This window comes from Elaeis guineensis, chromosome 7 (assembly GCF_000442705.2).
Source record: "Elaeis guineensis isolate ETL-2024a chromosome 7, EG11, whole genome shotgun sequence".
Taxonomy (NCBI): Eukaryota; Viridiplantae; Streptophyta; class Magnoliopsida; order Arecales; family Arecaceae; genus Elaeis; species Elaeis guineensis.
In genome coordinates this window covers 46,502,454-46,574,542 of record NC_025999.2, presented here as the reverse complement: position 1 = coordinate 46,574,542, position 72,089 = coordinate 46,502,454, and the positions used below count along the sequence as shown (strand labels likewise).

Here is a 72,089-nt window from a genome sequence, read left to right as displayed (position 1 = left end):
GAAGGAAGCTGTGTGGCTGAGGAAATTCATCAATGAGCTCGGAGTAGCATCCTCCTTCGATGGTCCAGTCCTGCTCTACTGCGACAGCACTGGTACCATAGCTCAGGTGAAGGAACCCAAAGCACATCAGCGGACGAAGCACATCTTGCACCGCTTCCACCTGGTCCGAGAGATCGTGGATCGAGGTGACGTCGACCTTCAGAAGATCGACGGAAAGGAGAACCTAGCCGACCCCTTCACTAAAGCCCTGGCAATAAAGGAGTTCGACAACCACAAGTCGAAGATGGGTATTAGATACTGTGCCGAGTGGCTTTAGGACAAGTGGGAGTTGTTGGGAAATGTGTCCCAAAAAGCCAATCGTCAAGCTGTTGATGGTTGAGCAACCAAGTATTGTAATTGATTTGTTAATAAATAAAATATATTGGCATTTTCATCATAAGCTTTCATCTTCTAATGAACTCCGTTGTTATGATGAAGTCCTTAGGACTATTTAGGTTCGATAAAGAGAGGATTTATCGATTAGTCCTTAAAACTGTTCACGACCAAATGATAGGCTGTTAATAAGGACGACAGCTTCTATCAAGCATAGGTCACTGTAGGCCATATGGGTTGGTTGTCCTCTTAACCAAGGAGTGTGGAGACACTGGTATGGCATACAGGTGAGATGTAAGGGTACATCGTCATTGAACGTGACCAACTCCAGAGCATTCTGCTGTCGAGAATGTCTCTGATGGGATATAGGTATAAGTGTCCCTTAGACTTGAGATCACCTCAGTGACTTGCAAGCAACTCACTGTGCTTTGGTACCGGACTAACTGAATTTCTAATTGTTGCTCCTAGATTGATTTTGATGATTACAAATCAGATTGAAGGGATTCAAATAATTTTAAAATGAAAAAGTCCTTATGATCTTCAAGGGCAAAATCATAATTTTACTTAAATCTTGATTTGATAGTATCATTTGGTAGAACAAATGATTTGAAATCTATTGGTGAAAATTTCATTGTGTTTGGACTTATATTTTTGAAGTTATGAAGGTTTGAAGTGCATGAGTCGACTCATGAGTCAACTCATGCACTGTGAGCTGATTGGCACGCAAAAATTCTCCTTGGCACGCTAGTTTTCTGGCTTGGCACGACCTGTGAGTCGACTCATGAGTCGACCCACAAGGCATGAGTCGACTCATGAGTCGACCCCTGCTAATTTGAGCCAAAAAATTCCAGAAAAGCATTCTCTGGTTTTTACAACAGAGGTCGACTCATGAGTCGACCCCTGAAGCATGAGTCGACTCATGAGTCGACCCCTGCGACGGGAAATGTCAGCAACGGCTATTTTTTGCCCATTTTAATTGCCATTTATGCTTCCTAAAAATCTTCTAACGGCTCTTTATCTGCCTAAATTATTTTCTCTTGCTTCTAATGCTACAAAATGCTTAATTTGATGAAAGAAATTGCAGATTAAATAGCGGATCAAACGTGAAATCAAAAAAAAAGAGAAGAAGAAGAAAAAGACGAGAAAGAGAGAAGAATAGAAGAGAGGATCCGTAATTTGCAAGAATAAGTCTGAGATCAACGAAATATCCATAGAGAAAAAGAGAGAGGATCCACAATATACCAGAGAGATTGTGAAAGAGAAAAGCTAGATCTTTCAAGGAGAGAATTCTTCACGCCTATCGTTTCAACCTTGATCTAGAGATCGTTCAAAGCTTTCAAGAGATCTTCAATCAACGATCAACCTCTTCTCAAGCATTCGTTCAACCGTTCATTCATCTTGAGAAAATCTGAAAAAGGGGTTCTTCATTTGAGTAAAGCTTTTATTGTTATATTTGCTCATTTAAGGAGCTGTTATTGTATTAATCTGTGCTCTAAATATTCTTACTCTTTGTGAGTTTTTGCTCTTGTTTTTCGAGGATTTCCAAAACAAGGAAAGGTTGATCCGAACCTGAAATCGGAGTGTTTTGGGTTTGCTTGTACCCGGAAACAAGTGATCTAGCTTGGGATAGCTAGTGTCGGAGTTTCCGACGTTTTGTATTCGGGTTGAATACAAAGGATAGTGGATTGAAATTCCCAAGTGGGATCTTGGGGAGTGGATGTAGATGCAAGGTTAGCACCGAACCACTATAAATCCTTGTGTTTGTGGTGTGCTTTATCGCTTTATCTTATTTCTTTATTATATCCTTGCAATACTGCTTTAGGTAATTAATATTGTTTTAAGCCATTGTTTTGTTCTTCATAAGTTATCTGTTGGGCTTAAAATTTTTAGAAACCCAATTCACCCTCCCTCTTGGGTTGCATAGCTGGGCAACAAGTGGTATCAGAGCCAGTGCTCTAGCCCTTCTTTGATCTAACAATCAAAGAGCCAAAGATCTATGGCAACCCATGTTGGAACTTCTCTAGCCGAGGGGCAATCAACAAACCGACCTCCACTTTTCAATGGGTCTAATTACACCTATTGGAAAGCTCGGATAAAGATTTTCATACAAGCACTCGACTATGATATGTGGAGTATCATAGTGAATGGTCCTTACACACCCACCAAGATTATAGATGGTGAGGAGTCAACCAAACCCGAGAAAGAATGGGATGAGGTTGACAAGAAATTGGCACAATTAAATGCCAAAGCTATGAATGTTCTTTATTGTGCACTAGATGCTAGTGAATTTAATCGCATTTCTACTTGTGCATCTGCTAAAGAAATATGGAATAGGTTAGAAGTCACCCATGAGGAAACAAATCAAGTAAAAGAGTCTAAAATAAACATGCTTGTACATAAATATGAATTGTTCAAAATAGAGCATGATGAGTCCATAACTGCTATGTTTACTCGTTTTACTGATATAATCAATGGTTTAAAGAGTCTTGGCAAATCTTATACTAACAGTGAACTTGTAAGGAAGATTCTCAGGTCACTGCCAAGAACTTGGGAAGCCAAGGTGACTGCCATCCAAGAAGCAAAGGACTTGAACACTCTACCTCTAGAAGAGCTTCTTGGATCCTTGATGACTCATGAACTTAGCATGAAGCAACATCAAGAGGATGAAATCAAAAAGAAAAAAACCATTGCCCTCAAATCCACAACTTCGCCTGATTATGAAACGGATGACACTGAAGATGAAGATCAGGATGAAGAGATGGCTCTCATCACCCGAAAATTTAAGAAGTTTCTAAGGAAAAAGAAACAGGGGATGAGAAAGAAATTCACAAAAGGGGATCAAAGCAAAGAAAAGGAAAAAGATCAAACCCCTATATGCTACGAGTGCAAGAAGCCAGGACATTTCAGATCCGAATGTCCACAACTGAAGAAAGGTCCAAAGAAGTTTAAAAAGAAGGCAATGATGGCGATCTGGAGTGCGAGTGATGACTCAAGCTCCGACGAGGAAACCTCAACAGAACAAGCCAACCTGTGCCTGATGGCACATGAAAATGAGGTAACTTCTGAATCCACTAGTGAATTTACTTTTGAAGAATTGCATGAGGCATTCTATGATTCAATTGATGAATAAAAGAAACTAGGAAGAAAAACAAAGAGCTGAAATTGAAAAATCAGTCCTTAGTGAAACAAGCTGAAAATCTTTCAATTGAAAAATTCACCTTGATTCAAGAAAATCAAAACTTAAAGGATGAAATGAACAAGCTGAAGTCTATAGTAGATAAGTTCACCTTAAGTTCAAACAAACTAAATGTTGGGTATAAAATACCCGCGGCCGAAATTCCCATCAGAAAGGCTTCGCCCGGACTCCTACGGGAGCCGGGCTCCTACGAGATCGCTCCACCTCCGACATCAGAACGGCTCCGCCCGGACTCCTACGGGAGCCGGGCTCCACCTCCGACATCAGAACGGCTCCGCTCGGACTCCTACGGGAGCCGGGCTCCACCGCCATCAGCAAGTGCAGCTCCGCCCAGACTCCTACGGAAGCCGGGCTCCACCGCCATCAGCAAGTGCAGCTCCGTCCGGACTCCTACGGGAGCCGGGCTCCACCGCCATCAGCAAGCGCTGCTCCGCCCGGACTCCTACGGGAGCCGGGCTCCGCTCTCAATATCAATCGCTGGTAAGCTCAATCCGGACTCCTATCAGAGCCGGACTTCACCCTTGACTTTGTTTGCAGCGCAGCTCCGCCCGGACTCCTACGGGAGCCGGGCTCCTACGAGATCGCTCCACCTCCGACATCAGAACGGCTCCGCCCGGACTCCTACGGGGGCCGGGCTCCACCTCCGATATCAGAACGGCTCCGCCCGGACTCCTACGGGAGCCGGGCTCCACCTCCGACATCAGAACGGCTCCGCCCGGACTCCTACGGGAGCCGGGCTCCACCTCCGACATCAGAACAGCTCCGCCCGGACTCCTACGGGAGCCGGGCTCCACCTCCGACATCAGAACGGCTCCGCCCGAACTCCTACGGGAGCCGGGCTCCACCTTCGACATCAGAGCGGTTCCGCCCGGGCTCCTACGGAGGTCGGACTCCAACCGCGGCCGAACCTCAATCGACAGATCCGCACCCCCTCGGCAGGTCGCGACAACAATCATGATCCTGTTCCAGGTCCTACAGCGGATTCTACGCGGCTCCAGCAGCGGACCCATTACTCCCTGACAGGCTGTAGCAAACGGCCACGATTCTGTCCCGCTCCCTGCGGCAGGTGCTGCACGATCCCACTACTCACTGACAGCTAGCGGCAACGGACGCCGCCCCACTATCCGCAACAGGCCATACGTGGCAGACTATGACAACAGCCACGAGTCTGCCCCACCACTCTCCGCAATTAATTTCTCTGACCGTGGGCGGCCCACTACCAGACGGTTGCAGGTGTCACCATCAATCCGTTGCCCCCTCTGCCTATAAAAGCGGATCCAGATACGTTATTCTCTAAGCTCATTTTTTTTATCTCAAAACTCTGCTAAATTCTCCGTTCGAGCACTCCATTCTTGTTGAGGCAGAGAACTGACTTGAGCATCGGAGGGTCTTGCCGGAGCAACCCCACCTCCGGTTTAGACTTCCCTTGCAGGTCCCGGCGGCGACCGCGGCTTCCTCAACTCCAGCTTCTCCGGCGCAGGCGAATTTTTGCACCAACAGGATTGGCGCTAGAGGAAGGGCGCGAATCTTCGCAGCACCCTTGTTCTTAAAGGAGCGCTCAACGGATCCGCTTCCGGCCATCTTTTCTGGCACCCAAGCCTCCTTTCCCTGTCCGATGCCTTCTCGCGGGGTTTCTGCACGACTACCTCTGGCTATGACTGCCGATAATGGGTGGTCGGGCGACCAGTCTCCGCGGGATTCCGTTAATGTCGTCTCGGGGGAATCCCAGCAGGAGGCGATCGGCAAATCAGCTGCACCCCCCAAGCGGCAAAAAGTCGTGGAACCCATAGCCTTCACTGAAGAAGACGCCCAGGGAGTCCAATTCCCTCACAACGATGCGGTCGTAGTTTCCTTGAACATAGCAAATTATGATGTCCGTCGCGTTCTCATCGACAACGGAAGTTCGGCTGACATCTTGTTCTACAACGCCTTTTCAAGAATGACCACTCTTGGCGATCATCTAAGGCCGATGTGCTCCCCCTTGATAGGGTTTACTGGTGACGCCGTTCCTACGGAAGGAACGATAGCTCTAACTGTGACCGCGGGTAAGCATCCAAAGCAGTCCCGGGCTCTGGTGAATTTCCTGGTGGTAAAGGCGCCATCTGCCTACAATGCAATTCTTGGCCGTCCCGGCCTCAATGCCCTCAGAGCCGTTGTTTCAACCTATCATTTGAAGTTGAAGTTCCCCACTGACAAAGGGATTGGAGAAGTTCGGGGAGACCAGGCGCTGGCCAGGCACTGCTACAATATTGCCCTGCAAAGAAGCGATCAAGCGGACCTTTGTCCAGTCGACGGGTTGGATACGCGCGACGACCTCACTGAAGAGAGGGGCGGCCCGATCGAGGACCTAATACCAATTCCTTTGAATGATGGGAATGCGGAGCACGTGGTGTTGATTGGCTCCAACCTGGAGGAGGAGGTGCGGACGCATCTCGTGGACTTTCTCCGAAGAAATGCGGACGTTTTCGCATGGGTCCCGACGGATATGCCGGGGATCGAGACAGAGGTCATGGAACATCATCTGACGGTCGACCCTAAACATCGGCCAACAAAAGAAAAAATCCGGAGTCATGCCCCAGAGAGGCAGAAGGCGATAGCCGAGGAAGTGGATAAACTTCTCAAGGTCGGATTCATCAAGGAGGTCAATTATCCAGAGTGGATCTCCAATGTTGTCTTGGTCAAGAAAGCAAACGGCAAGTGGAGGATGTGTATCGACTTCAAAAAGCTGAATAAAGCTTGCCCAAAGGACAGCTACCCCCTGCCCAGGATCGACCAACTGGTGGATGCTACCTCGGGCCACGAGCTTCTCACTTTCATGGACGCATTCTCTGGCTATAACCAGATTAGGATGGCATCGGAAGATGAAGAAAAGACTGCTTTTATCACTAGTCGCGGCCTTTACTGCTACAGGGTTATGCCGTTCGGCCTCAAGAATGCAGGCGCAACCTATCAGCGGTTGGTAAATAAAATCTTCAAAGAACAAATCGGCCGAAACATGGAGGTGTACGTGGACGATATGCTCGTGAAAAGTAGATCTTCCGGAAATCATGTTGCCGACCTCGAGGAAGCTTTTGGCGCTCTTCGAAAATATAGAATGAAGCTGAACCCGACCAAATGTGCTTTTGGGGTAACCTCAGGAAAGTTCCTGGGCTTCATGGTGTCGGGGCGTGGGATTGAGGCCAATCCGGAGAAAATTCGCGCCATCCAGGAGATGGCCGCCCCGCGGTCGATCAAGGAGGTTCAGTGCCTCACTGGGAGGATCGCAGCTCTTAATCGCTTTGTTGCGAGGTCGGCTGAGCGATGTTTGCCCTTCTTCCAAACCCTCAAACAGTCGAAGAACTTCTGTTAGACCCCTGAATGTCAACAAGCATTCGAGGAATTAAAGAGCTACCTAAGCTCACCTCCACTACTGGCAAAGCCCGAACCTGGGGAGGAGTTATTTTTGTACCTGGCAGTCTCTCCCACATCCCTCGCGGCAGTCCTTGTCAAGGAAGAAATAAAAATCCAGCGGCCGGTCTACTACATTAGCCGCGTGCTAAGGGACGCCGAGACCAGGTATACTAAATTAGAGAAACTGACCTACGCTTTGTTGATTGCAGCTCGGAGACTCCGACCTTACTTTCAAGGGCACACGGTGACGTTGCTCACCGACCAACCGATCAAAGCAGTTTTGCACCGAGCTGATATTTCTGGGAGAATGGCGAAATGGGCAATCGAGCTCACAGAATTCGACATCAACTACCAGCCTAGGCCGGCAATAAAGGCCCAGGTATTGGCGGATTTCATAGTAGAATGCACCGTCCCTGAGGAGGCCGAACCTGAGCAAAGCAAAATTGACGACCTGAAGACTCAACCGGACTCCTCCGACGAAGAAGCCAGTTCCTTCGATGGCTTTTGGACCCTCCACGTGGACGGATCTTCCAACATGGCGGGCGCTGGTGCAGGCCTGATCTTGACCAGCCCGGAGGGAGTCGTCGCGGAGTACGCTCTGCGTTTGGATTCCCCGCAACAAACAATGGAGCAGAATATGAAGCTCTAATCGCAGGATTGAGGGTCGCTAAGGAGCTTGGAATAAACCAACTCCAGGTGCACAGCGATTCCCAACTTATAGTGGGACAAGTCAGCGGGAGCTTTGAAGCGCGGGAGGACAGTATGGCCAAATATCTTGAGAAGGTGAAGGAATTCACCCCCGCCTTCAACAATTTCGACATCAAGCAAATTCCAAGATCGGAGAATGCCAGAGCCGATTTTCTCTCCAAGCTAGCAACATCGGCTCCGGCCGAATTGCCCAAAGGCATCCTCTTTGAAGTTTTAAAGCACCCAAGTACGGAAGAACCGCAGCTCGTAATGGATATTGACCACGAGCCCAGCTGGGTCGACCCGCTGATAACCTATCTTAGAGATGGGATTCTCCCCCAAGACGCGAAAGAGGCCCGGAAACTCCGAAATCAGGCATCCCGGTACATCCTCTATGAGGGCAAATTGTACAAGAGATCGTACTCCTTGCCTCTCTTGAGATGTCTCCGACCCTCAGAAGCCGACTACGCTTTATGGGAAGTGCACGAGGGAGTTTGCGGAAGCCATTTGGGTGCCAGATCTCTATCCCACAAACTACTCCGTCAAGGGTACTACTGGCCCACAATGCATCATGATTCAATCGAATATGTCAAAAAATGCGATCGATGCCAAAGGTACGCCAACGTCCAGAGACAACCTGCTACCGAGCTCACACCCCTGAGTGCCCCATGGCCTTTTGCGCAATGGGGGATGGATATTCTTGGCCCCTTTCCCATGGCGTCCGGTCAAAGGAAATTCCTCCTTGTAGCAATCGACTACTTCACCAAATGGGTCGAGGCCGAACCACTAGCCAAAATCACAGAAGCGAAAGTGCAGGATTTCGTCTGGAAATCAATAGTGTGCAGGTTCGGTTTACCTCGAACACTGATCACTGATAATGGACGGCAATTCGTGGGAGCCAGATTTGCTGAATTCTGTGAAGACCTAAACATCTCCCACAAGTTCACATCAGTGGCCCATCCCCAGGCAAACGGCGAAGCCGAGGTAACGAACAGAACCCTTTTGCAGGGAATCAAGACAAGGCTTGAAAAAGTGAAAGGAACTTGGGCGGACGAGCTTTACCATGTGCTATGGGCGTACCGAACTACCCGGAGGTTGCCTACGGGAGAGACTCCCTTTGCTCTAGCCTTTGGTACAGAAGCCGTCATCCTGATCGAACTTAAACTCCCGTCGGCACGAGTCGTGGCGTTCGACGAACCCCAGAATGCACAAAATCTCAGGGCCAACCTCGACCTACTGGAAGAAAGGCGGGAGATCGCTCAGGTCCGAATGGCGGCCTACAAACAGAAGGTTGCCCGATATTATAACGCCCGAGTCAAGAACAGGACATTTAGAGCGGGGGATCTTGTACTCCGACGAGCTGCTGTCTCACAGCCGCAGGCCCAGGGGAAGCTAGCCCCAAATTGGGAAGGACCTTATGAGATCAAAGAAGTAGTCCGACCTGGGACTTATTATCTTAAGGAGCTCGGAGGGGCCGACCTCCCGCGACCATGGAACTCAGAAAACTTACGGGTATACTACCAGTGATTTCATCCTAATCGAAAAATGTGTGCCCACTTGTCTAGGGACAATTCAAGCAGACGGTATCAAAAACGAGAACGCAATCTTACAAAAGTCGAAGGCCCGGTTCCTTTAGACCGGATGGGGGGAGAGGCCTCACAACGCCCATATGTGCCCCCACAGCCCTGTTAGGGACAGGAGGAGAACCTCGCCCTAACTTGAGCAAAGTCGAAGGCCCGGTTCCTTTAGACCGGATGGGGGGAGAGGCCTCACAGCGCCCATATGTGCCCCCACAGCCCTGTTAGGGACAGGAGGAGAACCTCGCCCTAACTTGAGCAAAGTTGAAGGCCCGGTTCCTTTAGACCGGATGGGGGGAGAGGCCTCACAACGCCCATATGTGCCCCCACAGCCCTGTTAGGGACAGGAGGAGAACCTCGCCCTAACTTGAGCAAAGTCGAAGGCCCGGTTCCTTTAGACCGGATGGGGGGAGAGGCCTCACAACGCCCATATGTGCCCCCACAGCCCTGTTAGGGACAGGAGGAGAACCTCGCCCTAACTTGAGCAAAGTCGAAGGCCCGGTTCCTTTAGACCGAACGGGGGGAGAGGCCTCGCAGCGCCCATACGTGCCCCCGCAGCCCTGTCAGGAACAGGAGGAGAACCTCGTCCTGACATGAGCGGGGAGTAAGGCCCGGACTCCTACGGGAGTCGGGTTCCGCCACCAAAAGGTTTCGCCCGGACTCCTACGGGAGCCGGGTTCCGCCACCAAAAGGTTTCGCCCGGACTCCTACGGGAGCCGGGTTCCGCCACCAAAAGGTTTCGCCCGGACTCCTACGGGAGCTGGGTTCCGCCACCAAAAGGTTTCGCCCGGACTCCTACGGGAGCCGGGTTCCGCCACCAAAAGGTTTCGCCCGGACTCCTACGGGAGCCGGGTTCCACCACGAAAAGGCTTCGCCCGGACTCCTACGGGAGCCGGACTCCACCTTCGACATCAGAGCGGCTCCGCCGGACTTCTACGGAAGCTGGACTTTACTTATGACTTTGATTACAGAAAGACCTTGCCCTACTTCTTATGAAAACTATGCTGCTTCAACTTCCAGGAGCTTCTTCGAACCTAGCCCCAACTCCAGCGGAGAAAGATCCCAGCAAACCTAACAAGTGGATATCTCCTAACGGCAGGAAAAATCGAAAAGAAGCCCGGCGAAGGACGACCCCACATGAACTGAAAAGGTCGCCGACGGTCTTGGAACGGCATGACACAGGCAAAAAGAAGGAAAGAAGTTCGGCAGACAATTATTTGACACGAGAGGTAAACAAGGTACTGAAATCACTATTTTATTTGATAGAAGCACACGTTACAGGACCCGGCGGGTCAGGAAAAAGAGAAAAAGAAAATACATGTCTCGCAAAGCACGGTTCGGGCAGGATGAACCGGAGGCCGATCCAAGCTGCAAATTCCTCTTCCCGTCTCTGTTCTTCTCAGTCGCATTCTCCAGTGCGTGTAACATCTCTCGCCCCATCTCTCTTCATTCTGTCCCCAAAGTTCCGACCTTAGCGAGGAAGGGGTGGGATTGATCTCCGAAGGCGGCGGGGGTAACAACGGCAGTAACGAAGACCTGTTTCAAGAAGAGCCGTAGCCATGACGGCCGCCACCTGAGACGCTCCGGCAAGGTCGGCATGCGCTACTTCCACCGTCTCCGCAACAAGTTCTACCGCCCCGCCGTCGACCGTCTCTGGTCCCTTGGCCCCGACGGCGTCAAGGATCCCGTCATGACTTGTGACGTCTATTCTGCCCTCTTGACCGGTATTGCCCTGCCTTACCGCTCCGAAATTCGAGGGCAGAATAGCTTCTACAACAGCCCCCGATATTAAACGCCTGTTGTTGAAGGAATTCTTCCTTGGGCCCCCTCTGAGATGACAGAGATTCTCACCGACTGTCGTCCTCCTCCTCACCTTCCTCCGAGCCCTAACAATCCCCTGAAGAACAGCCTCCAGAGTTGAGGACATGGTGTGGAAACCCTCAGAGAAGGATTGATGGGCAAAAGGTGGCGAGAATTGGCACGAGGGGAGCAAGACTCTCAGGGGAAAAGAAGAACGCCAGGATGAGACTGTGAATGGATCGAAGGGTTTAAATAGCCGGCGGATCCTGACGCAGTTATGACGGCGAGAATTTCTGGGCCAGATGGTGTGTGCCGCGTGTCGCGCTTATCTGCTTCGTTGCTATCGAGGGTTGACCGCTCACAGATTCCCACAGAGCGACGCCTGGGAACGCGTTTCAACGGGGGTTTCGAAAAGACTTTTCAAGTCGCCTTTGCCAAAAAAACGGATTCTGACACGCGCACATTAAGTGGGGGCAGCTGCGCACAGGGATCGAGGGGGCAATTTCGACTGCGCATCTCTCTCTCTGTGTACTTCCTTCGCTTGAAATTCAAACTTGGAAGTAAGGGGACTGGTGTTGGGTATAAAATACCCGCGGCCGAAATTCCCATCAGAAAGGCTTCGCCCGGACTCCTATGGGAGCCGGGCTCCTACGAGATCGCTCCACCTCCGACATCAGAACGGCTCCGCCCGGACTCCTACGGGAGCCGGGCTCCACCTCCGACATCAGAACGGCTCCGCCCGGACTCCTACGGGAGTCGGGCTCCACCGCCATCAGCAAGTGCAGCTCCGCCCGGACTCCTACGGGAGCCGGGCTCCACCGCCATCAGCAAGTGCAGCTCCGTCCGGACTCCTACGGGAGCCGGGCTCCACCGCCATCAGCAAGTGCAGCTCCGTCCGGACTCCTACGGGAGCCGGGCTCCACCGCCATCAGCAAGCGCTGCTCCGCCCGGACTCCTACGGGAGCCGGGCTCCACCGCCATCAGCAAGCGCTGCTCCGCCCGGACTCCTACGGGAGCCGGGCTCCGCCGCCAACATCAAAACAGCTCCGCCCGGACTCCTACGGGAGTCGGACTCCGCTCTCAATATCAATCGCTGGTAAGCTCAATCCGGACTCCTATCAGAGCCGGACTTCACCCTTGACTTTGTTTGCAGCGCAGCTCCGCCCGGACTCCTACGGGAGCCGGGCTCCTACGAGATCGCTCCACCTCCGACATCAGAACGGCTCCGCCCGGACTCCTACGGGGGCCGGGCTCCACCTTCGATATCAGAACGGCTCCGCCCGGACTCCTACGGGAGCCGGGCTCCACCTCCGACATCAGAACGGCTCCGCCCGGACTCCTACGGGAGCCGGGCTCCACCTCCGACATCAGAACGGCTCCGCCCGGACTCCTACGGGAGCCGGGCTCCACCTCCGACATCAGAATGGCTCTGCCCGGACTCCTACGGGAGCCGGGCTCCACCTCCGACATCAGAACGGCTCCGCCCGGACTCCTACGGGAGCCGGGCTCCACCTCCGACATCAGAGCGGTTCCACCCGGGCTCCTACGGAGGCCAGACTCCAACCGCGGCCGAACCTCAATCGACAGATCCGCACCCCCTCGGCAGGTCGCGACAACAATCATGATCCTGTTCCAGGTCCTACAGCGGATTCTACGCGGCTCCAGCAGCGGACCCATTACTCCCTGACAGGCTGTAGCAAACGGCCACGATTCTGTCCCGCTCCCTGCGGCAGGTGCTGCACGATCCCACTACTCACTGACAGCTAGCGGCAACGGACGCCGCCCCACTATCCGCAACAGGCCATACGTGGCAGACTATGACAACAGCCACGAGTCTGCCCCACCACTCTCCGCAATTAATTTCCCTGACCGTGGGCGGCCCACTACCAGACGGTTGCAGGTGTCACCATCAATCCGTTGCCCCCTCTGCCTATAAAAGGGGATCCAGATACGTTATTTTCTAAGCTCATTTTTTTTATCTCAAAACTTTGCTAAATTCTCCGTTCGAGCACTCCATTCTTGTTGAGGCAGAGAACTGACTTGAGCGTCGGAGGGTCTTGCCGGAGCAACCCCACCTCCGGTTTAGACTTCCCTTGCAGGTCCCGGCGGCGACCGCGGCTTCCTCAACTCCAGCTTCTCCGGCGCAGGCGGATTTTTGCACCAACACTAAATATGATCCTTGAAAATCAGAAAGCTATATATGATAAGGCTGACTTGGTTATAAACTCCTGAAGAAACAAAAATTTCTGAAGGATATTTATGTAAATTATTCAAGTAACAAGTCTACAAATATTACTTATTTTAAATGTGGAAGAATAGGACATAAATCATATACATGTCTTATTAACAAATATACAAACACAAAGAAAATATGGGTTCCAAAAGGAACCATTCTGACTAACCTGAAAGGACCCAAGAAAGATTGGGTACCTAAGACAGAAACTTGATCTTTGCTTGCAGGTGTGTCTAGCATCCCAAGAAGGAAATAGGAAATGGTATCTTGACAGCGGATGCTCGAGACACATGACTGGTGATGAATCATAATTCATCACGCTTGATGCTAAGGATGGAGGGATGGTCACCTTTGGAGATAATGGCAAAGGAAAGATCATCGGGATAGGTAACATTGGTATCACTCCCTCCAAATACATTGAGAATGTTTTATTAGTTAAAGGTTTAAAGCATAACTTACTTAGCATTAGTCAATTCTGTGATAAAGGGTATAAAGTAAGTTTTGAATCATCTGTTTGCATTGTGACGAGTCCTATTAACGATGGCATTAAATTTATAGGACATAGGCATGGCAATGTTTATATGGTAGACTTGAATGATTTAACTAAATTAGACATGCAATGCCTAGTTTCCTTAAATGCTAAAATAAATGAAACTAGTTGGCTGTGGCATCGTAGACTTGCACATATTAGCATGCATTCTCTTTCAAAATTAATCAAAGAGGATTTAATTCTCGGTTTGCCAAAATTGAATTTTGAAAAGGATAGAATTTGTGATGCATGCCAATTAGGTAAACAAACTAGAGTATCATTTAAATCCAAAAACACTGTTTCAACTTCTAGACCTTTAGAGCTCTTACATATGGATTTATTTGGACCAACAAGAAGCACTAGTCTAGGAGGAAAACGATATGGATTTGTAATAATAGATGATTACTCTCGTTTTACTTGGGTTTTCTTTTTAGCTCACAAAAATGAAACTTTTCAAATTTTCACTAAATTTCATCGAAAAGTCACTAATGAAAAAGGGTTTTCAATTCAAAATATTAGAAGTGATCATGGAACAGAATTTGAAAATCATGACTTTGAAAATTTTTGTGATGAAAATAGAATTGGCCATAACTTCTCTGCTCCTAGGACACCCCAACAGAATGGGGTAGTTGAAAGGAAAAATAGAACCTTAGAAGAAATGGCCCGTACCATGCTTTGTGAAAGCAACCTTCCAAGATATTTTTGGGCGGAAGCTATTAACACAGCATGTTACATTTTAAATCGTGCTTTAATAAGACAATTTTTAAAGAAAACCCCCTATGAACTTTGGAAAGGAAGAAAACCAAATATTGCCTATTTTCATGTTTTTGGTTGCCGATGTTTTGTATTAAATAATGGCAAAGAAAAACTTGATAAATTTGATGCAAAATCAGATGAAGCAATCCTTCTAGGTTACTCCTCCACTAGTAAAGCATTTAGAGTGTTCAACAAAAGAACCTTAGTAGTTGAGGAGTCCATACATGTTGTCTTTGATGAATCTAACGATCTTCCTTCAAGGAAGAATGAGGGTGTTGATGATGCAGATCCACTAATAGAAGGTATGAAGGAGATCACTCTGAAAGATTCAGCAACTCCAGAAGACAAGGATCAAGAAGATGAACAAAATGAGAAAGGTGAAGAAATTCAAGAACAACCTCAAGGTACAAATGACTTACCCAAGGAATGGAGGTATGTTCACAACCACCCTAAGGAGTTAATTATCGGTGATCCTATGCATGGGGTAAAAACACGTTCTTCACTTAGAGATGTACTTAATCATTGTGCTTTTGTATCTCAACTTGAACCTAAAACTTTTGAAGAGGCTGAAAATGATCATAACTGGATTAATGCTATGCAAGAGGAACTTAATCAATTTGAAAGAAATAATGTTTGGACCTTAGTATCAAGACCTAAAGATTATTCAATAATTGGAACAAAATGGGTCTTTAGAAACAAATTAGATGAGCATGGAAATGTAATTAGAAATAAAGCAAGACTGGTTGCTAAGGGATATAATCAAGAAGAAGGAATTGATTTTGATGAAACCTTTGCACCTGTTGCTAGATTAGAAGCTATTAGACTTCTACTTGCATATGCTTGCTTTATGAATTTCAAGTTATTTCAAATGGATGTTAAAAGTGTATTTTTAAATGGATATATTTCTGAAGAAGTATATGTAGAACAACCCCCTGGATTTGAAAATCATGCTTTTCCCAATCATGTCTTTAGATTAAATAAAGCTTTATATGGTCTAAAACAAGCACCTAGAGCATGGTATGAAAGGCTAAGCAAATTTCTACTAAATAATGGTTTCTCAAGAGGCAATGTAGATACAACCCTATTTATTAAAAGAAACCAAAATGATATGCTAATTATACAAATTTATGTTGATGACATAATTTTTGGGTCTACTAATGAATCCCTTTGTCAAGACTTTGCTAAGCTTATGCAGGGAGAGTTCGAGATGAGCATGATGGGAGAACTCACTTTCTTTCTCGGACTCCAAATCAAACAATCAAAAGAGGGAATCTCCATCACCCAAAGCAAGTACACCAAAGAACTACTCAAAAGATTTGGAATGGAGAACTGCAAACCAATTGGCACACCAATGAGTCCCTCAAGTAAGCTTGACAAGGATGATGAAGGTAAAAGCGTAGACTTAAAATACTACAGAGGTATGATTGGCTCATTATTATATCTAACTGCAAGTAGGCCTGATATCATGTTTAGTGTTTGCTTATGTGCAAGATATCAATCTAATCCTAAGGAATCTCATTTGAATGCTGTTAAAAGAATCCTTAGATACTTAAATGGTACACAAACTATAGGGTTATACTCTAAGGACTCACAAATTAATTTGTTAGGATATTCTGATGCTGATTTTGCTGGATGTAAATTAGATAGAAAAAGCACAAGTGGAACTTGCCAATTTCTTGGAGTTAACCTAATCTCATGGTTTAGCAAGAAACAAAATTCGGTGGCACTGTCTACGGCTGAGGCCGAATACATTGCAGCCGGAAGTTGTTGTGCTCAAATCTTGTGGATTAAGCAACAACTCGAAGATTTTGAAATCAAACTTAATGAAACTCCAATAAAATGTGATAATACAAGTGCCATAAATCTATCTAAAAATCCAATACAACACTCAAGATCCAAACATATTGAAATAAGACATCATTTTATAAGAGAACATGTTCAAAACAAAAATATAATTCTTGAATATGTTTGCACTGAAAATCAATTAGCCGATATCTTTACAAAGGCCCTTAGTGAGGATAGATTCTGTGAAATTAGGAGAAATCTAGGAATTCTAGATCCATTTGCCTAAACTTCTCTTAATTAATATCAAATATTCTTAGAGCTCAATTTCCAACAACTATCCTGGCTCCAAAAGCTCAGATTTATCACTCTAAAAACTTATCATTGAGCAAAATTCCTTCTTCCAAAATTTTGAATTTTTCTGGAATTTATTTGTATTTTTTCTGATTTTCTGAACTTCATGAGTCGACCCCCATGAGTCGACTCAATGGCAAACTTGTAAATCCCACCAACTTCCATCGGGTTCATTATTTTTAAAACGGGAAACCCTGTTTATGAGACGACTCATCTTCTCGTCGTCTTCCTTCCGAAAGCCGTCCTCTCCAACTCTTTTTGCTCCAAATCCAAGGATCAATTCTGAGGCAATTCTCCCTCCTTCTCTCCACCAAAAATCGCCTCCTTGAAAAAGACTTTTCTGTGCTTTCTCGCAGTGATTGGCGCGGGTGGAACTGCCCTAGAACTTCACCGTTCATTCAAAATCCACTTCTTTTCTCCACCAAAATTCTTCTTTACTCTTTTGTGATCCCTCCTCCACTGAATTCAAGTCTTCTTGTCTGCTATTTTTTTGATATGGCTCCAAAGATGAAACTTCCCCAAAGAAGGAAATCAATCCGAGAGCCTGAGGAAATTGTCCGAAAGAAAAGGCATGCTCAGTCTTCCAGTATTCCCGATCCAGGTTCAGTACCTGCTTAAGGTCTCTCTCAATCCTCCATAAGCCCCAGTGTAAATCCTCTTTCTGATAGAAAAGTAGAAACCGGGAAAAACATAGATTTTCGGTTCTTTGAGAAAGAAGGCTTTACTTTTGCTACCAAGATCAAAAATCAAGGATGGGAACTTTATTGCTCTCTTAAGGAAGTCACCTATGTTGATCTAGTCAGGGAGTTCTACCAGAACCTAAATTATGGAAATGGGTCTGTGACTTCAACTGTAAAGGGGATTGACATCTGTTTGGATTCTAGGATATTGGAAGAAATACTTCAGTTGCCTAGTGAAGGATACTCATATATGGAACTCCCAATTAAAGAAGAAGGGATCAGAATTATCTTAGGAGAAACTTTTTCAAGAAGTTTAAACAAATTGGAAGCAAAGCTATTATCCATTGAGATGAGGGTCCTGCATCAGATTGTAACGAAACTCTTCTTTCCTAGGAGTGGTAGACATGACTTACTATCTGGCAGAGATGTATGTGTCATGTTTCATATCATCACTCAGACCCCCCTAAACCTCCCTGCACTTATGATAGAGGCCATGAGAGAAACTTTGAACAGATCCAAGGCACACTTGCCTTATGGTATGGCCCTTACTAGAGTTTTTAGGAGGTTTGGAGTTAGCTGTGAGGGGGAGACACCTACCAAGCTCTCACATGTGGACACTTTCAACCAACACAGCCTGCACCGAATGGGAATTACAAAGACTGTTGGTGGTTGGATCAAGGGCTCTGAAGAAAGAGCTGAGGAGAGAGCTGAGGAAAGAGCTGAAGACAGAACTGAAGGCAGAGTAGAAGAAGAAGGTCCATCTTCTCCTGTACATGACTTCAGGGCAGCTTCACCAGATACCCAGTTCATTCCTGATACTGAGGCTGGCCCTTCTGAGTTTACTAGGATGTCCACACCAGTGTATCAGCCAGAGAGCAGAGCACCTCCATCAGAGTTCAGACTGGCTGACGATCAGATCGAGCATATTTCACAGCGTGTGGCTTCTTTGCTGTCTAGCCAGTGGAGTAGTACTTCTTTTGCACCTGGAGCTACTTCTTCTGATCAGACCATTACTCCCCACATCTCCACTGTATTTCAGATGATTTCAGATCAGTCCATCAGGATACAGCAGCTTGAGGATACAGTCTGGAGACTTACTGGCAGAGTTCTTGACTTGCAGGGGCAAGTCCTTGCATTGGCCCATCCCCAGCCACAGGAGTCTACTATTGAGGTCACAGACCTCACTGCAGAGGCTGGCAGGCTCAGAGGAGCATTAGAAGGTGGATATGAGCTACTGAGGAAAGAGATCAGAGGATCGAGTGAGCATGCTACCATCCAGTTCACTGCTCTACTTCAATCTGTTTCCAGAGCACTGAACGTACTTGATTCTATCAGACTCATGGTATCAGCCCTAGTATCTCAGCATTCTCAGCCTCCCAGTTCATCTCGTTCTCCTACTCGTGGCAGAGGCAGACGGGGTAGAGGACGCACTTCTGATCCATCATCTCCTCACCCTATATCTGATGACTCTGATCATTGACTTATCTAGATCCTAGGAGTTAGTATCTTGTTCTAGGATCTATACCTTGGGGCCATGTATTGACATTTAGCCGGTTGAATTTTATGTATTGAAACAATTATGATATTAATGGAATCATCTTTTACCTATATTTCTACCACTTTTAATGATTATATTTTGGTTATATTTCAATCTCTGATACATCTGTTGAAATATTATCTTCTCCTTGTTGTTGTTTGCTGTTGATAATTGCTATATTAAGGGGGAGCAAACATCTGTAAAAAAAAAAACTCTAAAGAAGAAGAAATTAAAGAATATTTTAGAAAAAGAAAAGAAAGAGTTAACTATGTTTGATGATGTCAAAAAGGGGGAGAAATTAAACTAAAACAAAAATTGAAATTAGACAAAAAGCAAAACCCTAAATTATGAGAAAAAGGGGGAGAAATTAAACAAAAACAAAGATTGGGAGAAATTAAAACAAATATTGGAGAAATTAAACAAAAACAAATATTGGAGAAATTAAAACAAATATTGAAGAAATTAAACAAATATTGGAAAAATTAGACAAAAACAAGGATTGAAAGATTAAACAAAACTTTGAGAAATTTTGGTATCAAAATTTGGTATCAGACAGAACTTTAACAAAAAGTCATCCATCAAAAGCAAAATCATGAGTACAATGCAAATAAGTATTTTTTTATATATAAGCTCTGATATTCAAACTTGCTTTTGAAATTTTACTCACCTTGATACATCAATAAGAAATTTGTTTTACTCTGATACATCCTACAATTTCTTTTAACTTAATCTGATACATGATAACATTTGATCCGATACAGTGTGAAGGTTTCTCTAATATATTATAACATTTGCTCTGATACAGTGTGAAATTTTCTCTGACATTTCTCTAATACAGTATGAAATTTTCTCTGATACATTATAAAATTTTCTTGCTCTGATACATTATAAAATCTTTTCTGATATCATTGTAAAAATTATTTTTGCTCTGATACATAGAAAAAGTTATTTATCTTCTCTTGCTCTGATATATCTTGAACTCAAAATGATCTAATACCCTTTTCAAATTTTTAAGAAAATGGACAAACTATTTTTGCATTTATATTACATGCCAAAAGAATCATACTCTTTTCAAGCATATACACCTATAATGGATTCTTTTGAAATTAATGCATTAACATAAATATTTTAGTTCAAATATTTTTCATCATCAAAAAGGGGAGATTGTTGCTCCTAGATTGATTTTGATGATTACAAATCAGATTGAAGGGATTCAAATAATTTTAAAATGAAAAAGTCCTTATGATCTTCAAGGGCAAAATCGTAATTTCACTCAAATCTTGATTTGATAGTATCATTTGGTAGAACAAATGATTTGAAATCTATTGGTGAAAATTTCATTGTGTTTGGACTTATATTTTTGAAGTTATGAAGGTTTGAAGTGCATGAGTCGACTCATGAGTCAACTCATGGCACTGTGAGCTGATTGGCACGCAAAAATTCTCCTTGGCATGCTAGTTTTCTGGCTTGGCACGACCTGTGAGTCGACTCATGAGTCGACCCACAAGGCATGAGTCGACTCATGAGTCGACCCCTGCTAATTTGAGCCAAGAAATTCCAGAAAAGCATTCTCTGGTTTTTACAACAGAGGTCGACTCATGAGTCGACCCCTGAAGCATGAGTCGACCCCTGCGATGGGAAATGTCAGCAACGGCTATTTTTTTGCCCGTTTTAATTGCCATTTATGCTTCCTAAAAATCCTCTAACGGCTCTTTATCTGCCTAAATTGTTTTCTCTTGCTTCTAATGCTACAAAATGCTTAATTTGATGAAAGAAATTGCAGATTAAATAGCGGATCAAACGTGAAATCAAAAAAAAGAGAAGAAGAAGAAAAAGACGAGAAAGAGAGAAGAATAGAAGAGAGGATCCGTAATTTGCAAGAATAAGCCTGAGATCAACGAAATATCCATAGAGAAAAAGAGAGAGGATCCACAATATACCAGAGAGATTGTGAAAGAGAAAAGCTAGATCTTTCAAGGAGAGAATTCTTCACGCCTATCGTTTCAACCTTGATCTAGAGATCGTTCAAAGCTTTCAAGAGATCTTCAATCAACGATCAACCTCTTCTCAAGCATTCGTTCAACCATTCATTCATCTTGAGAAAATCTGAAAAAGGGGTTCTTCATTTGAGTAAAGCTTTTATTGTTATATTTGCTCATTTAAGGAGCTGTTATTGTATTAATCTGTGCTCTAAATATTCTTACTCTTTGTGAGTTTTTGCTCTTGTTTTTCGAGGATTTCCAAAACAAGGAAAGGTTGATCCGAACCTGAAATCGGAGTGTTTTGGGTTTGCTTGTACCTGGGAAACAAGTGATCTAGCTTGGGATAGCTAGTGTCGGAGTTTCCGACGTTTTGTATTCGGGTTGAATACAAAGGATAGTGGATTGAAATTCTCAAGTGGGATCTTGGGGAGTGGATGTAGGTGCAAGGTTAGCACCGAACCACTATAAATCCTTGTGTTTGTGGTGTGCTTTATCGCTTTATCTTATTTCTTTATTATATCCTTGCAATACTGCTTTAGGTAATTAATATTATTTTAAGCCATTATTTTGTTCTTCATAAGTTATCTGTTGGGCTTAAAATTTTTAGAAACCCAATTCACCCCCCCTCTTGGGTTGCATAGCTGGGCAACACTAATTCAGGGACGGAAGGCTTCTGGGCACAGTCAAGTACTTGCGAAGTCAGAGTGTGATCGAGATGGGATTGACCACTCCAAGAGTTAGAGAAGAATGAGTCGCTGTATTTCAATTTAGCAAAATCTTGGCCAGGGTAATCCATCAGATGGATTTGATATTTTGAAATACAATGTGGACAACCTGATCAGAGTTGACAGTTGAGCTCTGGGGTGTCCTATGATCATTTTGGTCAAGGGGATGAATTATATGAAAACTATATCCGCATGGGTTCTAAGGATGTTGTTCTACACATTCGACCTATCCGGACGTCGGGTACCATTGCTAGATGGTCACTTCGATTGGTATAGAAATTTATTTCTATGCTATCGGCTTAGGTTCGGACCTATGAGGTCACACACATTAGAGTTCATGATCCGATCGGATGGTTGATCAACGATTAAGAATCATTATATGGTTAAATAATCAATACGATTGACATTTAACCCAGTGCAAGTGTTGCAGGAGGATCGATTAGCAATTTGATTGCTAATTGGCTTAATTTGATTAAGTCAATGGGCTGAGATTAAGTCTAATTAAATATGATTTAATTAGATTTGGTTTGGGCTTGATTGGATCAAGTCCAATTGGTTTATTGGATAAGCCAAGTGCAAGGAAAAACTAGTCCTAGTTCAACTAGGACTTGGGTCAATCTAATTTCTAATTTGATTAGAAAATTAAATCAGATTTAAATCTAATTTAATCTGATTAAATTAGGTTCTTAATTAGGTTAAGACCTATTTTAATTGGGTTGATCTAATTTTGATTTGATTTGGTTTGGGAAACCAAATTAAAACAAGTTATGAGACAGAATCCTAGTAGGACTAGGATTCCACCTTGCGCCACATAAACCTTCTCCACGCCCTCTCTCTTATTCAACGCCAAATTTCCACTTATTTTGTGCGACAAAAGCCCTCTCCCAGATCTCTCCCACGTTCACAAAAGGTCTCCTCTCTTCTTTCTTACATGGAAGGTGATTTGGATCAAATCTAAAAGGAATAAGTTTGGATTTCGAATTCTATGAGATAGAGTTTTAGAAATCCAAAACTTTTCAATTTTGCACCGAATTTATCCAAATTTTTTTTGGAATTTTTGTGGCTTTTAGGGTTTACATTGTACACCCTTTTCTGGTGATCCATGCATGATAATATGGAGGAGGTGCTCAAGAGTTGGGCGTCCCTTAACTTGCCATGTTTGGATAAGCCTTGACTAGGTGTTTGACCTAGACAAGGACTCTATCATATCTCTCTATATAAGATGAGCTTCTTCATGAAATTTTAAGGAGAGATAGATATTTGAGAGGCCTTTCTGCCATCCAAAAATCAGAGAGAAATACCTTTGGGTCGTGGAGATATAAAAGACGCAAGTTTGGATGTCTAGAGAGAAAAACGTGAAGAAGAAGAGGGTCTTCTTCTTGGGTTTTTGTTTTCATATCTTTCCTCCCTCCATCTTGAGTTTTCTGAGAGTGTCTCAGATCTGAAACTCCTCCTTCTACTTTTCATCTTTGGAAGAGTCCAAATCAAGAAGAAGGAGGCACCTGATCAACCATCAAAGAAGGATCAGCGCAGTACTAGCATACTGTGCTGATTTCCTGAAGCAGGACTTCTGATCGAGATTCGTGGGCTCGTGTGGACGACTCCTAGAGGTCGGATGCGTGTGCGGCTTGCAACATCATCCTTAAGCCCGGATCAGCGAGGTTAGAGCGTCTAACTTGCAAGGTAATAGATCTGATCTATTATTTAATACATACATTAGATGTAGCTAGTATAGAAACATGTTGATATGATCAACATGTAGTTCATACTATATTTATATATATTTTAATTTTTGATTTAATGCTATGTAATAATCATGTAATAGGATCTTAGATCTAGGGATTTTCTGATCTTAGAAAATAAATTTTGATTTATTTTAGTCTTCCGCTGTATGATCTTGAAAAAGTTTCAAGATCTAACCCTGAAACCCTAGATCTGGTTCCTTCAGACTCCGCCCGGACTCCTACGGGAGCCGGGCTCCGTCACCGACTTCAACTGCTGGTGAGTTCCGTCCGGACTCCTACGGGAGCCGGACTTCACACCTGACTCCAACTGCAGGAAGACTCCGCCCGGACTCCTACGGGAGCCGGGCTCCGTCACCGGCTTCAACTGCTGGTGAGCTCTGTCCGGACTCCTACGGGAGCTGGACTTCGCATCTGACTCCAACTGTAGGAAGACTCCTCCCGGACTCCTACGGGAGCCGGGCTCCGTCACCGGCTTCAACTGCTGGTGAGTTCCCTCCGGACTCCTACGGGAGCCGGACTTCGCACCTGACTCCAACTGCAGGAAGACTCTGCCCAGACTTTTACGGGAGCCGGGCTCCGTCACCGGCTTCAACTGCTGGTGAGCTCTGTCCGGACTCCTACGGGAGCCGGACTTCGCACCTGACTCCAACTGCAGGAAGACTCCGCCCGGACTCCTACGGGAGCCGGGCTCCATCACCGGCTTCAACTGCTGGTGAGCTCCGTCCGGACTCCTACGGGAGCCGGACTTCGCACCTGACTCCAGCTGCAGGAAGACTCCGCCCAGACTCCTACGGGAGCCAAGCTCCATCACCAACTTCAACTGCTGGTAAGCTCCGTTCGGACTCCTATGGGAGCCGGACTTCGCACCCGACTCCAACTGCCGGAAGACTCCGCCTGGACTCCTACGGGAGCCGGGCTCCGTCACCGGCTTCAATTGCTGGTGAGTTCCGTCCGGACTCCTACGGGAGCCAGACTTCGCACCTGACTCCAGCTGCAGGAAGACTCCGTCCGGACTCCTACGGGAGCCGGGCTCCATCACCAGCTTCAACTGCTGGTGAGCTCCGTTAGGACTCCTACGGGAGCCGGACTTCGCACCTGACTCCAGCTGCAGGAAGACTCCGCCCGGACTCCTACGGGAGCCGGGCTCCGTCACCAACTTCAACCGTTGGTAAGCTCCGTCCGGACTCCTACGGGAGTCGGACTTCACACCCGACTCCAACTGCAAAAAGACTCCGTCCGTACTCCTATGGGAGCCGGGCTCCGTCATCGGTTTCAACTGCTGGTGAGCTCCGTCCGGACTCCTATGGGAGCCAGACTTCGCACCTGACTCCAACTGCAGGAAGGCTCCACCCGGACTCCTACGGGAGTTGGGCTCCATCACCGGCTTCAACTGCTGGTGGGCTCCGTCCGGACTCCTACAGGAGCCGGACTTCGCACCTGACTCCAGCTGCAGGAAGACTCCGCCTGGACTCCTACGGGAGCCGGGCTCTGTCACCAACTTCAACTGCTGGTAAGCTCCGTCCGGACTCCTACGGAAGCCGGACTTCGCACCCGACTCCAACTGCAGGAAGACTCCGCCCGGACTCCTACGGGAGTCGGGCTCCATCACCGGCTTCAACTGCTGGTGAGTTCCGTCCGGACTCCTACGGGAGTCGGACTTCGCACCTGACTCCAGCTGTTGGAAGACTCCGCCCGGACTCCTACGGGAGCCGGGCTCCGTCACCGGCTTCAACTGCTGGTGAGCTCCGTTCGGACTCCTACGGGAGCCAGACTTCGCACCTGACTCCAGCTGCAGGAAGACTCCGCCCGGACTCCTACGGGAGCCGGGCTCTGTCACCAACTTCAACCGTTGGTAAGCTCCGTCCGGACTCCTACGGGAGCCGGACTTCGCACCCGACTCCAACTGCAGGAAGACTCCGTCCGTACTCCTATGGGAGCCGGGCTCCGTCACCGGTTTCAACTGCTGGTGAGCTCCGTCCGGACTCCTATGGGTGTGTGTGTGTGTATATATATATATGTGTGTGTGTGTGTGTGTGTCTATATATATATATACACACACATAAGACGTGTCAAAATTAGATTAGTACGATTGATGCGATGGGGTTTTTGCACTGACTTGGTTCGGATGTGAACCTCTAACCCAACTCGAGTATCCGACCCAAAAGCCAATCCGAGTTATCCATCGCCCTGAAAAAGGAACCTCCCCCCAACACACACACACACACACATATATATATATATATATATATATATATATATATTTTATATATATATATATATATATATACACATATATGTGTGTGTATATATATATATATACACACATATATGTATATATATATATATATATATATATATATATACATATATGTGTGTGTGTGTTGTGTGTGTATACACACACATGTGTGTGTATACACACACACACACACACACACACACATATATATATATATATATATATATATATATATATATATATATATATTATATATATATATATATATATATATATATATATATGAGATTTGTCAAAATTAGGTTTGCACCGACTTGGTTCGGGCGTAAACCTCTAACCCGACCCGAGAATCCGACCCAAAAGCCAACCCGAGTTATCCATCGCCCTGAAAAGAAACCCCCTCCCCCCCCCCCCAACACGCCTTCAGTCGCGTTGGTCTTGGATCCTCAAAATCCCTAGAGTTCGCTCCCAGCTGCCTTCGGACGAAGAGCCACAGCGGCATGGACGCCTTCCAAGCTGGCCGGCCGATCGGAGGGGATCCGCAGCAGCCACAGAGCCTTTTCTGGCACCCTCCCTCCTCCTCTTCCTCTTCCCCGCCCATTGGGGGCTATCACCATTACCAGGACCCGCACCTTGCCCGCCTGCCCTCGCCTCCCGCCTCCCTCCCTCCTCACCAGCCAGGCTATCCCCTCCATCACCACCACCCACCTCCTCCCCCTCAGCAGCAGCCGCAGCAGCAGTGGCTTCATCCTGATGGTCGTTACCATCTTCAGCAGCCGCCTCCTTCTTTTTCACCCCATCCGCCCCTTCCGCCATACCACGCGCAACAACCGCCCGTCCCACCTTATCCATCGACCATGCCGCCAGCCCCCCACCAATACCCTTCCCCTGCTCCTCCTACTCATCCTCCGCATCGTCCCCTTGCCATGCCGCCGCCGCTGGCTCATCATCATCCTCCGCCTCCTCCTACCGCAGCTTACCCTCCGCCTAATCAGGTCAGTCCCTTCCTCCGCTCTGCACTTCTCGACGAGGAAATATATCTTTTTCTTTATCCTCTTCTTCTTTCGTTAAAGAATATACCCAAATGCTGGAGTTCATATTCCTGGAATTGGAGGTTGTTTTGGTGGTGTTTGTTTTGACTCTCTGATTTCTAGTATTTGTCCTGCTTGTGTCAAATTTTGCTTTGTGCATGTTCATCTAGAATCTTTCCAAGGTTTAAACCATGTAAAGTAGTCACGTGGTATTCGTCTCTGCGAAATTTGGGATTAAGTAATAGAAGGTTGGTGTTAGCTCGGTAACCAGCTGAAAAAGTGGGCGGATCTTTCCCTTTTTTTTCCTTCCAAGGGCCAATATCATAAATATGACTCAAGGATTACTACTTAACGTTGAAAGGATTTTTGTAATGATATTATATGACGCAAGGATTACCACTTAACATTGAAATGATTTTTGTAATGAAATTATAATCAAGGATCCTGGTGTGGGTTGGAATAATGTTTAACAAAATGATTTAAGATGGTGGTATTAACTTCCAAAAGCACAGTTTTTGGGCAAGAGTTTTGGTTGCGAAACATTATTCACATCCTTAATATTTTATTTTGTTTTTTTCCCATTTATTGCTTAGTATAAGAGTAGAAAATCAGGAAAACTATCTGTTGCTGTTTGTTTTGGCTGAGGTTGAAAGGCGAACAACTAGGCCTTGCGTAGTGGTGCTGGAGTGATCTGCAAAACAAAGTCCGGACCGGAGGTTTTCGCTCTGACGAGGATCTTCTGATGCTCAAATTAGAAATTAGAAAACAATGGAAGCAGCAACTAATTCTCTGAGAGGGGTTGCTTATTTGGGTCCTCGGGACTTTAGTTATTTATAGAGGATATGGCTGAACAATCGTGGAAACGTGCGGTTTTGAGGTTTTTGGGCTGTGGGACGTGCTCCCACAAGATACTCTAGCTCTTATCTGTTCTCGCGAGATACTGGGGACTTAGTTACATCTGAACTTATCCACTCAGGATGAACAGCTACTGCACGTGCTAGAAAATTGACTGTCCGAGGTAACGAAGGAAGCTTACGTGCTAGATGGGCCGTACATCAGATCGGATATAAATATCTCAGCTCCACATATCTTAGCTCGATAGTTGGGTCGGCAACCACGAAGATAGCTCGTTGGCCTGAGGTATCCATGATAACACATTGATTCGAGGTATCCATGGTACCACCGTAACACTATCGTTTAGAAAATTCATTTCCTATCATTCTCTTTTTCCCTCTGTCCTTTTGTTTCATATATTGTTGAAGTAACTGATTTTTGAAAATAGGAGGTAGTGAGGCAACCAGAGTTGTTGGATTTACCATTTCTATCTAGCACGGATTCTGCAAAGGAGCAGAAATACCCAGTCACATGTTGGCACATCAATATTTGTTGTTAGACATTATTTACGGCATGGAATGGAACAATGAAGATTTTGTATTTTTTGGTCTATTTATTTAGATTCATCTGATACATTGTTACGTAATAACTGACGATAATGACTATAATACACAAATAGGTACAGTGCAACAACAAATTGGTGCACATCTTTGTTTGGCATAAAGGTATTAAATTTTGGATATGGAAAGATAACACTCTGGCTATAATATATGAAATTATTGCTGGTTTTTGAGAATTAAAATCACATAGATGATTTGAGTTTTCTTGAGTCATTTGGTCAACTTGTCATTCACTGATTGTTCTTCATCTCCAAAGGTAAAGAAGTCTAAACGAGACATCTTTACAAGTTGGACCTCTATAGGTAGATGATGTTGGATATTTTGAGCACTTGGTTGTTTGTAGGGGATATATGGACATCTAGTAATTGGATCACCAATAAGCTGAGTGCTTGGAGACTGCATGAAGGATCTTGAAGGTGGAATAAAAAGGGCCTACATGGAAGTTAATATAGGTTAGAATGCACCCCAAATGCAAGGATGAGTACTAGTACTGGTGCCTCACTGATATGGTGTGGCACTGTACTGAAAGACGAGATGCCTTTCTGGTTTGGCATCTCAAAATGAGGTGATGTACTATGCATCGGTACAGGCTAGCATTGAGGGGCATACTAGAACCAATACTTTTTACTACAGTATAGTATGGTTGGTCTGCATTGGTAGTTAAATCTTCGCCCTACTGTATGAGCCATATTGCAGCTTATGTATGGCCACAACCTACATAACATGCTCCTTAAAGGATCTTGCAAATCCAGATTGGTAATCTATTCTTCAGCTAAAGTATCATTACTTTACTGTTGGAAATAGCAGCATGATTCTCTAGGAAGTTATTTGTGTTTTATCTTAGGTTCAAAGGGCCTATGGTTCTTTAAGCATTTCTAATGTTTTTGGTGCATTTTATATGGTCAGCTAAAGCTTTTTTTTGCTGATACGAAGTTTCAAATTTATGTGCAAATGGCAGTTTTAGTTCTTTAGTCCCCTTTGTCCCCCCATTCTATCTTTTTTATTTTCTTTTTTGATTCAGATCTATGCTTGAGCTGCTTCCATGCTACTAATTAGCTTTACTATTTTTCTGAAGGCATTTGGACACTTGCTTCAACTTTATAGTTTGAATCTACTAAGACTTGATTTCATGAAGCGGCTATTCATGCATTTTGCCATGCCTTGACTTCAATAACATTAATTGGCAAGTTAGTTTAGCTCATGGACAAATTGGTGTCTTAAATGTCCGGTACTGTTATTTATCTGGCAGTGTACATGAATGAGGTCATTTTTTTCTTTGATTAATTTCTTGGGATAGTATTACCTTTTTTAGGTTCATTACTATTTTCTGGACAATGAATCACGTATGGAGAAAAAGGTGCAACAGGATTACATATGCCCATGATTTCTTTGTCTTCATTTTGTATGATCTAATCTCCTTGGCAATGGATGCATGCAGGGATGGGGAAACCCATCGTGGGCTCAGCATCAAGGATGGGAGTACCCAGGTTAGTTATTCACTGTAATGTATAAATGACATGGCATTCTTGACAATCTCATTGTTTTACCATCTCCATGTAAAATGCATACTTCTTGTACATTAAAGTTTGCTTTTTATGCTCACTAAAACCCACTAAGCTTGATGTATCCATAATAAATGTTCCTTCTATGATATATTTGGAGTTATATGTTTCAGTCTTGTTTTGTAATATCTGGTTAGGCATTATGCCATTTGGCTTTGGCAGTTCCTTTGGAGCAAAATAATGTCTTCTCTGATTTCTATCTTTGTATTTTATTAGTACAGCTCCCCTTTTTCTTGAAATGCATTATTTTCTAAACTTTTCTTTTGTAGTTTTACCACATACCCATCCATGTCAGCTTACTTATTCTTGTTAGGCTCTAGTTATGTGCATGCTGCTTCTTATTTGGCACCCTTTTCTGATTTATATCATATTCTTAATGTTATCATATCTCGTAAAGTTCTCATTAGTTCTATGAGCATGTGACAGTGATGCGGATCTCAGAATTGCATATCCACTTCATTGTCAACTTTTAATTTTGTTAGGAGTAATCTCATCAATCATCCATTAAATACGGTGGAATTATGATTTACTATCACCTTATGGCATATATTTTTCATTCATTTTCTGCTTAACAAAGTAAAAATAGAAGCATTCTTTTTCTTCATACTTCTCCCGAACTTTTTGTAGGTCTCGAGTTTCTAAATCATAGATATCTTGATTATATATCCATCACATTGTGCTAAAATTTTGTTTTTCACACTCTTATTCTTGTGGGTTCTAAATGCAAAGTTATTTCTATTTATTTGAATTTATAACAGTGTTGGTTTTTATTAATCATGGTACTTCGTACTGATCCAAATCAGCCGGTACACCTCATATCATACCATACCGACGGGAAACCGATTCGATTCAGGCCAGTTTTTTTTTGAAAAATGGTCTGAATGGACCGAACCGCATGGTTTGGGCCGGTTCGATGCGGTACGGACCGGTATGATGCAGTACAATTTGGTTTTCTTTTTTTTTGGATGTTGGATGGAAATTTTTTTGGAATTTTTTATTATCGGTACGGGCCGGTACGGTACGGTATAGTACGGTATTGTACCGATGGCAACCGGCACGGGGTCTGGTATCGGTATTTAAAACCTTGCTATAAATTCTTAAGAACGATATATTGGAATGGTAGTGCTACAAAATTTATACTAAGGCTTCAGATGGTCATACTGCACACAAGGTGCCATATTAGTGGGAATATAGATATTTCCCCCTCATTTTCATATTTTAGAACTAGATCATGATAACTAAAATAGCTCAGAATGGTTTATCACCTATGTCATTCAATTGGCTAAACATCTATTCCCCATCCTAGCATTAGCAGTGACCAGCTCTCTGATGCCTATAGGTCATGAACGTTTGCTATGATGTGCAAGAGTCCAGCAATAAAGTTTCCTAAGGACTCCTTTAATGAGTTGCATCCACTTTTAGGATAGGGCTATAGAAGGTCTTAGGTATCAGTGTTTACCGTAATATGACATCTAGTCTGCATCACACATTCATGGTGAAAAGCACAATTATTTGCCAAGGGAAAAGTTTCATAATCCAGTAAAATCTAGAATGCGTCAAGTGAAATAATATGGATATTTTGATTATCTATTCATCATATGATGCTAAACTTTTGTTTTCCATACTCTCTTCTCTGGTGGGTTCTAAGTGCAAAGTTATTTCTATTTTTTGAATGTACAACCATGTTGGTTTCTATAATCCTTAAGAATAATATATTGGAATGGTAGTGCTAAACTATTTAAGTCATGGTCATAATGCACTCAAGGTGCCATGTTACTGGGGATATAGATTTTTTGCCCCTCATTTTCATATTTTTAGAACTATGTCATGATAACTAAAATAGTTCAGCATGGTGTATCAGCTATGTTATTCAATTGGCTAAACATCTATTCCCCATCCTAGTGTCATCGGTGACCAGTTCTTTGATGCCTATGGGCCATGGACATCTGCTATGATGTGCAACAGTCCAACAATAAAGTTGCCTAAGGACTCCTTTAATTAGTTGCATCTACTTTTAGGATAGGGCTATAGAAGGTCTTAGGTATCAGTCTTTACCATAATATGACTTCTAATCTGCGTCACACATTCATGGTGAAAAAACACAGAATTATTTTGCCAAGGGAAAATTTTCATAATCCAGTAAAATCTAGAATGCATCAAAGATTAAAAAGTGAACTAATGAGGATATAGGCTATCGGAAACATGTCAATGATCCACAGATAATAGAAGCACTTAAGAATTATTTGTGAACTGTTAATTAAAAGTAATACATACATATGGATTTTGGGTGAAGTAGTCTTTTTGTCATAAGTTAATAATTACTTGGACAAGAAGTTTTCTTGAAGAATTTTAGAATAATTGATGAAATAAAGCAAAGAAATTTGATAGGAGTGGCAATTTGGTCCAACCTGTCAGGTACTGGATCTGACCCAACCTGAATTGGGTGGGTTTTACCCGACCCAATTAAAATCCGGAGCGGATATAGGTTTTAGAAAAAAATATCCGAAGTGGGTACGGGTCGGGTGTGGATAATAGTATGCCCCGCCCCAAACCTGACCCGATATATATATATATATATATGCAATACCCAACAAAAAACCCTAGCCATCTAAGTTTCCCGTATTCAGCTGCTCTGCCTCCCCTAAGCTTCTATAGGCCACTCCAAGCCTCCCACCCCATTGGGCATCCTAAAGATGGAAAAAAAAAGAGGAAAATCAGGGAAAAAAAACTCCCCCTAAGCTTCCTGAGTGAGAGATAAGTTCTTTTCCCACATAGATTGTTATTTTTTTTCCTTTTTGCTTCTTTTTCTTTTCTTTTCATTATCTTTTTCAGAGATCTGTGGGAAAGGAGAGCACTTGAGAGAGATTAAAGGGGTTTCCGAGGTTCCAATTGGGTTTTTTTTCTTAAGTATATGGGATTTTGTTCGAATTGTGGCGGTGTGAGTTGGTTCCTTGAGGTTTTGAGAGCTTAATCTTGGTAGAAGCATGATATTTTGTAAGGTTGGGGATTTTTGATCGAAAAGATTCTTCTTTGGCTACAAAATTTTCAATTTATGGGGCTCTATTTTACTACACAATTTTTGTTTTAAACCATATAGGGATTTCGGGTATATCCGATCTGACATGATCCGTTCTTGGAGCCCGACCCAACTCGAGATGGGTATGGGGCGGGTACGGGCATGGGTTTTTTGCTGGCGGATCGGGTACGGGTCTCGATTGACCCGACCCATACTCGACCCATTGCCACCCCTAACATTTGATACTAGGATTGCATGAAGGAACATACATACCATGTGTGGCCTTGTATTCTATGATGTCTTATTAGTAGCATATGATACTATCTTCAGTATAACTTGTTATTGTTTATTGTTGGTTTGGACTGCTGGTTTGTCCCTAGAATCGCACATTTCTCAAATAATATTTTGAGAATAAGTTAATGACCATTATTAGCATGGTTTGACAAGCGATCACCACTCCACGTAGACACGATACTGCATAGGACATATGCAGTATACAGGTGCATATTTGGGCACTTATGTGGTTGATATCTAGAAATATTTAGAAATAATATAATTAATAAAGTTAGTTAGATATATGTTGAAAGCAATCAATAAAATTTCAGAGATAAAAGAAAATTTATGTATACACTTTCACACTTATCTGGCCTATTTTAGTACAATATGACATGTTGACCTAAAAAAATACCAATATTAGAATTCCTAAGAACCTTACTCAAGTTCAGGCACATTAATGCAATGAACAGATTTAGGAATTACCAAATGATGACCAACCTAAAAACAAGTAACATGTTTGCATGACTTATAATTAAGCTTTGAGAACATAGTTAAAAAGGATAGCATCTATGCTACTAATTTTGAAAAGATGCTTAAAGTCAGGTTTCTTCTTTGAATAGTGCTTTAACATCCATTCTCATTAGGTGCCATCCTCCCAAGCTGTATATGTGAGTCACTGTGGCTTATTTAGGCTACTCATGGCTAACTCTTCGGCCTAGTTCCAATGCAGTTCAGTTACCAGCCCACCAACACAATGTGGGCGTGTGCCTGGCTACATGAACGATATTTTGAAGTAGTAACTTTTGGCATAATGCCGCGTAAATAATAAAAAACAATTCCAAAACTTGAAGAGATATTAATGTATGTTGTTGACAACTGCTAACACAATACTAACTAATGGAATAAATACATACGTCAAGACATGAATTTTATGCATAATAATAACAATAATTAGCACAAAATTGAATATAATAAAGCAATGCCACCAAAACAAAAGAAATAGCAATTATGATTTGATGAACATTCTAATATACAATTAGGGAATGATGTGGAAGTGAATTTTTATGTGGTCTCATGATAGAGATGCTTCATAGCATGTGAAAGCTTATAAAAGGGCATCCGTGTGCTTGAGATTCCTAGCACTGCAGGATCTGGGGAGGTCATCTGTTTAATTGGGGAGTATTATCGCCAAGTGGATTTGATGTCCCTCCTACCGCTCCTTGAGTATTCCTTGTTCGTCGTGGAGGCATATTGACCTATGATAGATTTGAGATAATAACTTATCCTTAATAAGGTTATAAACTTTACTTGAGACAGGTCAGCTCATAATCATCATAACTAACCTTTCAATTTCCTAATGTCTACCCATCACTCTCTCACTCTATTCTACATGTCTCTATCTATCTACTTATGCTCTGATACCATATTAATTGTCACGCTCGCGACCCGAGATTTGAATCGAGGGTCATGGCAACCGCCGCATACTTATAGAATACTTTTTCCATAAGCATGCAAGGCATCTCATCATGATATCTTCACAAATAGTTAAATAAATTTTTCAATATTTAATAATCAAAACTTAGTTCAAATAACAAATCAAAACTCAGTGTTCAAAAGAAAATAACTGTTTGACAAAGTCAGCACTAAAAAAAAACAAAACTAAAAGTCTTGAATCAATTCTGAGAAAAATCCTAAATCAATGAACTAACTCCATCTCTAATCGCTCGCCCACTCGAAATCCCGCATCATGCTAATTTTCTGGATCTGTAAGAAAAACATAAAACTTATCATGAGCTAAATAGCCCAGTAAGCAGTGTATACCTTTAACTGAATAAATCAGGCAAATAATACTATGCATATCAATTTACTGATGACAAATCAATATGTAAAATTCATGGAATCATATTCATAATGTCAATCATATATAAAAGTCAATTCATCATAATTTTCAATTATGCTTTTCATCAATTTTCTTAAGTTCTTCTTACCAACCATGACTATGACCACATTATCCTTGTGGCAGGGTCATAATACCGCGTATCTGCTTGCGGTGGGCTGCGAATCATCTGGCAGCCAAGTCCTTTGGAACCGCTGGTCTAGCTGGCGGTTTTGTCGCTGGTCTATCTGGCGACATGTCGCTGGTCTCACTGGCGACATAAATCCTCAGGACAGTCAATTGCCAACGTATATGCCCCCATTGGCAGGGTCCTCAACACAGTCAGGTTGTCAATTTCATATTGTCTTCCAATTCATATATTATTTTTAAAATAATATAAATAATGATATTCGAGTCAAATCAACCATGTCATTCTTTGTGATCATTCATCATCATACTAATTATTCAACAAATAACTTCAATCATAAATAATTTCTACAATTAACTTTCATCATAAACAATTTTCAACAATTATTTCAATAAATAATTACAATCGCAAGCATGCATAAATTTATTTAATTCATAATTTACCAGATAAATTCAGTAAAAGTAAACACTACTTACCTCAAAAGAAAGTCCAAACTAGAAATTCTAGGGATCTCGAAAATCCTTCTCTGAACCTGATATGTCAAATATCATATTTTAAATCAAAATTTCATCGAATTAAAAATCACTAAATTGTTAAAATCTAATATCCCCACGAGGATCAATTCGTCGACAGCATCCAGGGTTTTCGGACTAATCCATGAATACCCTAGTTATATTTATTTATTTTTATTTATTTATTTATTATTATTTTTTAATTAATTAATTCCATAAATCCTAAAATCTAAAGAGAGAGAGAGAGAGCAAAGAGAGTTTCTCTCTCCGCCCCTTTTTTTTTCCTTTTCTTCTTTTTCTTTTCCTTTTCTTCTTTTTTTTTTTCTTCTTTTTCTTTTCTTTTCTTCTTTTTCTTCTTTTTTTCTTTTCCTTTTCTTCTTTTTCTTCTTCTTCTTCTTCTCAGCCCTTCCCGCGCCGGAACAGAGGATGGGGTCCTCCGGCCTTGATCGGCCGTTCGGGCCGCGGCGGAGGCCGGCGGCCGACGGGGCCGCTCCCCCGGTCACGGAGGAAACATGGCCGGCGGTCAATTTTGATCGCCGGCGTCGAAAATTCACGAAAAATAGGCCCAAAAACAGAGTTTTTTTTCTCGACCGAAAATCGGCGACGCTCGTCGCCGGCAGCCGCGCACAAATGCACGGGGGAAAGAGGAAGGAAAGGAGGAAAAGGAAGGAAGCTTACCTTGACCTCCGGTGACTCCGTCGGAGAGCAGTCACGGCGAAGACAAGGTGGTATCCGCGGCTCTATGTTGGGAAAAACGGAGAGAAGGAGAGAGGGAAGAGGCCGATGTCCGGTCTCAAGGAAGAAGGGGTATTCTTATAGGGAACCCTAGGACTCCGAGGGGTCCTAGGAGTCCTGATTTCGTCCGGATTTCGCCGGAGAAGGAGACTCCTATCGGGAGTCTTCTTCCCGATTTTGAGTTCCTCTGTTTTTTTTTTTTTCGTTTTGGGCTTTTGTGGGCTGAAATAGGTTTTGGGCTATAACAGACACCTCCTAGAGAAGCGAATCTCAGTTTATCCGAGTTCATTGATATGTATGACCTCAGTCTAAACATATTCACCTTCTAAATTGTTAAAACTGCTGTTGGAAGTGAGCAACAAATATTGAGTTATATTGGTTTCTTGATATGTGAATTGGATTGCCTAGAAGAAGATTATTTAATGACATATATTACTTTTTAGGCTACTTTTATGCAATGAATTTGGAAGAAGGGTATGAGGATGGTATTTGATGGGTCATAACCATGGTTTACAATCTTGGTAATGGACTCAATATTGGTGCTCAATTAGTACACCCTTTATCAAGTGTCAGGACAGTACATACCTCGATACCGACACTTGATATGGGAGTCATACAGAGTCTTGGTACCCTATCGGTATATGATACATCCTGTACCTGGTGGTATGGTCTGAGATCGCAGACCGTGGTCATAACTAAATTTCTAAGCAGACATTGTGATTCAAATGTCATATACTCAATATCATTCATTATCTAACTGAAGCACTTTGAAAAGATTTAAAGACACCAAGCAACTTTCCTTCCATTAAGTAGAGGTATATTTCTTATTATTTTGACATTTAGTACTATTCTATGTTCATTAATGATAATTCAGATTTTCCATTTATTTCTGTTTTTATGGAAAGAGAGCTGTTTTGTTATTTTTAGATCTTTCCATGCTGAAATAGGGTTTCATTGTGAAAAATAGGGTTTTGGTGCTAAAAATTCTTTGATCAGATAATGAATGATATTGGCTATTGACATTTGAAACACGAAGTGTGCTTTGAAATTTAGTTATGACCCATAAAAAATGTCCACATATTCTTAGTTTAATTTCATTGCGTAAAAGTGGATTAGGAAGTAGCGGTCAAGCAGTCTTCTTCTAGGCATTTCAATTTACATTGGTTAATGTAGCTTGTGCATTTGTTGCCTGCTTTCAATGCCTGACTTTGTTGAGAAAAGGTTCTAAACTCACCACTGACAAGTTTGAAAGTGATTGTGTTTAGACTTTGGTCATATGTCTGTCCATAGCTAACCATATAAACTATGATATTTGATTGACTGAAGTTGACTGTATTCATGACTAACCATAACTGACCACATTATTTTTGTCAATTTGGAAGCTTTCTTGCACTGTGCCACATATATGAAATTAGAATGTTACTGGACTAGGCCCTTAACAATCTAGGTAGTGAGGCAAAAGCAGAGGCTGCTGGAAACTAGTCTACTTAGCAGAACTGTTAGTCTAATTGTTCATCTCTCAAGCTGTTCTCATTATGTATAGTTTGATTCGTAAATTTCTATAGCCTTGGAGCTTTTTTCTTAAATTTTCCTCTTTTCTTCTGTCTTCTAAGATGTTTGATTGTGTTTGCATTGTTTATTAGTTTGATTATGCTCTAGGTATGATTGATTTTGGGCCAATTGGGGTATATTCCTTTGGCATTCTCACACGGGAAAGCAGTAGGTGATGCAATTTTTTTTTATCACTAAATGAATTATTTAGATGAAGGGAACATTAGAGTGATACTTGTTTGATATAAGTCTCAAGTAAGTAGATCAAATACTTGACCATGTTAATTAAATGTCTCCATGTGGCATCGGAAATTTTAAGGCTGCTGAGTGAACTTTGTTACTCAAGTTAGGAGTTGGAGTAGATCAAGGAGCTCTCAAAAATTATACAAAGCTAAGTTGCTGAGGAACCACTTCACTGAACAATATAGAACACTATGGAATACTGGTAGGCCTCTCTTTGTTGCTCCCCTTTTGATAAGTCTAATACAAGGAAAAAAAGGTGAAATGAAGATGAAGAATTTGATTATGATTAAGTTCTATTTTTAAATAATTTTATAGAATTTGAATATGGTTTAATAAAGAAGTATTTGGAAGCATTATGAATTAAGTTGCAGGAGTGGCATCAAGATTCAAAAAATGTCTGGAGATAGAATATTCCAGTTAAGAGTGAGAAGAATGATGAGGCTACCTCCTGTTCAACCTACGATCCGCTTTTAAGCTTAGTATCGTGATTCTTAACATCCTTTTTGCTAAATGTAAAGACAGGCAAGCTATTTGACATAATGGTTTGTGGAAAGAAATGCAAGATGAGCTTAAAATGCTCCATAAAAATGGTACCTTGACATTAGTGTGTCTAATGCATTGAAACAAAGTTGTAGCCAGTAAACTGTTAAGTTATCTAGATGGATCTTTGGCAAAGTGGAAGGCTGTCCAGATGGTAACGTGTGCACAGTTGTACTAAGATCAGTTTTCTGTTAGTGCAAAATTCAACCTAGTAATAGTTATTCACGTTTTCTGTTTAAGGTTTAAATTGTCGGATGCGAAAAAAATCTTAGGATATGTAACTTATGAAGAGGTTAATTTGAAGTAGCACTGCATGTTTGTTCATATGTTCTTTTTCTTCGGTTTTTGTTTCTTTTTTTTTTGTGGGCATTTGGCAGAGGGGAGGGAAGAGCTAAGCAGGGAGGGTTGTATGATTCATATTTTGAAAATGGTTGGGAACTATCTTATTTGAAGTTCATCATATGGAATAAAAGGTGTAAAATTAACTACTTTGGGTTCGTGAAGTATGCCTCTATCTCTTACATTTAAGTTACCGTCTCGCAGATCATATTTTAATTGTGAGTTGTGACATTGAATGTGTAGACAAATTTGAAGAAATTTCTTGTAGGATTGGTCAATTTGAAATCTTTCTTTCACAGAGCATTGGCATCATATCTAAAGCAAGGTAATCTTTGTCGAAGGAAATGCATGACTAACCTCTAATTGAATCATAACTCTTTGTGGATGTTGTTCCTGTTAATATGCATCTCGATACCAAATACAGAGTGAAACAGGGAGTGTTCTATAATGATTTGGACATATATTGAAGCTGAGTGGGTAAATTATCTATCTTGTGATAGACAAAGAAGAAAGCATAGAGAAAACTAGATGAAAAGATTAAATTGAAGCTAGAAGATCTCTTGTTGAAAAATTTTATTCCTCTATAGAAGGATAGTTTGCTTTGACAAAAGGTTTCTGCTTTTTAGGGCCCTTCTTGCTTTCTAGGCCCTTTTCAGAGCCATTAGCCAACCTAGGTAATTTGAAATAGAAATGGATTCCATTAAACTTCCAAAACAATTAGAAGTAGTACTTTACATAATTTGGATTACCATGGAGTCCCATGTTGAAGGAGACATGTAACGTCATTAAACTCAATTCTTATGTTCAGGACTCCCTCATCTCAGACTACAATTGAAGTAAAACTCTTAGCACTGTTTCTAATCAAATTAGGACTTACCAACATTGTCAAGGAAAGATCTCCAGATGTTTCGTATGAGGCTGCCTTGTAGGTCCTATTGATTAGACTAATCTAAACATGTACTAGTTGTGGATTGTGCAAGACTCTTCTTGTCACATCTCCTTTATCTCATCTCTTTTTCACTTACAACTCCTCTTTTCTTCTGTTATTTGTTTTCTGCAGATCTATTTCTTCTACCTTCCCTTTTCCTTGCTGATGTTTGATAACAATGGTTAAGCTCATGCAGTGGAAGGCTACTCTACAAGGCAAATTTCATCTAGAAATACTCAGAAAGTGGGGTTTGGTATAGAGTATGGCATCCATTTTTGTCTTGCAAATTGCAAGCACAACGTAAACTTAGAAGTTTTTTCTGCATTCTTATGCATGACATGCTGAGTCTCATGAGCATAATATCTCTTAATTGCCAACATTTGATCCATATGAAATGGCCGGTAGTTGTTGTTATCTTAAAGGAAAAGGTCTTAATGGCAACTGTCACCTGTTCACATGATTTGATATATTGTCAAACTACTATGTATATCTCTTTCTTGCCATTTGATCTGTGATGAATAACTGTGATGACTAAGATAATTTCAGTAGGATGTTTCTTAGCCACTGGTCAAAAACCACAAAGCACCGAAAATGTACAGGTAGATAAGCATTTTCTGTTTCATGATGCATGCGCTTTGTGGTTCTAATTCTTAATATCTTGGAGAATTAAGACTGAGTTATCGAAGTTCCTTGTAACGTCAATGGTCTTTAGTTGGTGGGAAAAGAACTGCTTTCCTTAATTGTTTTCTTGATCCATGTAGTGGCAGAAAGGAATCTTCCCTACAATAATGAAGAAGATTGGGCTGCTAGGGCCAAAGCATGGGCAGCTGCTAAATCTGCAACAGAGAATCATCATAGACAGGCACAGATTATGCCAACTGGAAGAATAGAAGAGCATGGTTATGCTTATCATGAGCAGTATCAACAAGCAGCTGGCCCTCCTACAGATAATCAACAGCAATCACATCCTCAATCAATTAATCAACAATTGCCAGTCCACTTGATGGATCAGCAGAAACAAGTTAGTCATGTTCATGGTTCTACATCCTTTAGTTCTGGGTCATCATTTTATGGTACAGATGGCCGTCCATATTACAATGCTGAAGATGAAGCTAGTGGCACAGATAAAGATCATATGGCTTCTTCACAAAGAAATTTTGGTCCAAGTTCATCCACATATGAGCAGGAGGTACCTTATTGTTATTCTTCTACTCAAGGTAATGCTTCGCTTAGCATTTGGCTTTGTGCATGAATGATATCCCAAAGTGCTGCTGCCACCTACATTGGTCATTTGTCTTTGTTTTTATTTGACAATTTCATGCGAACGGTATCCTTTACTTTGGGTTACTGCATGAAATTCCTGTCCATGAAAGACAACTTTCTTTAAATTTGTCAGTTGTATTATTGTACTTTGAATGCAGAACCTCTGGAATCTTCAATAGTGAGCAATCAAGATGTTTGACATTAGTTACAAGCTTTACAGATCATTATTCTTGTCCTTACAGTAACTGTTATTGTATACACTAATCTTTTGTTGATTTTAAGCTTCCATATGATGTATGTGTCTATATTTTGATATCTTAATATTCCTGTCTTTTTTCTGCAGAGACAGATGCTGTAATTTATGTGAAACTGAATAGACCAATTTGTTCCCTAGTTTTGATGCATAATCTGGTGATTATTTTCCAAATTGATAAGATCAAAGGAAAGACATCAGGAATTTAAAAAAAATCACATAGAATTTCTGGAATTGGGTTTTAAATTTTAAGGTTCTAATTTCCCAGGTCAGGATGTTTCAGTACACTTGTAAGCATACCCTATCTTTTGCATCCTGATAGACTTTCAAGCAATGGAGAATTCTCCAGATCCATGCCTGTTTTTATTCGTAAACCCTACTTTTAATACTAATTAATGATGGAGGACCAACTGGGAATAGACTGTGAGCTTTTGAATCAAGAAAAAGGGATGGGAATGAACTAGGATATGAATCAAGAAAAAATCTTGATCTCTTGCTACTGGCAGAAATATAGATAGGTTAGAGATTTTGGCCTTAGGTTTTTATATGAGATACAGTGTCTAAGAACAAGTTTCCTAAAGCAAGATTTTCAACTTGTGGTGGTCCATAGCAGTCGTATAACATAAATTTAGATCACATAGTTGATGTTTACATGGATTACGAAGGTGAGCTGTAGAAAATAGCAAAACAGGGATGATCCTATATATATACATATATATATATATATATATATATATATATATATATATATATATTTATATTTCTTTTTTTTTTTGTGGGGGTGGGGGAGAGGTGGAGGGATAATTCTAGCAGAGTTTGAATATTATGGGGTGGGGCACCTGGGGAGGGGGGAGCAAGCTTGGCTTAAAGAAAATTTTATGGACATTTCCAGATTTTTCTTTTTTCTACAGGAAAAATAGGATTCTTCAAATAAGAGAGTAAATCTCCTAGCGAAATCAGCAATAACCCTGCTTTTTCTGATTTCAAATGTCCCACAAAATTGGGAAGTAAATTATATCCTATCAACCACTTATTTACCCTGTTGGACTCCTAAAAAACAAAAAAAGAAAAGAAATGAAGGTTTTGAACACTGGTCAATGTTTAAGCCTTTAAGGTGTTGTTACATGAGCAGTGCCAAACTGTTAAAGTTTCCTAGACAGTCCCCAGTCAATTAAAGAAAAAGATGACTCAAGATTAAACTAAATCTGAACCATCTAGGTGACTTTTAGAATCCTGCTTGGATCTGATCATAATACTGTAGCTTCAATATGATCGCAAGGAACATGTCTTCATGAATATGTGATGTCCTATTTCTGGGCTGTTTAAAAATGTTTATCCAGTTCAATAATTGTATGCATTGTGTGGTCCTCTATATCACCTTCTGCTTTGTGGGTAACTAAGGTCTTGAATTACCCGGTCTCAACCTTTATGTAAAAGATTAACATGTTTGATGTGTCACTCAGATAAACTCCATCTAGTAGAGCAGTTTACTACCAGAGGTCTGAGACGATGTTACTCTAACGGACAAGAAATATCCTTTCATTTTTATTTGTGTGCCCACAGAGCTTGTGAGGATTAGATGAGAAGGTGACTTAACTAATTATATACCATCTTGACAATTAAACTTAAATTGCCTTTTAGCTATTCTCCATTTGTAGGAGCCATTTGATGTGGTTAAATTACATCAATAACCTCCAATAGTATGAAGTGGACACCTAATTGTCTTCTTGCAAAATTCGATCTTAAGCAAACATCTAGTGCATGATTTGAACCTTTGTATCATCAAATGGGACCTGGGTTAAAGGTAGAAACTAAAGGCTGTTTGCTTTAGAATTGGATGGTGGATTAGAAATTTGTAGCTGAGCTTATGATCCTGAATTCATGAGCCTATCTAAGGAATGCCAAGTCAAAATCTGTTGGCTTGCAAGATCCCTGAAGATTTAAATTGTTGAAAGTATCATATTGATTTCTCAACCATACAAAGAAAAATATGAAGGCTAATATCCATAAAAACATGCCACTTGTTTTACATGATAGGAATTCTGTTGTTTAGTAGTTCCTGAATCTAATGCACCAAATGATCATGAGATAGTTAAGTATGATGCACAACCATCTTGGAAAAAATTTAGCGTCTATTATGGGAAATTACATTTTGGCTGGTTTTTGTAAATTTACACTTTGCTTTGTTAATGAAATTTAAAACTCAGCTTGTATGTGAAAATTCACCATAGTTCACCTTCTTATGAATGCTATGGGTTATCAAAGGAGTATCCTTTGCTGTACCACATTGTCAAGTGGGTTTTACATATTGAACTCTGCATGCATCTCATTTTTTCGTACAAAAACGTCTCAGCTGTTGCACCAAGGGACCATCAAAACAATGCAAGCACAGGTGGTATTTTGCTATGAATTTATGGTATTTTTGAACAATGTTTACCGTGAGCATGTCTTCATGAGATATGAATGAGAAAGAGGGTTTCAAAGATGAGATTGCTGTTTTTGTGGATAATTTACGATTATTTAGTGGAGTACTTTTTTCTTTCATTTCAGAGCATCATATATGTTTCTTTCTTTGCTGAGTGAGTTTTTTATGGATTTTTTTACTGAAGTTTTTTTTTTTTTTTTTTGATTCTACCAGTAAAGTTGAATAAGTTTTGTTACGTCAGGATTCTTAGTCTGCTAGCTTATCTTTTACCTGACCCTGATCTAGAAATTAGTTGGCGTACAAGATGTCATTGTGCAATATTGAGATTGTGCTTACCCTTTTGTGATGAAGACAACAAGCTTATAAATCATGCTAGGTAACTTTCAAATATGATTGATAACTAGTAAAATTATAAATTTTTAATTTATCACAATGTCTAATTCATGAATAAATAATTCTGGTATGGATTGGTCAATTCTTGTTGGTCATTTTCATTTTTCCAGGTTACTGAATATTTCAAATGAATCATCAGTAACCACTATTAGCTAGTCCAGGCTTCTATTTTGTGGTTATGGACGTTTGCTGGTTCATGAATTATCATAAATTCTTTTACAGATGACCAGGTCAAAGCCTATTGACTTTGCGGACTTACTGCTGTTGTTTTGGAGGGTTTGTCAGATGATATTGATGAATTTGTGTTGTAGCGACCAAGAAAGTCATTTTATTGTCAAATATAATCTTTCATTTCTCATGAACATATTGTTTTCTCCAGATATATAATTGTTCATGATCTAGCTGGTCTACTTAAGAATTAACCATTTCTAGGGCTCGTGGTTTTGGAAGGATACTATCTTGTTAGAACCGTTTGCAGAAAGTGTGGTGGTCTTTTTTTAGATGCTCTTTACTTGTAGAAGAGGAAAGTGATGTTAATCCCACTTTAATTGCTGTTATTACATGGAAGATATGCCAATTTCTTAAGTTCATGGATTTCATCGATTTTTGCTAATGACACTATTAGTCGTCGCGATTTTCAAGAGGGAAAATATTTAGAATAGTTGTTTCTCCTGCCATTTGGTTGGTGACTAGATAAAGAGAATTAAGCAGAATTTATGATGAAAATGAAAATGTAAAGGAATCATTCACTCCATTTATTGAATATTATTGTTTTTTGGGTTGCTATCAGCATATTGGCAAGGATACCAGTGTTATCAAGCAGTCGCATAGCATGTTTTCTGGGAGCCAATTTTGAATGTCTTTTATTCTGTCTTTGTTATAATTGCTCTTACAAACTTATGGTCATACCCTAATATAAAAAGATTGTGCTATGTCTATTGTCTCGACTCTCAGCCATTTCTTAAAGGCTAGTTATGATTAAAAGAATATATCCTGAGAAATATACTTTTGCCCCTTTCTGTGAGTGTATAGGGTCATTATGTGGTGGGATGTGTATGTGCATGTGTATGTTTGTATTGCATGCATGAGGTCTTTTTGCTTTGGAGATGTTTGAAACATCCAGGTTAAGAAATTCTTATATAACTACAAGGATTATCTATGAATCAGATCTGAGACCTAAATATTTGGTAAGTTCGGTTTGAGTAGCTTTGTAGGTCAAGCACTTTATCTGCTGGTATTAGTTATTTATGAACTCTATATAATTTCACCTTTGTTAGAATTGCTCTGCAGAATGCTTTTATCTTTTATAATTTTTCCCTGCCTTTCAACACTGGTCTATAACATTAGTTGTTCAACTGTACTGGTCAAACATATTTTGTCGGTCGTAGGATCCTGAAAGCCTGTAATCTTGTTCATGAATTTGTCTTATTCATGGGTAGTTTTGCAAGAAGATTGCCAATAGAGATGCTTTATGTGGGAATCTGGATTGTGATTAGTGCTTCTAACGATAATTTGATAATCATCACTTTGACTGTGCCATGTAAAAGCAGGGGACAGAGAATCTGTGAACCAAAGTGAGAGCTTGCAGCAGCCATTTCCTTTACCTGCATCATCAGTTCAAGAAGGGTTCCTTCATTCACAGCCCACATTACCTGTTCGAAATATCTCAGTAGAACAAGCTCGTTTCACCCATACTGGACAGTCATCCAAATTGATACCTGATGTCAGCGATCAACCACTGGATTTTCAGCTTAGATCTGCTTCTGGCCTCGAACCGCACCCACAGATCAGCTACGAACATGCTGATCTTGCAGGACCTGTGGGAGTGATGGATCATGATGCGGTTGAAACGTCTATTCATTCTTGGGCTCCATCAGCTGCTCCAAGGGTTTTTTCTCATATTCCTTTAGCTCCAACTGGAACACAGGTTGCAAATATCCCTCCCCTAACGAGTACAATTTCTTTTTCATATTTAGATCCTTGACATTAGGGTGTTGTTACTGCTTACAGTTTGATCCTTCTTTTGCATCACAATCTTCCCTACCTGTGTCCCCTGCTCCGGTCTATGGAAGAGTTCCTGGACCAAACTTCAGACCCAGCATCCCACCTGTCAGCGCACCTTTTGGCTTGGGCTCTGGAACATCTCTTCATCATGCAGCGGCATTTTCTGGAGATGCAAAAGCTGCATTCAATCTCTCCGAACGTCCCAAAAAGGTGAGGATGTTAATTTTTCTAACACATTACTTTTTATCTTTTTTTACTGTGTTTAATGATTGTTCTCTGTAAATCTCAGTCTGCTGTGCCTAACTGGCTTCGAGAAGAAATAATAAAAAATAAATCTGTTCTTGCAAATGCTGGTCCAAACCACCAAAATGGAAGCTCTTTCCATTCTAGTCAATCTGAAGATGCTGATAAATCCTCTAAAGGTGTTGATCAGGCTGACAGCAAGAGCATGGAATCAACCAAGTCAACTGAAGATGAGGAAGATGATGAGGTGCAATTACCCTTTATAATGGATATAGCTTTTCTGGTTGTCTTTTCTCGGTATACAACTTAAGAATGTGTTCTTGCACATGAGCCAAAAGTCGTTTGTTTAAAATATTGGAACTAGAATTTTCAGCATATGATTCTTCAAGCCTATTTTGTTACATTAAGGTTTCAATAACCCCATTTGCTTTATGATTTTTATCTAAATATTTTTCCTTTCACTGAATTTTGTGGTAAAGGATGTATCATAAAATTTTGAATGCTGGTTTGAGTCATTGCTAGCTCCAGTGAAGATGGTTTGGTCAGGTGTCCAGTGATAGTTCTTGTGAGGATGTCTTGAGTTTTGGTTGAGCCACAACATGGTTATATAGTAATCGGATTTTGGTCTGCAATATGGTGGTATAGTAATCAGATTTTGGTTAGACCATTGGCAAGTGCTATTTACCATTGCTTGTGCCACTTACTGTTGGCATCAAGTGCTGTATTTTACTGTGTTTAGACTTGACATGGATTATCACGTATAATCTATCAGTTTATTTTAATTAAAAAAACATCATGTGAGTAAATAAAGAAAGAACAGATGGAACTTTTTTACATTGCTATGTGTGCAATAGTTAACAGGGCAGGAGATGGGAGATTTAAGGGAACTATTTTGTTGATGGTTGTTGAAGTGACTGGGATTTTGGGACCTGGACATAATTCTCATCAGTGCTAATTTTGGATAAAATTGGGAGTCTTTTCTTCTGGCCTTGCTTCCTTGATAACAAATTGATATATCGTTAATCCCTTGTGTCCTTTGTGTTGCCAATTATTGTTATAACTGTGCATATAGGTTTTACCTATCTTTAACTCCAATGCCGGCAATATCAAATTTGAGCCAGAACTAGAAGGTGGCAGCTGGTGACTGATGCAATGTTGACTGCTGGTCATGCGAAAATACTGTCAAAGAAAATACCAAATGATTGGACAAGTATTTTGGTGCTCATATATAAGATGAAGGTGATATGTGAAGTTGCACCATCATGGGAAAAAAATTATAAGCCATCATATGGAGTGGGCAATTTCACAAAGATTGAACAATTCTACAATTTCAACAAATAAATGTACATATGCTGGAAAGGCCCAAAATGGAGGTTATTCTATTGCTGAAGCAATTGATGTATTGATGACGTGGGGGGGGGGGGGGTGTAGAGTTTGTGATTATGTGCCAGAAGTAGGTGTCTAGAATGTATTATGCATTTGAATGATATATTGTTTTTTTTTTTTTTATAGGACATATCATTTGCATAATGCAACAAGACTAGTTTATTTCTTGTTCTGTCTACACTAAGTAAGGAATATTTGTGCTGCCTTGAATTGCTTGGTTCAAGACGTATTGAACTATATTGGGGGCAGACTGGCATGGGTCCACCTCTTGGTTCGAGAAATCTAGTGAAACAGGGGAGAGGGAGAAGGAGAGAGGACGAGAGAGAGGGAGGGAGGGAGAGGGAGAAAGAGAGGGAGGGAGAGGTTTTTCAATCTCTCTGTCCTCTGGCCGCATAATAACAAGCATGGAGCCCCCTTGTTTCGAAATAAAATAGGGGCTCTAGCCCCTTCTTTTCATTTTCTTCACAAAAAAAGGCCCGGAGTCTTGTTATCATGCGGTCGGAGGAGAGGGGGCACGAAAACCCCCCTCTCTCCCCCCCTCATTTCTCCCTTCCTTCCCCCCCCCTCTCTCTCTTCAATGGAATAGGGGCTCTATCCCTGTTTTCATGCGGCAGGAGGAGAGGGGGTTCGAAAGCACTCTCTCTCTCTCTCTCTCTCGTCCTCGCTTCCTCTTGGTCTCCCTCCCTCTCTCTCTTTTCCTCTCTTTCCTTCTATGTTTCTCCCTCCCTCGTTCGCTCTAGCTGTGTTGTATGGGTCTGAAACAAAATGGCAAGGTACCGTATCATACCACACTGCCAGGCAACAGGTATGGGTTCAGGTACTGGCATAGCATACCTTGGCCTATACCAGGGGTTTGCACTAGGTCCATAACTCTTTACTTTGTAGATGAACTCTCTCATGAAGCTGAAACATGATGTATATTATTTTTCAATGTTTTATGGCATGAGGACCAAATCAAAGCTTAATTGGGATAATGGATGAACTTGCTGGATCATAGGAGGTCAAAGCATTGTTAAAATGAAAACAGTGTTTGAAAGCAACTTTAACGGAAATAGATACAAAAACAAGCCAAAAGGGCAAAACTGGAATGCTAAAAGTATGTTTTTATAAATTTTGCTCCATCTAAAAGTCATTTCCCTATCCAGGAGAAATATGATTTCTTATTTATCAATTAAGGGATCAACATATGTCTTGAGACATTTTTATTTAAAGCAAAGGACACCCAAGAGAAGTGATCAGAATATTCTTGTGAAATAAGCAAATTAATCTCAATGTATTATAGATTTGAGCTGAAGGGGTTTTCTCCGAAGCCACAAAGCAGCTCCTTTTGTGATTAACATGCTTTTCTGTATTCATCTGATGAGATCATAGCAAATCCAAAATCCTTGAATGCCAGTTTCTGTATCCATTACAAAGATAAGAATATGTTCAGGAAAAGTTAGGAGGCTAATTGGTGGGCTACCTCTTATGGCAAGAAGAATGAGAGGCATGCCTGGAATTGCCTGCTCATAACTTTGGCAACGATAAAGAAAATGCTTGGGAATAGAGGATCTTGTTGGCAGATGTTCATACAAAATTTAATTTAAGAAACTGGAAGCCCCTCTACCAAGCACAAAGGACCAGCAACTCATGAAAACCCACAAATTTAAGTACTTTTATTGTTTAGAGAAACATAATCTTTTCAAGACTAATCATAAAACTCCACCCTGATCTGTGATTAACCTCTGTCTACTTTTTATGTAAACATTTTCTTAAATAAATTTTCATGCAGACCTAGAAATATTTCATGTGCAATATTTATGTAATCAGTTATGCTTTTTCCTTTGACAGTTGCCCCTGAATTGGGAAATATCCTGTTGATACTACCAGCAATTCCTTATGATGATTTTATTGGAGAAATTTTATGCACTTGCTGGTCAAATTTTAGAGGTTGGCTGGGCTACTTTGGGAACAAGAAGAGTAAAAATAATGGTAAAAGCTTGTGGAAGAAAGCCTGTCATAAGATATTCTATAACTGCTTCATCTAAAATTTGAAAATTAAACTCCGGCAATTTGTATGGATCCAAAGCCCTAGAGAGGTCGAATGCACTACTTCTGTTACTTCCTAAATGATTCTTCACCACTTGAACGTGATATTTAGTTCCATGCAGAATCTTCTCATGCTTATCTTCCAATTGTTGAATTGTGTATTTATCAACTTAATTACCATATAAAATAAATGAAGTCTTTTGTAAATTTCTTACTGCCAAATTTGACCAACTAGTTTTCTCTATCCATTGCAAGTTGTTTGCCTTTCATACCAGCATCTCAGTCTATTCTCCATGTTCCACGTTGCTTATAAGTCTTTCCATTGTCCATATTCTTCATTGATTCAAAACCATAAAAGAATAATCCTGGTGTTACTGATCTTAAATGTTTAGATTAATATTTTCAACACCCATTAATTGAAATTCTCATAAAGATCATAATAAAGTGTTGGAATGTTAAATCAATTAATCTATGAGATCAGAAACTTCTGAAATATCATCCATTTGAATGTTCATTGTGGATGTAAATAGCCAGATCCAAGCATAATACTTAAATACGACGAGATATTTCTATTGAGATCTGATTTGAGATTTTCGTGTTGGGCTAGTGGGTTCGGATCTTTAGGCAGATTCCAAATGCTCCACATTTCTACAACAGCTTTTATTATTGTTCTCAACAAATGACAACCTTATAATTATGGAGCTATATATCATTAATCAGATAGTTTCTTGTGAGATCTACCAATCTCAGAAATATTATGTCAGCCAATTTGGTTAGTGTTATTGCCAAGAGGGGTCCATGCACCACAAGCAGATCAAAAATCTTTACCATCCCCAACTTGACACGGAAGAAGAGGCTTAATTGAGATTCTCAAATTATGCATATTCCCTGTTTGACAGAATCTGTTTTCTTGACATCAACGGTCCAAAATTGTCTCCATCATGTTAATTGGAATTCATCCAAGCAGTTCATAGAGATGACTTAGTAGTTAGGAAATACTGGATGATCTATAATCTAGTCCACAAGTTTCTGCGGTCCTAGTCCATTTTTGTTTTCCAATTTACCAATGGCATTCCTACAAACTTATGCTGGTTTTTTCTCCAGCGGAAATGAGACATATATATACTGCAGTATTTTTCAGTGTGCTAGAGGAAGGATATAGATGCTGGCAATAGGCTTGAAGATGAGCAATAACTGTCTTAAGAAGTTCTAGGTGACCAGCCAAAGATAATATTTTATGCGTTCGAGAGTCAATCAGACCTTTAACTTTGTCTAAATGAAATCGTTGAAGGATGTTGGTTTTGTTTCAGTAAGAGGCAGGCCAAATTAAATAGCATAGATTCTTTGGGACATACCAAATTAAATATCATAGACAGCCTTCAGGAAAACTGAATAGGTTGCAAATATCTGAATTATGGAACAACTGTAACTGAAACAGACCTAGTTTTTCTTGATGCTGAAAGAAAAAAAAAGATTGCGAAATTTGGAAAACAAGTCTTAAGGGGAAGAGTTCTCTTTTGCAAGAGTATAGGTTTTCATTTTTATCAACTAATACAAGATGAGAGTTTGGAATTTGTGATCCTGTTTTATACAACTTGATTTTACCCTTAGCAACAACCATCTTTGGCAATGAGGAGGGATGTTATATTAAAAGAATAGGAGATATTTCATATTTTTATAACTTTGGTTATGTTTTGTACATAGCTGGTTTCAAGTTTGGATAAAGGAGGGTTGTGGTGTGTCGACGGCCAGTGTAAAAAGTCACATCCCATGAACATAAATCTGTAAAAGAAAATCGTTGGGCATTACCTACTATCGACGTGCTGCATCAAACCCCGTGTAATGAAAAGTGAGCAAGGGTTAACTAGGCATTTCTTGGAAGTGATATGTGACATTGGTGCCTTGATGTGGTGAGTGGGACAAGGGGTCTCACACTTTAATGGATGGGTGTGGTTAAAGAAGTTAGTTGAGGAAAGTAGAATACATTTAGCAACTTGGAATATAAGGTCATTAACAGGGAAACTAATGGAAGTAATAGATACAATGGCTAGGAGTGCTCCTACAAGAGACTAAGTAGATAGAGAGAAACAAAGTAAGTTGGTAAGATAGGATATAGACTTAAGTATGCTTGAAAAGATTGGAAGAAAATGGAGTAGGAATTATTGTTGATGAGAGTTTAAAAGATGAAACTATAGACATTAAAAGAGTAGGAGATAAAATAATTTTGGTGAAATTAAGTGTTAAGAGAGAAGTCTGTTAATATCCTTAGTATTTATGCTCCTCAAGTAGATTGTTTAATGCTACAAGGCAATATTTTTGGAAGGACAGATAGACTAATTTAAGGGATTCCTAGTGAAGAAAGATAATTATCAATGGAGATTTTAATGGGCACATGTGAAACATATTGTAGATTTTGTGAAAGTTACGATTTTGGAGATAGAAACAAGGAAATGCCATTTTGGAGTTCCTGATAGTATGAAACCTAGTATTAGCTAAAGCCATCTTTAAAAGGGACTCGATAACATCTAGAGTGCGTATAATACTTTAATCACTAGAGGACTAGTCGAGCTTTATGTAAAGATTGTGAGGTGATGCCGGTTAAGAGCTAGCCACCCAACATGATGGTTTTGGGTGTGCTTACTAGAAAATCCATACCATCTGGTTGATTGATGTAAGCTACTGATAGAATACTAGTGATTTTCTGATCGCAATAGGTTTCCACCAAGGATCTGTTCTAAGTACTTACCTTTTTGCACTAGTTATGCATATATTTATCAGGCTTATTCATGATGATATTCCTTGGTTGTATGCTATTTGTGGATGTTAAGTAGCTAAAAACTAAGACCATAGTTAATTGTAAGATGAAATTATGGTTGAGTTTGTTAGAATTTAAGGATGAGTACATTAGGATTTAAGGATTTTAGATGAAGCAGGACTAAGATGGAATATATGGAATATAGTTTTAATACAATTAGAAATACAGATGAAGATGGAGTAGAACTTGAGGATTATGAAGATTTTAAGAGTGATCATTTTCGGTATTTAAGATCGACTACTCATAAGGAGGGAGGGATTGTAGAGGATGTTCTCCATAGAATTAATGTAGGTTGGATAAATGTGTAATTAGGTTACTATGTGATTGTATGATACCTACTAAAAAAAATTTGTAGGATAGTTGTAGGATCGGCTATGTTTTATGGTACAGAATGTTGGGCAGTTGGAAAACAACAAGTGCACGAGATGAGTTCGACCGAAATGAGAATGTTGAGATGGAATACAAGAAAATATAGAAATAGCAATTGAGGACAAATTGAGAGAAGGACGATTGAGATAGTTTGGACATGTATGATTTAGGCCAGGGGATGTGCTGTTATGGAGTGATTTGATACATGTAGAAGCAAACAAGGGTAGACATAGACTGAAAATTACATGGGATGTTGTAAGGAAGGACTTGATATCTGTATATCTTTCAGGAAATTTGACCCTAAACAGAGTGGAATGTAGGAAATGGATTCATGTAGTTGATCCCGACTAGTTTGGGATTAAGGCTTAGTTGCATAGAATTGAGTTGAGATAATTTGTATTTTTCCTCAAAGCATTGGTAAAACCATTTAGGGAGCCATAGGCATAGAGAATAGTGACTAAGATTAGAATTCTTGAGGATGTTATGTTATATTTCCTCAAGAATTTTCTGCATTACTTGCACAAAAATAGCACTTACCATCTACTAATATTAGCATTTGTAGTTGTGATTGGTGGAAAGTTATGTATCTTTGGCCTCATAGTTATGATAATGTTGTTTTCATGGCGATTGTACAGTTATTTATGAAAACATACAGAAACATTTTTTTTGTTCATTTAATCACTCTTTGTTTCTATTTTTTTTGGTAGGATGATGTCGAGGCAGCAAGATCAGCCGCATTCAACCAGGAAATAAAGCGTGTCCTAACTGAAGTTCTCATGAAGGTTTTGTTTGGCCTCTGGATTATAAATGTCTATTTTTTTCACCTTGGTGCTGATTTATTTTCGATACACAGGTTACGGATGAGCTCTTCGATGAGATTGCAACAAATGTTCTTAATGAAGATTACCCAACTGTTGAAGGTGGACATTTATTCAAGGAATTTGCATTCTCGTCTGACTTTGGTACAATGTGTAGAAAATGTGGTTTATGTTGTATGTCATGTTTCTTATCTTCCTGCTGCAGTTAGTGATCATGCTGATGTTGAAAATCATGGAGTCTCTTTTCCAGCAGCTTCAACACCTAAAATGTCTGCTAAGGTTCTAGTTCCAGCTGAAAAAAGCAATAGAAGTGTTGATAGTACTGGGGAAAATTCTAGCCCAAGCTCTCCTGGAGGAGACTTACTAGGTCTTGCTAATTATGCTTCGGATGATGATGATGATGTTGATGATTGTGTTGGTGATGACCGGGAAACTCAAAGCTCCAATTTGCTGTCTTCTGGGATGGTGACTGATGCTTCTCATCAGCAGGAAACCAGTGGCAGGGTTTCTACAAGTGTACTTGAAAGAGTGGAAAAGGGGAATGCACTAGTCAACAAAGAGAAGCCTAGCGAAAATGTGCACAGTATTGAGAGTCAAAGATATAGAACATACCCAAATGGATCTCCACCAAATCTTAGAGCAAGGGATAGTGAAGGAAATTCTGTGATGCATCATGCCTCTTCATCTGACAATAATTTGCATGGTTGTGAACAGGCAAGTGATGGGATGGCTCACATTGGTGATGCACAGATGCCTGTTGAGAGTAGAAAGATTTTTCAGTTTTCTCCAGGTGGCACTTTTTCTCTTCAGTCAAATGATAAGGCAGGAAAGGATTCCACGGTTGATGATGCTAGAAATAGGAAATCAGCCAGGGGAGAGGGCCATGTTAGAGAATCCAAAAGTATTTTAAGCAATCATGGACATCCAGAAAAAAGGAGCAATAGTGAGTATCCAGTCAAAGATCCAAAAGGTGGTGAAGATAAGACAATACTTGAAACTCCTGGGGCTAAGGATTTTACCAGTCATGAAGTTAGGGAAAAAATGAAGAAGGAAAAACGGGATAACATTGAGGAGAAAGCCCAGGATAGGGGTGCTGGAGGAAAAATGAAGGAATCTGATTCTAGAAGCAGTTCTAAACATTCTAGTTCTAGGGATGACAGAAAGGATGTGACAAAAGATAAAAGGAAAAATGACAAAGAAGATTGTGGAAAGAAAAGGGAGCAGATAAGGGATGAGAAGGAAGACAGGTCGACACGAGGTATGAAGGATGAGGTCAGGTATAAAGCTAGAAGGCCCCCTTCACCTAGCAGTAGAGTTAGAAATAGCAAAGAAAATTCTTTGCATGGTTATGGCAATCTTTCAAGTGATGACCGTTCTGATAATTCAAAAAAGAGGTACGTGTAACTTCCATCTTTAGTATGCTTGTATTAATTGCCTTCTTTATCATGTCGATCTTGATGCTCCTGTGCTGCTTTATAGGAAGCTGCAGTCGCACAGAGGTAGCTTGTCACCATCACCTGCAAAGTCTTGGAGCAGGTATAGTGGATATGCATAAAAATTCTCGTTTGGCTTAGCTGAGGGAAATTTATATTTCTGTAGGATGTTTGAATCGTCAATCATTCAGACATTTTCTAATAAGCTTTTAAGCACTGTTTTTTTGATTTGAGGAGCAGTTATTTTTTCTCAGTTTTAAGTCTTTCTATCTAGACTTTGTTTGGCCAATTGTAATTTTATGTATTCAATATCATGCATTCACTTTTCTGTTTTCTTCAGCCGCAGAAGAAAACAAAACCTACAACTTTAGTTAAGCCTTATTAAATCTTGTATGATGGGTCCTTATTCGATTCTTTAATTGAATTTTTTGCCCACTCATTCTTATCTTAACCAAGGTTCACCGTCTTGGTACCGAGCCTTGTATCAGTATCATCTTATTACAGTGTTGGTATGATATGAGACAGCATATCATGTGTCGATATGGGTCTTATATTGGTATGGTACCAGCATGGTACGGGGCGGTATGACAAACCATGCCTTGAACCCTTCAAAAGCTATGCCCTTTTTCTTTCTAAAATGCTCATATAGATAGGCACTTGACATAGTGAAGGAGAAATAGATTATTTTTTTTCTTTGCTAATATTTTACATAAGAAGTGTAATCATTGACCGAGGTCCATGGTCCAACTATTGAGTCAATCAGTAGGGCTGGTTTATGATTAAAATCATTTAAAAATATTAAAAATGAGATATGATATAATAGAATGTATAACTATTTTTAATTTTGCTATTTTTGATGAAAACTATTTCTTATTTTTTTATTTTACATTAAATACTACTCTTTAAGGCACATTTACGTCCATTCTACACGGCTATCTAGTTGTAGCATAAATAGAAAAAATTGTGATTCTTTTAATTAGAAAAATGTAAGTAAAGTTGCATAGAATATGGAAAATACCTAAATTTTATTGATATTTTTATATTTTAAATGGTAAAGTTTTAAAAGTATGCAAATGCATAAAGTGAAATATGGTAAAAAAGAATTATCTATTTTCAATTTTGTATTGGAAATAATTGATTATTAAAGTAGTGAGTAATAATGTCTTTTGAATAACAGAGTTTTTGTTGCTTGACGAACTGTCAAAAACAAATTGCTGTGTTGGTGGTTGAGAGCACCCTGCACAAGCCTGTGGCCATCTGTTTGTTTCCTGATCGAGTCACTTCTTTCAAAATTTTTCTTTTCAATTGCTGATCATACTTTCCACTGCTTGATTCACTGGTTTCTCGAAAAACTGGCCGGGTCAGCAAGTTTCATGTGGTTCAACCACATTTCTAATCTTACATGAAATCTGGACAGGTTGTGGGTCTGGTTTGCTGGTTTCCAGTCTGTCTTTTATAACTATGCCATAGTTAGACATGCATCCATGGTGCCATAATCTCACCACTTTCTTGTTGCGATTTCTATAGCAGATCACAAAAGATAAATATGAACTTAAATATAAGGTAATCTGAGAAATGATAGGGATGAAGGGCATAACTTTTGTAGGTGTGCCAATGTTCCAGGTCTTAGAGATCTGGCTTGATAGAATGTAGACTTGCATTCAAACTTTGTCCCATAGGTGGGGCCCGGTTTTGAGATCTTGAAGCATAAATGAATTTATGCCATGTTTGGGCTAAGGTATTAGCTAAAATAAATTAGCCTGCTGGTATGGCCATTGAATGCCGGAGTCCGGAGTGGGTGCAGGTGTGGGGAAGCAGATAGTTTGGAATCACTTTAACAAGGAAGCACGCAGAAAGCAAGTGCAGGTTCAAGATTTTAGGAAGATTCTAAAACAGGGCAGAAGATTCCAGCCATTAAGGTCTAGACCAGCCAAACAAGGGGACCAAACTCCAGTTGATCTTGGGCTTGGTATATTTAGTTTAATTTCAGACAATGCCCTAGACTTGCCCGATGGTTTTAGCCACAAGCCAAAGGTGAGGCCTGGTCCTGGCCAAGCCTTTTCAATTGGCAGTACTGAATAAAACTGGTTGCTCTAGTCCCCTTCAAGACTTTTCCATTTGATTGAAGTGTTTTTAAGAAATTAGAGCTTGGACTGTATTATAGTCTCAGGAAATGCCCTACCTACATATCCTTTCATGCACTTATGTTGACATTTGGAGCACGTGAACGAAAGCTGCTTTTAAATTTTTCAGAAACACTTTTTGAAATACGAAAATTGCTTCCCATCATGTGCAGCGCAGAAGGTTTGATTGCTTAGAAAATGCATAGGTATTGTACAACTCTGCATTTTGGGGTTTCTTGAAGATATATTGGGGCAATTGGGCTTTACTGCACCTGGCGTCTAGGAAACATCCATTTTTATCATCAGGAAACATAAAACCATTTAATTATGAGTACAGACACTAATAAATATGATTTAAAATCTTGCTATTTTTGCTTCATGGTTGGCATCTTGCCCATCAAAATCTACGAAAGTGAGGACTCCACACCAATTAATTTATGGCTGAAATTTTTGTTATCATACCTTTATTATGCTTTAAGTGAAACTCATATAGATGTGACACTAACTTGTTGGTAAAGGTGCAAGAGGGGTCGAAATATGATTCTGACAGTTGAAGCTGAACCATTAATGTACATGGAGAGAGGACCTGATTTCAGCCCTCCTTTTGGAGGACTTCCGTATTCTTAATTTTAGATGCTCTCATTCCCTTATTGGACTAACGTTTCTTAATATTAGATGCTCTCATCAATATTTCTGCTCTCATTTCCATTATATTTAATTATGGACTAACGTTTCTCTGTTGATGACCTGCTTTTGATAATTTTTGATGCCTTATTGGGATCATTATTGAATATGTTCGGAGAATCTATATGGTCTAAAGGACTAACACTATGTTGTCTGCTGGTGTCCTGGGAACTGCATTAGTAGATAGATAAGATAACTTTTGGGTTTCCTTTAGTCTAAACTACAACTAGTATTACTTCATTTTTGTATTCATAATTTTCTTCAAGAATGCTATAGCAAGCTGTCTCTGCTGTTCCAATTCCATAGACTGTGTGGATTGGAATCCATGAAGATGGAACTTGGCTCTACAAAGTAAGATGCTTGAAATTGGTAGTCATCAGATTGTAATCGATTAGCCTGCTTGAGCAGTCAATTTCTAGTGACTGGCTTCCATTTATTTTTCCACCTTATGGGTGTTGTACTTGTTAATGTAGCTTAAAAAAAAAAATATTTTTGTGGTATAAAAGTAGTGATCTCTAGCATGCAGGTACATTCTGAGCAGTTAAAAGGAGTTAAGGACCAGCAGTTATGTGTGTATTTATGCTTTTACTTACCCAGTCAGTGTTATTTTCTTATTTCTAGACAAGTTTCGCGGTCTCCACATAGCAAGCATACTCACCGCAGGAATTCTCCCTATTCTTCTCTTGATAGGAGGTAAGAGGCCTAACATTCTGTTTTCTAAGATTAAGATTGTGTTATTCCTCGAAACAAGTTACATCGCAGGTGAATGTGAGATGGGCCCTTCTAGACCCTGGTTCCCACCCAGGTAGTTTTCCTGTTGCTAGTCTTTGATTGATGTACTTAATCCTTTTATGCTGCAGGAGGAGGTCTAGATCCACCACTCCAGTCAACAGGAGGAGATAAGCACAAAGGCATAATATGGGAGAAGTCGGAGAACATTGAAAGTTCAGTGCTGTATGTGATGGCATTGGTCTAACATCTTTCAGGTGGGTGATCGGTTTGTGGCTACTTGCTACACTTCTGTCACTGTTGCATCTAGGATAACTGTTCTGAAGGATTGGGGAATCTGAAGAAGATCGCTAGTTGAAGCTATGAAGGATCAGGCATCAAGTATTAGTTGCTCAATTTACAGATTGCACAGGGAGTTCTGATGAAACTTGGGGATGGCAGCAGTTTTAGGTTTCAGGGGTGGGCGTTTGAGAGGACTCTGTAATTGTGATGTATCAGGAGGAATTCAATATTTGTGTTGGTCAAAGATGACTTCATATGTCCTTTGTGTTTTGTATGGTAAGATGCTAGCTAGAACGGAATATATTCTTATATGTATTCTTCCCAACTACATAAAGCTGATGTTTGGAGTGTAATGTATTCTTAGGAGTCTCTACATGCTTCCGTGTGGTTTGGAGTATAATGTCAAAAAACTATATTTGGCTTCCAATTGTCGTTTTCCTAAATCAGTTGAAAGATCCAGCAAATCTGCTGGTTTTGCTATTCCCTCTGGCGACTATTAGTTATCCTCAATATCCTAGCCTCTATGAGACATCTGGCTAGTTAATGTGTGATCTAGGTTTTGTACTTCAGATCCAGGTGTAGCTTTGATGTTCGACAAACATGCTTGGGGCCTGTGGGACTACGATGTATCTTTGCAGTGTGATATTTCATGGCTTACCCAGGTGTTCAACTGAAACTCCATTATCACCTGAAGATTTATATTGTGAAACTTACAAATGGTGTTGCAGGACTTGCTGTGTCCTTGGCTTATTGTATTTAGGGGCAACCATGGCGAGGCACCAGCCCTTCCTGTTTGTTTATCTTTGCCGACTTCTGTCAGAGATAAAAGCTGATCAAGTTTCTTGCACAACCCCTTTCATTCAGTCAATGACCAAAATATGTCCTACCGGTGCTGATTTCTTGAGGCACCATTAGGAGTGCAATTGAGTCAAGCTACTCTTGCTTGATTTGATTTAAAGTATGCAAGTTTCAAATCTGATTCAAGATTGATTGAGTTTGATTCAGAGAAAAATGATATTACTCAAGTAATTCAAATATTAGTTTAGTTATTTTTGAACTTGAATTTGAGTTTTAGCCCTCTCTCTCTTTATATATATATTTATAAATTTAAATAGGCCTATAAGTTTTTGAGCCAAGTATCATATCATTCAAGCATAATTTTGAAAATTATTCGAACTACTTGAGTTTGATGGTAGACGAGTTGGTTCGAGCTTGGATCTGAGCCAAGCTTAAATAGCTTGCAAGCATCTCATCTTTGTTTGTACCCTTAGGCACCATTTGGATTGAGGATTTGTGGGGTTTTGTCCTTGGTTATCTTAGGAATAAGTCGGTCTTATTTGATAAATGTAGTTGTATATCTATTAAATTGGTATGACTACCATGATTTAGGATATGACTCCTTTCTCCTTCCTATTATTAGAGAAAATGCCCAATTTAGATCTCTAATCATATAACATGATATATGATATGATATGTATGATGTCATGTAATATAATAATAGAATATTTTTATTCTATTATTCTATTATATAATATATTATTATGCTACATAATGATGGAGATTTGAAGGGTAAATTTGTCCAATTTTATAAAAAGCTATTTTTTAAATTTATAATAACATCCAAACAACATTTCTTATCCTCTCATCATTCAAATATAAAAATAATAGTTATTCTTGCGCGGTATAAGATATTTTTTAGATAAGAAGTAATATTTACATCTGTTTATGCCGGTGTAGATTAATATTTTTGGTATAACTTTTCCTTGTCCCTAAACACTCATACCCAACCCAAACGTAGGGTAGGTCATGAAGTGGGTTTATCTCGAACATCAATTACGACAATGGTATTGTAAATATTCTCTTTCTTTGCTATTTGTTGTTGGCGTTGATTTATCTACCATTCCTTATGTCGTTGTTTCTTCTCGGAATGGAATCATGATGTGCTTCGATTAATTTGGCCTTTCTTATGAGCAAAACCCTGATAATTGTAAGATTGCAAAGACCTAAACAGTCTTCTTGGTTCCCTGCTCGGTGTGGCCTTAGGCAGGGGTGCCTTCATCCCCTTTTTTATTCATCAGGTGCTCTAAAATGCTCTCTGCATCCTTGCTACTGTGCAAGCCAGGCTTCTTAAAACCTTTCGTCCTTGAGTGCAAAGTTCTTCTATTTCTCATGTGCTTTTGCTGATGATTGTGTTTTAATTGTTAGAACTACGCTCAGGGACGCTCTTCGCCTTAAACTTATAATCGATGCCTATTATCACTACTTCGGGTGGGTGGTTAATCTCTCTAAATCATTTATCATATTCAATCTGTTTGTTCCTGTTGACTTGAAAGTTATCATTTCTTCTCTTTTTGGTATGTACAGGAGGCGGGATATTTGGAAGTATCCTGGCATTCCCATCACAGGTACCCATCACCCCTAAGCTGATTTTATCTACCTCATGCAAGATATTTCTGACAAAATCTTAGGCTGGAACTAGAAGGCCCTATCCATAGCAGGTAGAGCAATCCTTCTTCAGTCAGTTGTCTTTTCCCTTCCTATTTGTGCTCTATCTTTGGTTCATATTTCTTGCTTTTCATTTCATCTTTTCTTCCCCATATAGCTTCCTCCATACTGTGGTTTTGCTATAGAACTTTGACTAATGGTATAACTTAAGAACACAACTATTTTTCTTCTCTACACTATTTCATCTTCTCCACCTCTATCTTTTATTGGTGGCTGTTCTCAACCAAATCCTGATATTACCTATACTATTTGTACCATCTTCTTCCAAAACATAATTGCAATCATCAATTTCGCTGACCTCAAAGATAATTTTGATGATGACCACACATTGAAATATAAAAGTATATTATTATCTTTCAAATTCTCTCTAGAAATACTTTTGTAGATAGAAAATATCATTAAAATGAGATTGGAATCAAATAAAAAAATAGCTTGAGCAAATTAGACATAAATTAGAGACAAATTCCATGTAACAAGTTCATATAAAGAAATTGAGTCGACTTAAGATAAAATAGAGTCAGCTCTGGCATGCTCTAAGACTTGGCACATACGATTGGCACGGCGTTAAGTCGACTCAATTTCAAACTGAGTTGACTCCAACAAAGAATCGAGTTGGCTCCAAAAAATTTTCGAGTCGGCTGAAGAACCACTCATTCTCTTTTAAGTTAGTTTGCTAGACAACACTATTTATAATCAATTATGCTATGCATATGCTCATGTAATTTATTGGCAAATTCCACCATCTTTGCTCATATATCAGCCCACAACTAACATCTTAATAGTAAAGATATCTTTATTCAATCTTGAACCTTCTTCCGAATCATCTTGATCACTTTAGCATTTATTTCACTATAGCCTTCCTCTCTGAACCATTATAATTTCAACTATTTTTTTCTTTTAACAAGCTACATCCACCTTTATTCTTCTGAACTCTAGAACATCCCTCTACTTGTCATGCTTGCAACCTTTATTTGAATCCTTACTTTTCTTTCCATATTGTTACCGTGTTTAGAATTTACCAAACCTCTTTCAAAGAATGATAGCTTGATTCTTACTCCCCACATACTACCTTCATGATCTAATAATTCATAGCTTTCAATTTCTAAACCATTAAAAATTCATGGCATCATGATCTATTCGACTTTTAAGATCTGTCACTAAATATGCTAATACTCAAAAGACCTTTCATTTTATTACTTTTATCTATGATGATCAATTAAAGTATAACTTGTTATTCAGCCAACATACCAACCTTTCATAACGACATATATAATTATACTATTTCTTAAATACATAAATACCACTTTGAGTCTTCCAATATAAACTAGCACTCAAATTAACTTAAAGTAGAATATTTTCAATTATCAAGTATGCATAAACTTATTCTGGATAATGATAATTCATATCTTTCTTATTTTTTCTAATTTCAGTTGTTTTACTCCTCTTGGTTACATCGGCTTTCAACTTTATAAGACTCATTCTCTCTCATCACAATATTTACTTATGATTACGCATACTGCCCACCATGCTTCCACTGCACTACTCTGATTCATTTATCTTACTAAATGCAAAATATTTATGAAAGTCATTCTAGTCTTCGAATATTCATAGTATCATAAGAAATTGTATCTTAATTTCTGGCAATCATCCAGCTTATGCTCAAGATATATTTTTTAGGATCTAAATGTTAGAAATTATGTCCCAAAGATAATTATATATAAATTATTAAAATAATAAATATTATTTAATTTTTTTCATCATTTTGTGTATATCTTATTTGAACTCCTATTTTGTGATAAAGTCTTTAGGATTATTTGAATCGATATAGGAGGATATATCATTTAATCTTTAAACCTAGTTTAAGGCCAAATTATACGCTATTATAAGGATGATAGTTATATAAAAAATATAGATCGTTGTGTGCCATATGGGTTGGTTGTTCTCTTAACCAAGGAGTGTGGAGACACTGGTATGGCATATAAGTGAGATGTAGGGGTATATCTTACTGAATGTGATCAATTGCTGAGCACTTTACTGTCAAGAGTAGCTCGCGAAGGATATGGGTATAAGTATCCCTCCGACCTAAGATAATCACAATGACTTACAAGCAACTCACTGTGCTTTGGTACTAAATTATCTGAATTTTTAATTCAGTGATGAAAGATTTTTGGGCATAGTCAAGTACTTGCAAAGTTGGTATGTAAGTCAAGATGGAATTGATCTCTCTGAATAAGTAGGAGTTTTGCATCAGTGTGTTTCAATTCAGTAAAATCTTGATCGGGGTAATCCATATAATGGATTTAAAAGTTGAAATACAACGTAGATGACCTTTTCAGGGTTGACAATTAAACCCTAAATCACCTTGAGCATTAGGTTCAAAGGATGAATTATACGATAACTATATGCCAATAGGTTCTTGAATGTTGCTTTGCAATCTTTCGACCTATCTGGACGTTGGATACCATTGCTAGATGGTTACTTTGATTGATATAGGAAGATTATGCTATCGACTTAGATTCGAATCTATGAGGTCACACTCAAAAAAATTTCTGACTGATCATGTGGCTGATTGATGATTGAGAATCGTTCTAGGGTATAACCATCCATTCGATTGATGATTAAGGTTGCGCAAAAGTTTTAATAAATTAATTCACTAATTGTTTGTGAATTGTAGAAGGTTGACTAGCGAGTAGATTGCTAATTAGCTCAATTTGATTAAGCATTGAGGTTTGGATTAAGTCTAATTAAATTAGATTCAATTAGGTTCGACCCGATTAGGTTATAGGATGGCCTAATCGCCGAAGGAGATTAGTTTCTGATTTGATCAGGATTTTGGTTGAATCAATTTTTAATTGGATTAAGATTTGATTAAGTATATAAAAGCCTAATTGGATTAGGTTTCATTTATTTAATTGGGTCTAACCAAATGTGACTTGGTTTGGGACCAAATATGATAGAACCTAAGAGTCCAATCTAATTGGACTTCTCCGTAACGCCACCCTTTCTCTGCACCCTTCTTTTCTTCATGTAAGAAATATTTGTGTTAGAAAATTGAGTAGGATGCATGCATAAATTTCAAAAATCTTTTCAAGAGTAGAGAAAACAAATCAGGTTAAACTTTTTAACCCCATATGTATTAGATCTCATCTAATCCTACCCAAGCTCAAGAATAAAGACATACATATAATTTGAAAATTAAAATAAGTATGAGATCAAATCTTAATACCTTTGCATGGATAGAAATTCACTGCTATCGATGATCTCAGATTTGAAGGTCTTTGAGTCGCACATATATCCGGCCTCTACAGATATCCATTGGGATCAATCTTGAATCCTTCTTCTCGTGGTAGATTTTTTTCTCCAAAAAGATCTATACCTCTTTGAATTTTGATCAGCAAATGATCTTGACTATAACTTCAATCTTTGAACTGCAGTCTTCTTCTCCTTGTTCCTTGCTGTAGAAGAGACTCTTCTTCTTCTTGGAGTATGGAATATGGATGCCAAATCCTTGGGCATGGGAAAGAGAAGAGTGAGAGAGGGTGTGGCGTGGAGAAGAGAGAGAGAGAGGAGAGTTTTGATTTCTCAAAATTCTATTATTCTTAAACCCTAAGAGACTGTCTCTTTATATAGATCTTTTCTTAATCCAAATCAAGAACCAATTAACTTAAAAAGGCTAGTCCTTATCTCATAAAGATTCTATCCTTTTAATTTGATTATTTTTTATTAAAATCAAACTTAATTGATAGGGTATCAACCTCTTTTGACAAGCATATGGGGTGCCTCAATCAGATAAGGTAGACTGAGTGGGCACCCCTAATAATAGAGGGTAGGTAGATGGGGCACCAACACTTGGCGCCCCTTAAGGTTTTTTTCATGCACAAGAGAGGGGCGTGCTCTCTGGCCACGTCCCTCTCTCTTGGCCATGCCCCTCTCTAGCCACGTCCCTCTCTCTCTCTCTTTCCATGCCAATGCAAGAGAGGTGGTGGGCCCCTCTCTCTTTTTCATGCCAATCCATGGTTGGTATCCCATGGATTTTCCTAAAGAGATGTATGGCGCCATCTCTTCTTTTCCTTAATTCCACACACAATATCAGAAAATAAATAAGGAGATAATTTAGCCAACTTATTGACTTAATCTAATCCTCTTGGGTTCACAATTAGGCACCCAGCTAAATCTTAATGGATTTAGATTAGGTTCAATGCAATGGACTTGATCCTATCGAAATCTTGAGAAGAATTAAGTTTAACCATGTGCTAGCATGGTTCTTTTAAACCCAATAAGATTTCAATAAATCCTAATCCAATTAGAACTTCATAAGTCCAATTGGCAAATTCAAGATTAAATCCTTTAATGTGTGACCCCATAGATTTTATTCTATCTGGTAGAGAGATATATTGTGATCTCTCACAATATCATCGAAGCTCTTTCGATGGGTTGGAACAATTCCAACTCTACCCTTCGAGAGTTATCGATTATCAAGACGACATCCGATGAGTCCCACAATCCACTAGTGACACTTAGCAGTATGTAGTGGCAACCTAGTAGAATAAAAATATGAACCCCTAGGTGTAGTTATCGTATGATTCAATCCTTCTATCATGAGTCTCGACTTGATGGAGGTCATGGAGAACTCATCAGACCCCATCATCAGTCATATGCTAGATTGGCTCGACTCGAGTTCATTTATGAATTTTGTAAATTTTTTTTTTCAATATTCACACTTATTTTGGTCAAAGATTTTCTGAACTCGATCTCACAAATCGCATAAGACTTCTTCTTTTCTATCAAGGTTGATAGATTCTATCTAGGTGCATCCTACTTCAAATAGCGAACTTGAACCTATTGTAGCCAACATACACAACAAGGATTCGAATGGCTAGAGACCAAAGGAACGTATAGTCAAACTCAGTAGTCTCGCTGTGAATAGCTGATCACACCATAGGCCAAAGGACCACTTATACCACTGCAGTATTGAGAAGATCACTGACGAGTGAGTAGACATTCAAGTAATTTCTCATATTAGTCATGTTCAGTATAAGTTATTTTCTAACAACCATCCGCATCCTCACCTCAGTGTCACTATACTGCAGATTCGAGACTCATCTGCCCACAAGGGAGGTGAACCATGCACCGATCTCGAATGGATTGATCACTGTCCTTCGTGATGATCCTTTGATCTGGAGTATTTAAAAATTAACCACTAATTAATGTATGTCTCAAATTCTCAACACTTTGAGAATATACAAAAATCATCTTTGTTAATTTTTAGGACAAATCATGGACACATAAACATGATTGGAATAAAAAGCTCTTTATTGATAATGAAAATATTACAAGTACAAGTTTAAGCCTTAAAATTATAAAATATGTCAGTCAATAATTAACTTCTAGGATACAAATCTAACAAACTCTCACTTGACCTAAAGTCAATTGGCCATATACCTAAGATCCATCTTCTCAGGATGAGCTTCGATCTTCTGCTGGCTGAGAGGCTTGGTCAGTGGGTCCGTCATGTTAAGCATGGAGTCGACTCTCTGTACCTCGATAAATTTTTTTTTGAAGTATTCATATATGATGTGAAATCACCGCTATATGCTTGGACTTCTGGTGAGATCTGGGCTCCTTAGTAAGGGCTATGGCATCGTTGTTATCGCAATGCAGTGCAATAGCATCTGATGGCATCACACCCAGCTTTGCAATAAATTTTTTAAACCAAAAGACTTCCTTAGCAACTTCAAAGGTGGTGATGTACTCGACTTCTATGGTCGAATCGGCAATGATCGACTGCTTGAAATTCTTTCAGCTATATGCACCACCATTACATAAGAAGATACATCTCGATGTAGACTCTCTATCATTGACATCAGTCATGAAGTCTGAATTAGTGTATCCTTCAACTTTTAGCTCCGATCCTCCATCAAAGATCAACAATAAATTCTAAGTCTTTCTCAAATACTTAAGGATGTTTTTAGCAATAATCCAGTGTTCACCTAGATTCGCCTGATATCTGCTCGTGACACTCACGGCAAGGGCTATATTAGGTCGTGTACACAACTTGACGTACATGAGGCTCCCTATTGTCGAAGCATAAGGGATCTTGCTCATGCACTGAATCTTCTCAGGTGTGTCAGGACACATCTTCTTGGAGAGATGAATGCCATGTCTAAGGGGTAAAAGATCCCTCTTGGAGTTTTTCATGTTGAACCTCTTCAGCACCTCCTCTATGTATATTCGCTATGAGAGTCCTATCATCCTCTTAGATCTATCTTTATAGACTTTTATACCAAGAATGTAGGAAGCTTCTCTTAGATCTTTCATGACAAACTCTTTTGACAACCATACTTTGACCGATGCCAGCATGGGAATATTATTTTCAATCAAGAGAATATCATTCATGTATAATATGAGGAATGTGACAGCACTCTCACTAACCTTTTTGTATACACACGGCTCCTCATTTTTGATGAAATCAAATATTTTGATCACATTATTAAAGTAAGTGTTCCAACTTCGAGATACGTGTTTGAGTCCACATATAGACTTTTGTAGCTTGCAGACCTTGTGATCACTATCAGTGGATGTGAAATTCAAAGGCTGCTCTATATAGATATTTTTCTCAAGATATTCATTTAGGAAGATAGTTTTCACATCTATCTGTCAAATTTTATAATCATAAAAAGTTGCTATCGCAAGCAGAGTATGGATGATTTTAGCATAGTCACAGGTAAAAAATTTTTATGATAGTCAATACCTTCGCGTTGATTATAACCTTTCGCAACTAGCCTTGCCTTATAGATCTCTACCTTACCATTCGACCCAATTTTTTTTTATAAATCTATTTACAGCCAATAGGTACAATTCTTTTAGGTGGATCTACTAAGGATCAAACCTGGTTGGAATGCATGGAGTCAATTTCTGACTTCATCACTTTCATCTATTTCTTGGAGTCTATATCTAACATTGCTTCATCATCGGTCTTGAGATCATTCCTAATGTCCCTATCCCTCACAAGGAATGCTTCCTCTAAATTCTCTATAAGAATATCTAAGTACCTTTCAGGAGGACGGGAGATCCTACCTGATCTACGAGATGAAGAAGGTATCACATTTATTGGCTCATTATTGAGTTCAGATTCTTGGACTCGATGCTCTTTAGAGATTTTATCTTCAAGCTCAATCTTTCTCTCACTGCATCTATCTTGGATAAACTCTTTTTTTAAGAAGACAGTATGACGGCTTATAATCACATTATGATTCTTAGAAAGAAGTAGTATCCCATAGTTTTCTTAGGATACCCTATGAAGTGAGCCCTAAAAGACTTAGCCTCCAACTGTTGGAGTTTTATAGTTTCATGCACGCATGATTTTACAAAATTACTACGCAGCAAAATTTAAAAAATTTTCAGATTAAATCTAATTTAATCTAAGCATGCATAAGATCAAATCTTAAAACCATAAATAGGATCATTATATATGAGATAAGATTCAGATACAGAAATCAAATAGAGAAAATAAATTTAAAATATATCTGGACATAGATCAATTTTTAACGTGAACAGATGATCATGGATGTCTTCCGAAGGTCCCTTCTAGTTGCACAAGCGTTCGATCTTTGCAGATATCCACACGAGACTCTGATCTGATTAGAAGCCTTTTGATCTCATCAGAGTACTAGCTCCCTTGCAGAGATCGCATCTTGATGGATGAAAATCTTCTTTTCTCCTAAGACACTCTTAGAGAACAAGAAGATGTAGGAGGATCTTGATCTCTACGCTAGAGATCATGAGAAGAATTCTTTCTTCTCTTTTCTTCCTAAAATTCATGTACCAAATCTCTATAATAGAGATGTAAAAATTTTATCCAACTTTTGGACAAAAGAAGGAGGAGACATCCATATCTAAACATGGACAAGAGGGAGAGAAGGAGATGTCCAAACAACCAACAATTGGTTATGTAAGAAAGAAAAGATAGGGAGAACAAACCTTGTGCCAACACCCATCACGCCATGAGCCCTTTTTACCGTGACTTCTCCCCTCAAAATTCTCTACACACATCCTCTAGTTTGGGCATCAAAAACTTGGTGATCATCTAGTATCCAACGACCTTAAAGGTGGGGTTTAAATAGACTTAAGGGGAGTTCTATTTAGATTAGGAATCAAGAGTCCAATACATCTAAGATTCTTGAATTTTTGTGATGCCCACCCCAATCTAATTTGTGCCCATATTTTCCACAGTGAAGAGGGGTTTTAAGGGGCTTCTTACACTTTGAAATAAGGAGGAAAAAGTGACGCCCAATTTGGTTCAACGTGGGACACAAAAATAGGTCTTGTTTTGGCACATGGAATCAAGGTATTTCAAGATTATGGGACTCTTGATTAAATGGCTGTTTTAAATACAATAAAATATCAATTAATCTTAATCATATTAGGACCAAATTAGACTCAAAAAGATGAGAATCTAAATCTGATTTGGAGCCCAATTAATTCAGATTGGATGTCTCATAATTGGAGGAGTTCTAATCCAATTGGACTCTTTCTTGGTGCTTGAGTCAAACTCAATTTTTAATCCTAATCCAATTAGGATTTGATGCACCATGAAATAAAGATTCTTAGTCCAATTAAGAATACATACATCTCAGTCTAATTAAGAATTGGGTCAAACCCAAATCCTAATTCAACTGAAGCTAATCATCTGATCCTTTTGGGGTTATCTTATAACCATATAGGGTTGATCAAATCAAACCCAAAATGTGTCAAATAAAATTCAATCAAATTGAACTTGATACAAACTCCATTGCTCAATCAAATTGAGCCCATTAGCAATCCTATTGCTAATTAATTCTCTTATAACTTACTAATTCTTTAGTAAGTTATATAATGTAACATTTACATTAGATCAATTATCAATCAAATCGATAATCAAATCCTGTTACGATTTATAATCATAATTCAACCATCTGATCAGTCAAAAGCATCTTTTGTGTGTGACCCCATAGGTTCTATTATGTCTGGTAGTGAGATATATTGTAATCTCTATTATAATATCATTGAAAATCTTTTCAATGGATTGGAACAATTCCAACTCAACCCACCAAGGATCATTGATCATCAAGATGATCCTTGTGAGTCTCACAATCCATCAGTGACACCTAGCAGTATGTAGTGACAATCCAGTAGAATAAAATATGAACTTCTAGGTGTAGTTAATGCATGATACAGTCCCTCTATCATGAGTCTCTATCAAATTGTAAGTCATGGATAAATCGTCAAACCTCAACATCGGTCATATGATAGATTCAATCAGCTCAAGTCCATATATGATTCTATGAAAATTTTTTTCCAGCAATTACAATGCTATGGCCATAGACTTAAGGACTCAGCTTCTTAAATTTCATAGGACTACTTTCTTCTACTAGGATCGATAGATTTCATCTTGATCACACCTCACTCCTATAGTGGATCAACTATCGCCAACATCCACTATAAGAGCTCTTTGAGACCCATGTTGATGTATCAATCAAACTCTAGCAGCCTCACTACGAGTAGTAATATCATCTCAAGTCAAAGGACTAGTCATGCAACTGCAGTATCGAGAAAGTCACTAACGAATGAGCAGATATCCATGTGATTTCTTGTGTTGGTCATGCTCAGTGCTAGTTATTTTTTAATAACCACTTGCACTCTCGCTCCAGTGTCACTATACTGCAGACTCGTGACCCATCTGTCCGAAGAAAGTGATTTGTGCACTGGTCTATCTAGATCAATCATCATCTCCATGATAATTTTATGATCAGGAGCAATTTAGAAATCAACTATGAATGACACATGCCTTAAATTCTCAACTTTTGAGAATATGTGTCATCATCTTGTTAATCCCTTGGATGATTTATGGACACATAAACATGCATGGTAATATAACTATCCAATAAATATAAAATCATGTCCTAAAAATATAAAATATATCAGTCAAGATTGGCTTCTAGGACATACATCCAACAATCTTCCACTTGCACTAAAGCCAATCTACCATGTACCAAGCCCTATCTTCAGAAGATAAGCTTTTAATCTTAGGTTGGCTAAGTGACTTACTAGTGGTGTTGGAGCAGGATCCTGGCTCCTCCCACGGACCTTGGGTGTAGTAGAACCAACAACGAACAAATCTGGAGACTTCTGGACTCGATCGAAGGCTCTTGACGAAATCAGCCTGGTTGCTGTCTTCTTCGTCAGCCTTTCGTTCCAGATGAAGAATGCCTCAAGATCACCTCTAAAAAATTAAGATCTGGTACCCAACTAGATCAGGCCTGGATCGAGGTCTTTCAATTTGTAGATCTCGAATCGGGGCATTCTAGATAGGGAAGAAGGTAGATAGAACCAAACCTTGCAGATCTATCCTGCTGCAGCCTTTCCTGTAGATCTGTTGATGGAGATCTCACCCGCACCTCAAACAACCTCAGATCAACTCCAGATCTGAGAAGAACTTGTACCAACCTCGTAGAAAGAGATTTCAAGTCCTAGACCTGATGTTTGGGTGGCTGCAAGAGAGGGAG

General features: G+C 40.0%; 1 protein-coding gene across 2 annotated transcripts; it reads left to right on the top strand.

Moving 5' to 3' along the window:
- Nucleotides 1-25,997: 25,997 nt before the first annotated feature.
- LOC105035882 (uncharacterized) lies at nucleotides 25,998-59,393 on the top strand. 2 transcript variants are annotated; one of them, XM_073260853.1, is made up of 13 exons: nucleotides 25,998-26,576; nucleotides 29,379-29,423; nucleotides 29,505-29,553; nucleotides 40,554-41,009; nucleotides 45,677-46,053; nucleotides 46,137-46,340; nucleotides 46,420-46,620; nucleotides 53,679-53,753; nucleotides 53,825-53,891; nucleotides 53,995-55,183; nucleotides 55,269-55,325; nucleotides 58,651-58,722; nucleotides 58,890-59,393. In XM_073260853.1, exons 1-13 carry the CDS (start codon nucleotides 26,082-26,084, stop codon nucleotides 58,930-58,932), a joined length of 3,330 nt encoding a protein of 1,109 aa, XP_073116954.1. In that variant the 5' UTR covers nucleotides 25,998-26,081; the 3' UTR covers nucleotides 58,933-59,393. The 2 variants fall into 2 exon arrangements, with proteins under 2 accessions (XP_073116954.1, XP_010909899.2); XM_010911597.4 differs by lacking the exon at nucleotides 29,379-29,423.
- Nucleotides 59,394-72,089: the final 12,696 nt, after the last annotated feature.

Excerpts from the sequence above, each read along its gene's own strand:
- LOC105035882 (XM_073260853.1), top strand. The coding sequence starts at position 26,082 with ATGGACGCCTTCCAAGCTGGCCGGCCGATCGGAGGGGATCCGCAGCAG. Across the intron at positions 26,577-29,378 it reads CTTACCCTCCGCCTAATCAG|GTTCATTACTATTTTCTGGA; the intron begins GTCAGTCCCTTC and ends TACCTTTTTTAG. Across the intron at positions 41,010-45,676 it reads TTGTTATTCTTCTACTCAAG|GGGACAGAGAATCTGTGAAC; the intron begins GTAATGCTTCGC and ends ATGTAAAAGCAG.